General features: G+C 47.7%; 6 protein-coding genes across 6 annotated transcripts; 1 reads left to right on the forward strand and 5 right to left on the reverse strand.

The window, feature by feature from the left end:
• Positions 1-3,040: 3,040 nt before the first annotated feature.
• Positions 3,041-5,608, reverse strand: LOC136291902 (inositol 1,4,5-trisphosphate receptor-interacting protein-like 1). Its single transcript, XM_066186993.1, is given in 7 exon segments — positions 3,041-3,417; positions 3,420-3,911; positions 3,914-3,940; positions 4,591-4,700; positions 4,702-5,438; positions 5,440-5,500; positions 5,502-5,608. Coding segments are annotated over 7 exon segments (1,911 nt in total).
• A 2,790-nt stretch (positions 5,609-8,398) lies between these two features.
• Positions 8,399-11,295, reverse strand: LOC136291903 (inositol 1,4,5-trisphosphate receptor-interacting protein-like 1). Its single transcript, XM_066186994.1, is given in 4 exon segments — positions 8,399-8,775; positions 8,778-9,301; positions 10,501-10,608; positions 10,610-11,295. Coding segments are annotated over 4 exon segments (1,695 nt in total).
• A 3,005-nt stretch (positions 11,296-14,300) lies between these two features.
• On the reverse strand, positions 14,301-17,197 carry LOC136291904 (inositol 1,4,5-trisphosphate receptor-interacting protein-like 1). Its single transcript, XM_066186995.1, is given in 4 exon segments — positions 14,301-14,677; positions 14,680-15,203; positions 16,403-16,510; positions 16,512-17,197. Coding segments are annotated over 4 exon segments (1,695 nt in total).
• Positions 17,198-20,202: 3,005 nt separating this feature from the next.
• Positions 20,203-23,099, reverse strand: LOC136291905 (inositol 1,4,5-trisphosphate receptor-interacting protein-like 1). The gene is given in 4 exon segments (XM_066186996.1): positions 20,203-20,579; positions 20,582-21,105; positions 22,305-22,412; positions 22,414-23,099. Coding segments are annotated over 4 exon segments (1,695 nt in total).
• A 3,008-nt stretch (positions 23,100-26,107) lies between these two features.
• LOC136291906 (inositol 1,4,5-trisphosphate receptor-interacting protein-like 1) lies at positions 26,108-28,454 on the reverse strand. Its single transcript, XM_066186997.1, is given in 4 exon segments — positions 26,108-26,484; positions 26,487-27,010; positions 27,660-27,767; positions 27,769-28,454. Coding segments are annotated over 4 exon segments (1,695 nt in total).
• A 9,470-nt stretch (positions 28,455-37,924) lies between these two features.
• Positions 37,925-53,413, forward strand: LOC136291852 (potassium channel subfamily K member 16-like). Its single transcript, XM_066186949.1, has 6 exons — positions 37,925-38,122; positions 40,089-40,209; positions 41,970-42,136; positions 43,713-43,881; positions 46,604-46,764; positions 53,188-53,413. The coding sequence occupies exons 1-6, from the start codon at positions 37,928-37,930 to the stop codon at positions 53,200-53,202; spliced, it is 828 nt and encodes a 275-aa protein (XP_066043046.1). The 5' UTR covers positions 37,925-37,927; the 3' UTR covers positions 53,203-53,413.
• Positions 53,414-70,150: the final 16,737 nt, after the last annotated feature.

The following is a 70,150-nucleotide window of genomic DNA, read 5'->3' on the forward strand; positions in this document are numbered from 1 at the left end:
TGTCCCACTAGGGAGTGAGAGAATGATTTAGTGAGCACCTGGCATTCAGCCAAGGTGAACACATTACACCCATCTTAAAAAAGGGTAGAAAGGAACAGTGTGGAAATGACTGACACTTAGCCCCACGTCTGTGCCTGGGAACATCATGGAACACATCCTCCTTGAAGCTATGCTAAGGCACATGGAGAGCAGGGAGGTGATTTGAGACAGCCAAGGGTGAATCCTGCCTTGACCTACCCAGTGGCCTTCTGTGACAGTGCGAGTACATGAAGGGAAAAAGGAAAGGCTACAGGTGTCGTTTATCTGGACTTCTGTAAAGACTTTGACATGATCCCCTCAACATCCTGTCTAAATTGGAGACAGATAGATTTGATGCCTGGACTGTTGGATGGATGAGAAATTGCATACAGGTCGCTTCCAGAGGTCAACAGCTCAGAGTTAGGATGGACGTGGGTGACCAGTGGTGTCCCGCAAGGGTTTCTTCTGGAAGCAATGTTTCTTAATATCTTCATTTATGCCACGGACAAAGGGACCGAGGGCATCTTCAGCAGATTTGCTGATGTCACCGAGCAGAGGGGGCAATTGCCACAGTTCAAGGGTAGGATACCAACCAGAGAGCTGAGGAGGTGCTTGTGGAGATGCCCTGATGGATGCAGAGCTGCGGAAGCCCAGGGCTCTGTGCCGGCCGCACTCCAGAGCTCCCTGCTCCAGCTGGCGGGGCCTCAGCGCCCGCCCTGTGCCCTCCCGCATGCACGGACACGCCAGGCCCCGCTGGCTGCCCTCATGGCGGCACTGCTGGCCCCAGGGCTCTCCAAGGGCTTCTCCAGGGCCCTTCCTGCAGCCTTGCACTCCCTGCACGGGGCCCAGCACAGACCTGCAGAGGGGCTGTGGACAAGGGCCTGCAGGGACAGCACCGGGGCCAGTGGCTTCCCACGGACAGAGGGCGGGCTCAGGCTGCAGATGTAGAAGGAATTGTGGCCCCTGAGGCTGCTGAGGTGCTGGCCCATGCTGCCCACAGTGGCTGGGGCTGCCCCAGCCCTGGCAGTGTTCTAGGCCAGGCTGGATGGGGCTGGGATCAACCTGGGATAGTGGAAGGAGTCCCTGGCCTTGGCAGCACAGCTGGAACAAGACAATTTCGAAGGACCCTTCCAAGCCCAGCCATTCTGTGACTCTGTGACTAGAGGGGCTGAGGGTGGCTGGGCTTAATTTGTGTTTAGAGCCGATTGAGCACTGTGGGTTTGGCTGAATTCAAGGAGATAGCTCAAGACCCAGATTTCCAACTCGTGAGATTTACCAGTGCTATAGGTCTGGCTAGAGATCAAGAAAGTTTTGCAGGCTCCAGATTCTGCAATATTTCATTTTCTTGAAACAAGCGTTATAAATGACCAGGGCAGGAGATGATATTAGCTCCTAAAAATGCCTGTATTAGGAAAAGAGAAGGGGAAGCTCGAGGGATTGCCTACGCTGCTGCTGCTGCTGCTGCTGCTGCTGCTCCACCAAGGAGGAGGTCTGTATCGGTCCTCCTGCACAGCTGCTGTAGAGCCAGGAGTTTGCCCTAACGGGGGTTCCCAGGAACTCAGTCAGGCTCCTCTGGTTTAGGGGTGTCCCTCCTTCCAGGTACTCTCCAGGTTACAGCAAATTGCAGGAGACTGTCCGCATATACCTTAGAACCTCAGCTGTCTATCGCTGTTGTTTGTAGGTCTAGATTCCGTCTCGGCTCGTCTCAGTTAGGGGCTTTTGGTGTCAATCTGGTCCCATCATGCAGCTGGGCTCTGTAATTTCCACAAGGGTGGCAGCAGCAGCCTGACTGACAGGCCAGTTGTCAGCAGGAAGAGGATCCAACAGGAAGTAGGAAGTGGAGTAGGCAAGGAGCAGGCTAGGAGCAGGCAGGTGAAGCAGCAGCAGAGGTGGAGAGTAGTGATGCCAGGGAGCAGCAGTGGCTTGACCCGACGGGAAAGCGACAGAACAGGTAAACGAGGTTTTGGGGTAGGGGATACACAGTAGACAAAAACAGCCTTTTGGTAACTAACAAACAGCATTATAACTCTCCAACTGATTTCAACTAAACATTTCAACTCTATAACCAGCAACTTTAACTTTATAACCTTAACAACTCGGAGTTGCTTGCACCTCGTTCTTCACACAAGGGCAGAGCCGTTTCTGGCTTGCCACTCATAAATGCGCTAAGTATAGGGTACTAATGTGGGTCAGAATAGATAGTGACACTAAATATGTCCTGTATTATTATTATAATTAAACATAATTACATAATCAACTCTTTAGAATTACTATTAATCAGTATACATTAAATACTTAGACTGCTGATATTTTTTATATCATTATTTTTTCTTGTATTTTACTCTTCAATATAAGAGTTGACAAACTTTATATTATATAATCTATATACACTATATACACTATATACACTATCTATCTATCTATCTATCCATTACATAAAAAAATCAACACTCTTCTATAGACAAAATTTCAGGTCAGGTCCAACACCGTTGGTCCAACGCTGACCCAAACGTCTCCCTTCTGGAGGCAAGGAGAGAATCCATCCATTGAACGGTCCCCAGGCAAGCAGCGCTGAGTTTTCTTCTTGGTCTTTTTGCCCTCTTCCTTTTTCTGTCCCACATTCCTTCTTCTTTCATACTCCAATTTTCGGCTCTTCTCAAAGGCCAGGAACAGCTGCATGTCGCAGGTGGCGTTTGGTGAGTTTGTCCTTGCATGTATGGCGTGCGCTGTCTTCATGTGCACTCTTAGGAGTGGGAGAGTTCATACGTAAGCGGGGCTTTATGCGGATCTGGGTGCCTTCTTTTGGAAAATGAACTGATACAGGGAGGTACAATAATCCTTCCATGGCCCTCCACCCGCTGAGGCGGCAGGAGGGGCTGTGGGATTTTTGCCAGAGCCTTTGCAAGCATCCTCTTCTCCTTAAAGCACCAAATTTGTACCATGAGGTGCTTCTGCGCTGCAAGGTGCAAGCAGCCCAAGCACAGCTCTGTGCTCAGAGCCATGACTGCTCCCCTCCCTTCATTCATTGTTCCCCGCGAAGGTTTCTTTTGAACCACTTCCTCAGAACCTGGTACTCACTGATTGCCTGCCTGTGGGCGGCCGGTTGCTGCGCCAGGTGATGGAGGAGATTGTTTGTCTTACCCATTTGAACATCGCGGGGTAAAATGATGTCCCTGGGAAGCCTCTGGTTACCTCTGCGTTTTGCTTGCAGGCATAAGTGCAGGCTGTCGCTGATATCCGCCAGTCGCAGCAGCAAATCTCTCCTGCGCCACCATGACACGGGCACGATGTTGAGCAGGTGCATGACAATGGTCTTGATGGTGTAGGTGGAAAAGCTGAAGCCCAGCTGCAGACGTGTGAAGAACTGCAGGCATTTGAGGTTCAAACAGTCGGGGGGGCCTGCCTGGTGATGTACTTGAAGAACTCAGTCTCGGCCACAGCATAAGTCTCAGGCCAGGTTGTGCTTGCGGTGTAGGCCACGCTAGTCTGGCTGCTCACAAAGACGTGTGAGTCGTCTCTCCGCAGCCCAAACAGCATCTCAATCCTGAAGCTTTCTTTGCCATTGGTCACCTTGATCTGGCAGGAGTGTCTGGAGGGCAGCAGCTTTAAATGCCAAGTGTGTGACTGAGGCAAAGCTGGCCAGACTGCTCTCACCAGTTGGTAGAACCAGCGGGCAGTTTTGTGCACGTCGAGGTAGGAGTCGGTGCACAGGGTGTCCAGGAGGCTGGGATCCTGATTGCTCCTCAGCTCCTCCTCGGGGTGGTGCAGGAAGCACAGCATCTTCTCAGCCCACTGCTCCCTGGAGCAGGTGCACTCCAGCTGCACGCGGACACGGAAGTTCCTCACGTGCCTCTGCCCTGCAGAGTCCAGCCCCAGGTGGAAGCTGTGGCCCCGGGAGGAGTCATGGGGATGAGCACACGATCCGCTCACACAAGCGGGGTTCGTGATGGTTCGTTTTAGGGATCTCAGAGCGCAAAAGACACAGCGGGGGACAAACTCAGTTTATTCAATCACAAATGCACCTTTATTTCGTGCCAACAAATGCGATAGTGGGGAGAGAAAAGAGAATAGGAAGAAAGACAGAAAAAGAGGGAAGGGGATTATAGCTACCAAAGTGGAGGGACGAGTCCTCGAGGCGTGAAGATGCCTATAGAGGCGATCTTCTCCAGTGGGGTGATCACAAAGTCTGTGGTTAACTCAGAGGTTCTTATAGTCCTCTCCGAAGCGACAGGCAGTTGGCCAAACAGGTGGGGGAAATCATTGCAGTGTGTTCATTTAGAGAACTCAGAACAAGTCGGTCGTCAACAGGTACAGCGTCAACCTGTACAAGTCAGCAGGCACAGTCACTTCACTGTGACTTGCCCATTGTTTCTGCTCAGGTTCTGATGTTCCCATATGGGTGCTGGGTTTTTCCATCAAACACACCTGCAGGCAGCACTTGGCCAACATCCCACCTCAGCCAGGCCAGAACTCCTGCACTGAGATTTTAAAGTCCCTTTTAGGGGTTTCAGTCTCTGTCCTTGACGATGGTCGTGAGGCAGATGAGGGATCTTTGGACCGTCTCTTACAGGTACACAACATCCTGCTCTCGGGGACTCCAACCTTCAAAGGCACTGCCCACCCCGATAGCTCGTTTCAGGACTGGGTAGAAGCTGTTTGACAAGACAAGTCTAAAGTAAACTATAAGTGCCCATGAGGTCAGTTGTCCACTCACAGCCTTTCTGCAGGTCCTGTACAGGCCACTGTATGCGTTCCATTAGAATTCTTTCAATGTTATCACCAAAATCATTGTCTTCTCCTTGGACGACATTTGCCACGTCATTGCCGTTTTCTGCATTTGCAATCTCATTGATGATTTCATTTGCAACATCGTCATCTGCATTTAAAGCAGCATTGCCATCTTCTTCTTCATTTCCAGCATCGCTTTCTTCATTTGCAGGAACTTTGCCTTCTTCATTTGCAGGAACATTGCTGACTTGCTGCACATTGTTGTCTTCCCGCCGATTCGCATCGGCTTCTTCATTTCCAACATCTTCTCCATCATTGGCCTCCACGTTTCGGACTTCCTCTTCCTTTGCACCATTGTTTTCTTCCTCAGACTCCTGTCTCCTCAGGCTGCTTTTCCACCGGATAAACCATAGGACCAAGAAAAGCACCAGGAGCACAGCAACAGCCATGACCTCCCGGAGCTGCTCCTGCTTCAGGGCCAGCAGCGCCAGCTCCCGCTTCAGCCGAATCCTCTCCCACTCCAGGTGCTTTACACGCACTTCCACGTGCAGACGTGCTTCCTCATCCCAAACATCACCCACAGGCTGCGGGTACTGGATGAGGCTCTCCAAGAGCACGAAAAGGAATACCATGGAATTCATGGTCTGCAGGAAAAAAAAGGGAAGACCTTGAGTGAGGCTAAAAGGGAGGGAAGGTACTACTGCTTGCTGGAGGGAGGACAGGATGCCCAGGGATCTGGGAGCAGGAAGGACAGGCCCAGACAGCTGGCAGGCAGCAAGGCCTGTTCCAGTGCCCCAGCAGCAGCAGCAGCAGCAGCAGCACGGCCTGCCCAAGAATGTCCCATGAGGGGCAGTCCCTGCATGCAGGGGGAGAGCCCAGTCCCGGCTGCTGCGTTTCTGCCCCTGCCCTTGTCCCCAGCCCAGCCTCCCCAGCACGTGCGCACTCACCGCTTGCCCGAGCAATGCAGTGCCAGCGTTACCTGCTGGGGCCGTTTACTGCTGCCCCCATTGTGACACGGCCCCGTGATGTCGCAGGTGGCACAGCACATCACAACCCAGGCAACCGCACTCTTTGTCCCCACCCTGGCTCAGCCGCTCAGAGTGGCCCTGGTGTAGTGCTTAAAGCTGCCTTTGACTGAATCTTCTACAAAGAATTCCCACTGTGGTTTTTTTTGATTTCTGTTCATCTGCCTTCTACTTGCAATCCCCTAGATATCCACGTTGGAAGGCACCCTTGTGTCGCTCCAACTTTGCCTGCTTTTCAGAGTTTGCGTTTTGTTCTCACCCAGCTTCAAGAAAACAATGTATATTTTTAGAATTTATCTTTTTGTTTACATATTTCTCCTCTGGGAAAAGAAAGGTGACTGATGGTGGTCTTCATCAACGAGCTCAAAGAGGTGGCAACCTATGCAGCCAATCTTGTCCCTTCTGAAAGATTTGTATATACGATGGAGTCAGAAAATTAAAGATAGAACTTTCCTGCTGACCTTCTTGCTGCCTGCCTCATTCTTTCGTGTCTCTACCGGAGACACCCTTGAGCATCATTGAATCTAGGTTTGGACTCCTCACTGGTTGAGCTACATTTAAATCCCAGGGTCAGCAACATTGGAAAAGACCCTGAAGATCACACAGTTCAACTGCAAACTTAGCACTGCCTACTGCACCAATCAGCCAGGTCCCCAAATGCCTGGGGACATCCACATGACTTTTCAACCTTTCTGATGGTGGTGACTAACCCATTTCCCCAGGCAGTCTGTTCCCAACCTTGACGTCCTTTTATATGGAGGAATATTTCCTAAAGATCCCACTGAAAGCTCCCATGGCGCAACCTGAGGTCATTTTCCTCTGGTCATATTGTTTGTCCCCTGGGCTGATAGCATGACCCCCAGGTAGCTACAGCCTCGCTTCTGGGACCATCTGCATGGTGTCAGGACGTTAGGCTGTGAAGCCAGCTCCTGGCAGAGGAGAGAAAGGTGCTGCTTCTGCACTGGACTCCCCGTGATCCAGTGGGACAAAAGGGGTTGTCAGTGGGCACAAGAGTTTCAGGTTGCCTGGAAGTGTTTCCATGTGAGAAGAAACTTGGTGCCAAATCCGTCAGCCAAGGGAACCCATCCCTTTCCAAGGAGAAGGAAAAGCCAGAATTTTCCTTGTAGAAGATGGAAAGTTGTGGAGTGAAAGTCAGTGCTGCAATGTCCCTGGATGTCCATGTGGATGTTCCTAATCTGCAACGGCAGACTGTGAAGAGGGGATCTCAGGTGAAATCCAGCTTAGGCTACAGCTTTCTGCCCTTGTATCTCTGGAGCCTTGGAGGGGAAGGCTGCGTGGCTTGCGGTGGCCTTCGCCAGCTCTGCTGCTAACAGCACTGGGCACGCCAAGGCTCTTTGGTCTCAGCACAGGCAAGAGCAGGAAGAAACCCTCACCCGCCTTTGTGGAGCCCTGTGATGAGCAACGATGAGGAGTGTGCGGAGAAGAGACCAGCGGCACGGCACAGCAGCTTCTCTCAATCATCAGTCACAGAAAATTCAAAACCTTCTGTGTGGGTTTGGGGTTTGCGTTGTGTTTTCTTTGGAGCTTTTTGGCATCGGGAAAAGCTGCGGCATTTTCAATGCTGGAGACCTGGATTTGAGTGGTCCCCTCCCTGTGCTGCGTAGATCGATCTCAAAATTGTGTCTTGCTCCTCTCTTCCCTCTGTAGGGACGTGTCACTTCTAGGGGGTTGATGGGTAACAGCGTTGCTCTTTTCTCACCTTGTGCTCAGCAGCTGGGAGAGCTGCCGAGCCCCCTCTCCGGCCCCAGCTCGACCCTGAAAGGGTTCTGCAGTAGGGTCAGGTGGCATGTTGCCAGTGGCTCAGCTGCCAGCACCGCTGCTACCAACGTGGAAGGCTCATGTGTATGGCTTGAGTCAGCTCACAGCTGCCAGCATCTGGGCTGTGTCCCACCTCACATTCGTCCTGCCATCAAGTCGCAGGGCACAAACATGACACTGACAAGTCTGCCTCAAAAGCATGTCCCCAGGTGCCACATCCACACATTTCTTAAGTGCCTCTATTTATCTATCTATCCATTACATAAAAAAATCAACATTCTTCTATAAACAAAATTTCAGGTCAGGTCCAACACCGTTGGTCCAACGCTGACCCAAACGTCTCCCTTCTGGAGACAAGGAGAGAATCCATCCATTGAACAATCCCCAGGTAGCAGCGCTGAGTTTTCTTCTTGGTCGTTTTGCCCTCTTCCTTTTTCTGTCCCACATTCCTTCTTCTTTCATACTCCAATTTTCGGCTCTTCTCAAAGGCCAGGAACAGCTGCATGTCACAGGTGGCGTTTGGTGAGTTTGTCCTTGCATGTATGGCGTGCGCTGTCTTCATGTGCACTCTTAGGAGTGGGAGAGTTCATACGTAAGCGGGGCTTTATGCGGATCTGGGTGCCTTCTTTTGGAAAATGAACTGATACAGGGAGGTACAATAATCCTTCCACGGCCCTCCACCCGCTGAGGCAGCAGGAGAGGCTGTGGCATCTTCGCCAGAGCCTTTGCAAGCATCCTCTTCTCCTTAAAGCACCAAATTTGTACCATGAGGTGCTTCTGCGCTGCAAGGTGCAAGCAGCCCAAGCACAGCTCTGTGCTCAGAGCCATGACTGCTCCCCTCCCTTCATTCATTGTTCCCCGCAAAGGATTCTTTTGAACCACTTCCTCAGAACCTGGTACTCACTTATCACCTGCCTGTGGGCGGCCGGTTGCTGTGCCAGGTGTTGGAGGAGATTGTTTGTCTTACCCATTTGAACATCGCGGGGTAAAATGATGTCCCTGGGAAGCCTCTGGTTACCTCTGCGTTTTGCTTGCAGGCATAAGTGCAGGCTGTCGCTGATATCCGCCAGTCGCAGCAGCAAATCTCTCCTGCGCCACCATGACACGGGCACGATGTTGAGCAGGTGCATGACAATGGTCTTGATGGTGTAGGTGGAAAAGCTGAAGCCCAGCTGCAGACGTGTGAAGAACTGCAGGCATTTGAGGTGCAAACAGTCGGGGGGGCCTGCCTGGCGATGTACTTGAAGAACTCAGTCTCGGCCACAGCATAAGTCTCAGGCCAGGTTGTGCTTGCGGTGTAGGCCACGCTAGTCTGGCTGCTCACAAAGACGTGTGAGTCGTCTCTCCGCAGCCCAAACAGCATCTCAATCCTGAAGCTTTCTCTGCCGTTGGTCACCTTGATCTGGCAGGAGTGTCTGGAGGGCAGCAGCTTTAAATGCCAAGTGTGTGACTGAGGCAAAGCTGGCCAGACTGCTCTCACCAGTTGGTAGAACCAGCGGGCAGTTTTGTGCACGTCGAGGTAGGAGTCGGTGCACAGGGTGTCCAGGAGGCTGGGATCCTGATTGCTCCTCAGCTCCTCCTCGGGGTGGTGCAGGAAGCACAGCATCTTCTCAGCCCACTGCTCCCTGGAGCAGGTGCACTCCAGCTGCACGCAGACACGGAAGTTCCTCACGTGCCTCTGCCCTGCAGAGTCCAGCCCCAGGTGGAAGCTGTGGCCCCGGGAGGAGTCATGGGGATGGGCACACGATCCGCTCACACAAGCGGGGTTCGTGGTGGTTCGTTTTAGGGATCTCAGAGTGCAAAAGACACAGCGGGGGACAAACTCAGTTTATTCAATCACAAATGCACCTTTATTTCGTGCCAACAAATGCGATAGTGGGGAGAGAAAAGAGAATAGGAACAAAGACAGAAAAAGAGGGAAGGGGATTATAGCTACCAAAGTGGAGGGACGAGTCCTCGAGGCGTGAAGATGCCTATAGAGGCGATCTTCTCCAGTGGGGTGATCACAAAGTCTGTGGTTAACTCAGGGGTTCTTATAGTCCTCTCCAAAGCGACAGGCAGTTGGCCAAACAGGTGGGGGAAATCATTGCAGTGTGTTCATTTAGAGAACTCAGAACAAGTCGGTCGTCAGCAGGTACAGCGTCAACCAGTACAAGTCAGCAGGCGCAGTCCCTTCACTGTGACTTGCCCATTGTTTCTGCTCAGGTTCTGATGTTCCCATATGGGTGCTGGGTTTTTCCATCAAACACACCTGCAGGCAGCACTTGGCCAACATGCCACCTCAGCCAGGCCAGAACTCCTGCATTGAGATTTTAAAGTCCCTCTTAGGGGTTTCAGTCTTTGTCCTTGTACTGGATTGAAGTATATTCTATCACCATCTTCATGAACTGTTGAAACCAGGTGAGGCAGTGCTCCCTGCCTCCTCCACTCTGGCTTATCTTCTGTTAATGGGCCATCAGCACCTTTGCTCCACAGCTCACAGATAACCCCCTCCTGGACTACCTACTGTTAATGGGCCCATCAGGCCTTATCACATGACTCACCATCCCATTGTGGGATGCTCCGCCCAGAGGGAGAAACCAAGCATTCCAGCCTGGATATAAGCTGAGACTCTGAACACCAGAGGGGCGCTTACCCACTGGATTCCCAGAGGACCCGAGCTACCAGACCTTTCTACAGGATCACTGCTTCAGGAAGACCCTGCTTCAGGAGGACCACCTCATCTGGACTGCTTCCATCACTACGCTCAGGTTGTATTCTGACTCTGTCAGTGGTCTTTTGTATTATTGCATCGATTTTATTTTACTTTCTTTCCTTTTTTTTTTTTTTTTTCCTATTAAATTGTATCTCTGACTTGGAGCCTCTCATTTGTTTTGCCTTCAAACTACTACAGTCCTTGACGATGGTCATGAGGCAGATGAGGGATCTTTGGACCGTCTCTTACAGGTACACAACATCCTGCTCTCGGGGACTCCAACCTTCAAAGGCACTGCCCACCCCGATAGCTCGTTTCAGGACTGGGTAGAAGCTGTTTGACAAGACATGTCTAAAGTAAACTATAAGTGCCCGTGAGGTCAGTTGTCCACTCACAGTCTTTCTGCAGGTCCTGTACAGGCCACTGTATGCGTTCCATTAGAATTCTTTCAATGTTATCACCAAAACCATTGTCTTCTCCTTGGACGACATTTGCCACGTCATTGCCGTTTTCTGCATTTGCAATCTCATTGATGATTTCATTTGCAACATCGTCATCTGCATTTAAAGCAGCATTGCCATCTTCTTCTTCATTTCCAGCATCGCTTTCTTCATTTGCAGGAACTTTGCCTTCTTCATTTGCAGGAACATAGCCGACTTGCTGCACATTGTTGTCTTCCCGCCGATTCGCATCGGCTTCTTCATTTCCAACATCTTCTCCATCATTGGCCTCCACGTTTCGGACTTCCTCTTCCTTTGCACCATTGTTTTCTTCCTCAAACTCCTCTCTCCTCAGGCTGCTTTTCCACCGGATAAACCATAGGACCAAGAAAAGCACCAGGAGCACAGCAACAGCCATGACCTCCCGGAGCTGCTCCTGCTTCAGGGCCAGCTGCTCCAGCTCCCGCTCCAGCCGAATCCTCTCCCACTCCAGGTGCTTTTCACGCACTTCCACGTGCAGACATGTTTCCTCATCCCAAACATCACCCACAGGCTGCGGGTACTGGATGAGGCTCTCCAAGAGCACGAAAAGGAATACCATGGAATTCATGGTCTGCAGGAAAAAAAAGGGAAGACCTTGAGTGAGGCTAAAAGGGAGGGAAGGTACTACTGCTTGCTGGAGGGAGGACAGGATGCCCAAGGATCTGGGAGCAGGAAGGACAGGCCCAGACAGCTGGCAGGCAGCAAGGCCTGTTCCAGTGCCCCAGCACCAGCAGCAGCAGCAGCAGCACGGCCTGCCCAAGAATGTCCCATGAGGGGCAGTCCCTGCATGCAGGGGGAGAGCCCAGTCCCGGCTGCTGCGTTTCTGCCCCTGCCCTTGTCCCCAGCCCAGCCTCCCCAGCACGTGCGCACTCACCGCTTGCCCGAGCAATGCAGTGCCAGCGTTACCTGCTGGGGCCGTTTACTGCTGCCCCCATTGTGACACGGCCCCGTGATGTCACAGGTGGCACAGCACATCACAACCCAGGCAACCGCACTCTTTGTCCCCACCCTGGCTCAGCCGCTCAGAGTGGCCCTGGTGTAGTGCTTAAAGCTGCCTTTGACTGAATCTTCTACAAAGAATTCCCACTGTGGGTTTTTTTGATTTCTGTTCATCTGCCTTCTACTTGCAATCCCCTAGATATCCACGTTGGAAGGCACCCTTGTGTCGCTCCAAATTTGCCTGCTTTTCAGAGTTTGCGTTTTGTTCTCACCCAGCTTCAAGAAAACAATGTATATTTTTAGAATTTATCTTTTTGTTTACATATTTCTCCTCTGGGAGGAGAAAGGTGACTGATGGTGGTCTTCATCAACGAGCTCAAAGAGGTGGCAACCTATGCAGCCAATCTTGTCCCTTCTGAAAGATTTGTATATACGATGGAGTCAGAAAATTAAAGATAGAACTTTCCTGCTGACCTTCTTGCTGCCTGCCTCATTCTTTCGTGTCTCTACCGGAGACACCCTTGAGCATCATTGAATCTAGGTTTGGACTCCTCACTGGTTGAGCTACATTTAAATCTCAGGGTCAGCAACATTGGAAAAGACCCTGAAGATCACACAGTTCAACTGCAAACTTAGCACTGCCTACTGCACCAATCAGCCAGGTCCCCAAATGCCACATCCACATGACTTTTCAACCTTTCTGATGGTGGTGACTCACCCATTTCCCCAGGCAGTCTGTTCCCAACCTTGACGTCCTTTTATATGGAGGAATATTTCCTAAAGATCCCACTGAAAGCTCCCATGGCGCAACCTGAGGTCATTTTCCTCTGGTCATATTGTTTGTCCCCTGGGCTGATAGCATGACCCCCAGGTAGCTACAGCCTCGCTTCTGGGACCATCTGCATGGTGTCAGGACGTTAGGCTGTGAAGCCAGCTCCTGGCAGAGGAGAGAAAGGTGCTGCTTCTGCACTGGACTCCCCGTGATCCAGTGGGACAAAAGGGGTTGTCAGTGGGCACAAGAGTTTCAGGTTGCCTGGAAGTGTTTCCATGTGAGAAGAAACTTGGTGCCAAATCCGTCAGCCAAGGGAACCCCTCCCTTTCCAAGGAGAAGGAAAAGCCAGAATTTTCCTTGTAGAAGATGGAAAGTTGTGGAGTGAAAGTCAGTGCTGCAATGTCCCTGGATGTCCATGTGGATGTTCCTAATCTGCAACGGCAGACTGTGAAGAGGGCATCTCAGGTGAAATCCAGCTTAGGCTACAGCTTTCTGCCTTGTATCTCTGGAGCCTTGGAGGGGAAGGCTGCGTGGCTTGCGGTGGCCTTCGCCAGCTCTGCTGCTAACAGCACTGGGCACGCCAAGGCTCTTTGGTCTCAGCACAGGCAAGAGCAGGAAGAAACCCTCACCCGCCTTTGTGGAGCCCTGTGATGAGCAACGATGAGGAGTGTGCGGAGAAGAGACCAGCGGCACGGCACAGCAGCTTCTCTCAATCATCAGTCACAGAAAATTCAAAACCTTCTGTGTGGGTTTGGGGTTTGCGTTGTGTTTTCTTTGGAGCTTTTTGGCATCGGGAAAAGCTGCGGCATTTTCAATGCTGGAGACCTGGATTTGAGTGGTCCCCTCCCTGTGCTGCGTAGATCGATCTCAAAATTGTGTCTTGCTCCTCTCTTCCCTCTGTAGGGACGTGTCACTTCTAGGGGGTTGATGGGTAACAGCGTTGCTCTTTTCTCACCTTGTGCTCAGCAGCTGGGAGAGCTGCCGAGCCCCCTCTCCGGCCCCAGCTTGACCCTGAAAGGGTTCTGCAGTAGGGTCAGGTGGCATGTTGCCAGTGGCTCAGCTGCCAGCACCGCTGCTACCAACGTGGAAGGCTCATGTGTATGGCTTGAGTCAGCTCACAGCTGCCAGCATCTGGGCTGTGTCCCACCTCACATTCGTCCTGCCATCAAGTCGCAGGGCACAAACATGACACTGACAAGTCCGCCGCAAAAGCATATCCCCAGGTGCCACATCCACACATTTCTTAAGTGCCTCTATCTATCTATCTATCCATTACATAAAAAAATCAACATTCTTCTATAAACAAAATTTCAGGTCAGGTCCAACACCGTTGGTCCAACGCTGACCCAAACGTCTCCCTTCTGGAGACAAGGAGAGAATCCATCCATTGAACAATCCCCAGGTAGCAGCGCTGAGTTTTCTTCTTGGTCGTTTTGCCCTCTTCCTTTTTCTGTCCCACATTCCTTCTTCTTTCATACTCCAATTTTCGGCTCTTCTCAAAGGCCAGGAACAGCTGCATGTCACAGGTGGCGTTTGGTGAGTTTGTCCTTGCATGTATGGCGTGCGCTGTCTTCATGTGCACTCTTAGGAGTGGGAGAGTTCATACGTAAGCGGGGCTTTATGCGGATCTGGGTGCCTTCTTTTGGAAAATGAACTGATACAGGGAGGTACAATAATCCTTCCACGGCCCTCCACCCGCTGAGGCAGCAGGAGAGGCTGTGGCATCTTCGCCAGAGCCTTTGCAAGCATCCTCTTCTCCTTAAAGCACCAAATTTGTACCATGAGGTGCTTCTGCGCTGCAAGGTGCAAGCAGCCCAAGCACAGCTCTGTGCTCAGAGCCATGACTGCTCCCCTCCCTTCATTCATTGTTCCCCGCAAAGGATTCTTTTGAACCACTTCCTCAGAACCTGGTACTCACTTATCACCTGCCTGTGGGCGGCCGGTTGCTGCGCCAGGTGTTGGAGGAGATTGTTTGTCTTACCCATTTGAACATCGCGGGGTAAAATGATGTCCCTGGGAAGCCTCTGGTTACCTCTGCGTTTTGCTTGCAGGCATAAGTGCAGGCTGTCGCTGATATCCGCCAGTCGCAGCAGCAAATCTCTCCTGCGCCACCATGACACGGGCACGATGTTGAGCAGGTGCATGACAATGGTCTTGATGGTGTAGGTGGAAAAGCTGAAGCCCAGCTGCAGACGTGTGAAGAACTGCAGGCATTTGAGGTGCAAACAGTCGGGGGGGCCTGCCTGGCGATGTACTTGAAGAACTCAGTCTCGGCCACAGCATAAGTCTCAGGCCAGGTTGTGCTTGCGGTGTAGGCCACGCTAGTCTGGCTGCTCACAAAGACGTGTGAGTCGTCTCTCCGCAGCCCAAACAGCATCTCAATCCTGAAGCTTTCTTTGCCATTGGTCACCTTGATCTGGCAGGAGTGTCTGGAGGGCAGCAGCTTTAAATGCCAAGTGTGTGACTGAGGCAAAGCTGGCCAGACTGCTCTCACCAGTTGGTAGAACCAGCGGGCAGTTTTGTGCACGTCGAGGTAGGAGTCGGTGCACAGGGTGTCCAGGAGGCTGGGATCCTGATTGCTCCTCAGCTCCTCCTCGGGGTGGTGCAGGAAGCACAGCATCTTCTCAGCCCACTGCTCCCTGGAGCAGGTGCACTCCAGCTGCACGCAGACACGGAAGTTCCTCACGTGCCTCTGCCCTGCAGAGTCCAGCCCCAGGTGGAAGCTGTGGCCCCGGGAGGAGTCATGGGGATGGGCACACGATCCGCTCACACAAGCGGGGTTCGTGGTGGTTCGTTTTAGGGATCTCAGAGTGCAAAAGACACAGCGGGGGACAAACTCAGTTTATTCAATCACAAATGCACCTTTATTTCGTGCCAACAAATGCGATAGTGGGGAGAGAAAAGAGAATAGGAACAAAGACAGAAAAAGAGGGAAGGGGATTATAGCTACCAAAGTGGAGGGACGAGTCCTCGAGGCGTGAAGATGCCTATAGAGGCGATCTTCTCCAGTGGGGTGATCACAAAGTCTGTGGTTAACTCAGGGGTTCTTATAGTCCTCTCCAAAGCGACAGGCAGTTGGCCAAACAGGTGGGGGAAATCATTGCAGTGTGTTCATTTAGAGAACTCAGAACAAGTCGGTCGTCAGCAGGTACAGCGTCAACCAGTACAAGTCAGCAGGCGCAGTCCCTTCACTGTGACTTGCCCATTGTTTCTGCTCAGGTTCTGATGTTCCCATATGGGTGCTGGGTTTTTCCATCAAACACACCTGCAGGCAGCACTTGGCCAACATGCCACCTCAGCCAGGCCAGAACTCCTGCATTGAGATTTTAAAGTCCCTCTTAGGGGTTTCAGTCTTTGTCCTTGTACTGGATTGAAGTATATTCTATCACCATCTTCATGAACTGTTGAAACCAGGTGAGGCAGTGCTCCCTGCCTCCTCCACTCTGGCTTATCTTCTGTTAATGGGCCATCAGCACCTTTGCTCCACAGCTCACAGATAACCCCCTCCTGGACTACCTACTGTTAATGGGCCCATCAGGCCTTATCACATGACTCACCATCCCATTGTGGGATGCTCCGCCCAGAGGGAGAAACCAAGCATTCCAGCCTGGATATAAGCTGAGACTCTGAACACCAGAGGGGCGCTTACCCACTGGATTCCCAGAGGACCCGAGCTACCAGACCTTTCTACAGGATCACTGCTTCAGGAAGACCCTGCTTCAGGAGGACCACCTCATCTGGACTGCTTCCATCACTACGCTCAGGTTGTATTCTGACTCTGTCAGTGGTCTTTTGTATTATTGCATCGATTTTATTTTACTTTCTTTCCTTTTTTTTTTTTTTTTTCCTATTAAATTGTATCTCTGACTTGGAGCCTCTCATTTGTTTTGCCTTCAAACTACTACAGTCCTTGACGATGGTCATGAGGCAGATGAGGGATCTTTGGACCGTCTCTTACAGGTACACAACATCCTGCTCTCGGGGACTCCAACCTTCAAAGGCACTGCCCACCCCGATAGCTCGTTTCAGGACTGGGTAGAAGCTGTTTGACAAGACATGTCTAAAGTAAACTATAAGTGCCCGTGAGGTCAGTTGTCCACTCACAGTCTTTCTGCAGGTCCTGTACAGGCCACTGTATGCGTTCCATTAGAATTCTTTCAATGTTATCACCAAAACCATTGTCTTCTCCTTGGACGACATTTGCCACGTCATTGCCGTTTTCTGCATTTGCAATCTCATTGATGATTTCATTTGCAACATCGTCATCTGCATTTAAAGCAGCATTGCCATCTTCTTCTTCATTTCCAGCATCGCTTTCTTCATTTGCAGGAACTTTGCCTTCTTCATTTGCAGGAACATAGCCGACTTGCTGCACATTGTTGTCTTCCCGCCGATTCGCATCGGCTTCTTCATTTCCAACATCTTCTCCATCATTGGCCTCCACGTTTCGGACTTCCTCTTCCTTTGCACCATTGTTTTCTTCCTCAAACTCCTCTCTCCTCCGGCTGCTTTTCCACCGGATAAACCATAGGACCAAGAAAAGCACCAGGAGCACAGCAACAGCCATGACCTCCCGGAGCTGCTCCTGCTTCAGGGCCAGCTGCTCCAGCTCCCGCTCCAGCCGAATCCTCTCCCACTCCAGGTGCTTTTCACGCACTTCCACGTGCAGACATGTTTCCTCATCCCAAACATCACCCACAGGCTGCGGGTACTGGATGAGGCTCTCCAAGAGCACGAAAAGGAATACCATGGAATTCATGGTCTGCAGGAAAAAAAAGGGAAGACCTTGAGTGAGGCTAAAAGGGAGGGAAGGTACTACTGCTTGCTGGAGGGAGGACAGGATGCCCAAGGATCTGGGAGCAGGAAGGACAGGCCCAGACAGCTGGCAGGCAGCAAGGCCTGTTCCAGTGCCCCAGCACCAGCAGCAGCAGCAGCAGCACGGCCTGCCCAAGAATGTCCCATGAGGGGCAGTCCCTGCATGCAGGGGGAGAGCCCAGTCCCGGCTGCTGCGTTTCTGCCCCTGCCCTTGTCCCCAGCCCAGCCTCCCCAGCACGTGCGCACTCACCGCTTGCCCGAGCAATGCAGTGCCAGCGTTACCTGCTGGGGCCGTTTACTGCTGCCCCCATTGTGACACGGCCCCGTGATGTCACAGGTGGCACAGCACATCACAACCCAGGCAACCGCACTCTTTGTCCCCACCCTGGCTCAGCCGCTCAGAGTGGCCCTGGTGTAGTGCTTAAAGCTGCCTTTGACTGAATCTTCTACAAAGAATTCCCACTGTGGGTTTTTTTGATTTCTGTTCATCTGCCTTCTACTTGCAATCCCCTAGATATCCACGTTGGAAGGCACCCTTGTGTCGCTCCAACTTTGCCTGCTTTTCAGAGTTTGCGTTTTGTTCTCACCCAGCTTCAAGAAAACAATGTATATTTTTAGAATTTATCTTTTTGTTTACATATTTCTCCTCTGGGAGGAGAAAGGTGACTGATGGTGGTCTTCATCAACGAGCTCAAAGAGGTGGCAACCTATGCAGCCAATCTTGTCCCTTCTGAAAGATTTGTATATACGATGGAGTCAGAAAATTAAAGATAGAACTTTCCTGCTGACCTTCTTGCTGCCTGCCTCATTCTTTCGTGTCTCTACCGGAGACACCCTTGAGCATCATTGAATCTAGGTTTGGACTCCTCACTGGTTGAGCTACATTTAAATCTCAGGGTCAGCAACATTGGAAAAGACCCTGAAGATCACACAGTTCAACTGCAAACTTAGCACTGCCTACTGCACCAATCAGCCAGGTCCCCAAATGCCACATCCACATGACTTTTCAACCTTTCTGATGGTGGTGACTCACCCATTTCCCCAGGCAGTCTGTTCCCAACCTTGACGTCCTTTTATATGGAGGAATATTTCCTAAAGATCCCACTGAAAGCTCCCATGGCGCAACCTGAGGTCATTTTCCTCTGGTCATATTGTTTGTCCCCTGGGCTGATAGCATGACCCCCAGGTAGCTACAGCCTCGCTTCTGGGACCATCTGCATGGTGTCAGGACGTTAGGCTGTGAAGCCAGCTCCTGGCAGAGGAGAGAAAGGTGCTGCTTCTGCACTGGACTCCCCGTGATCCAGTGGGACAAAAGGGGTTGTCAGTGGGCACAAGAGTTTCAGGTTGCCTGGAAGTGTTTCCATGTGAGAAGAAACTTGGTGCCAAATCCGTCAGCCAAGGGAACCCATCCCTTTCCAAGGAGAAGGAAAAGCCAGAATTTTCCTTGTAGAAGATGGAAAGTTGTGGAGTGAAAGTCAGTGCTGCAATGTCCCTGGATGTCCATGTGGATGTTCCTAATCTGCAACGGCAGACTGTGAAGAGGGGATCTCAGGTGAAATCCAGCTTAGGCTACAGCTTTCTGCCTTGTATCTCTGGAGCCTTGGAGGGGAAGGCTGCGTGGCTTGCGGTGGCCTTCGCCAGCTCTGCTGCTAACAGCACTGGGCACGCCAAGGCTCTTTGGTCTCAGCACAGGCAAGAGCAGGAAGAAACCCTCACCCGCCTTTGTGGAGCCCTGTGATGAGCAACGATGAGGAGTGTGCGGAGAAGAGACCAGCGGCACGGCACAGCAGCTTCTCTCAATCATCAGTCACAGAAAATTCAAAACCTTCTGTGTGGGTTTGGGGTTTGCGTTGTGTTTTCTTTGGAGCTTTTTGGCATCGGGAAAAGCTGCGGCATTTTCAATGCTGGAGACCTGGATTTGAGTGGTCCCCTCCCTGTGCTGCGTAGATCGATCTCAAAATTGTGTCTTGCTCCTCTCTTCCCTCTGTAGGGACGTGTCACTTCTAGGGGGTTGATGGGTAACAGCGTTGCTCTTTTCTCACCTTGTGCTCAGCAGCTGGGAGAGCTGCCGAGCCCCCTCTCCGGCCCCAGCTTGACCCTGAAAGGGTTCTGCAGTAGGGTCAGGTGGCATGTTGCCAGTGGCTCAGCTGCCAGCACCGCTGCTACCAACGTGGAAGGCTCATGTGTATGGCTTGAGTCAGCTCACAGCTGCCAGCATCTGGGCTGTGTCCCACCTCACATTCGTCCTGCCATCAAGTCGCAGGGCACAAACATGACACTGACAAGTCCGCCGCAAAAGCATATCCCCAGGTGCCACATCCACACATTTCTTAAGTGCCTCTATCTATCTATCTATCCATTACATAAAAAAATCAACATTCTTCTATAAACAAAATTTCAGGTCAGGTCCAACACCGTTGGTCCAACGCTGACCCAAACGTCTCCCTTCTGGAGACAAGGAGAGAATCCATCCATTGAACAATCCCCAGGTAGCAGCGCTGAGTTTTCTTCTTGGTCGTTTTGCCCTCTTCCTTTTTCTGTCCCACATTCCTTCTTCTTTCATACTCCAATTTTCGGCTCTTCTCAAAGGCCAGGAACAGCTGCATGTCACAGGTGGCGTTTGGTGAGTTTGTCCTTGCATGTATGGCGTGCGCTGTCTTCATGTGCACTCTTAGGAGTGGGAGAGTTCATACGTAAGCGGGGCTTTATGCGGATCTGGGTGCCTTCTTTTGGAAAATGAACTGATACAGGGAGGTACAATAATCCTTCCACGGCCCTCCACCCGCTGAGGCAGCAGGAGAGGCTGTGGCATCTTCGCCAGAGCCTTTGCAAGCATCCTCTTCTCCTTAAAGCACCAAATTTGTACCATGAGGTGCTTCTGCGCTGCAAGGTGCAAGCAGCCCAAGCACAGCTCTGTGCTCAGAGCCATGACTGCTCCCCTCCCTTCATTCATTGTTCCCCGCAAAGGATTCTTTTGAACCACTTCCTCAGAACCTGGTACTCACTTATCACCTGCCTGTGGGCGGCCGGTTGCTGCGCCAGGTGTTGGAGGAGATTGTTTGTCTTACCCATTTGAACATCGCGGGGTAAAATGATGTCCCTGGGAAGCCTCTGGTTACCTCTGCGTTTTGCTTGCAGGCATAAGTGCAGGCTGTCGCTGATATCCGCCAGTCGCAGCAGCAAATCTCTCCTGCGCCACCATGACACGGGCACGATGTTGAGCAGGTGCATGACAATGGTCTTGATGGTGTAGGTGGAAAAGCTGAAGCCCAGCTGCAGACGTGTGAAGAACTGCAGGCATTTGAGGTGCAAACAGTCGGGGGGGCCTGCCTGGCGATGTACTTGAAGAACTCAGTCTCGGCCACAGCATAAGTCTCAGGCCAGGTTGTGCTTGCGGTGTAGGCCACGCTAGTCTGGCTGCTCACAAAGACGTGTGAGTCGTCTCTCCGCAGCCCAAACAGCATCTCAATCCTGAAGCTTTCTCTGCCGTTGGTCACCTTGATCTGGCAGGAGTGTCTGGAGGGCAGCAGCTTTAAATGCCAAGTGTGTGACTGAGGCAAAGCTGGCCAGACTGCTCTCACCAGTTGGTAGAACCAGCGGGCAGTTTTGTGCACGTCGAGGTAGGAGTCGGTGCACAGGGTGTCCAGGAGGCTGGGATCCTGATTGCTCCTCAGCTCCTCCTCGGGGTGGTGCAGGAAGCACAGCATCTTCTCAGCCCACTGCTCCCTGGAGCAGGTGCACTCCAGCTGCACGCAGACACGGAAGTTCCTCACGTGCCTCTGCCCTGCAGAGTCCAGCCCCAGGTGGAAGCTGTGGCCCCGGGAGGAGTCATGGGGATGGGCACACGATCCGCTCACACAAGCGGGGTTCGTGGTGGTTCGTTTTAGGGATCTCAGAGTGCAAAAGACACAGCGGGGGACAAACTCAGTTTATTCAATCACAAATGCACCTTTATTTCGTGCCAACAAATGCGATAGTGGGGAGAGAAAAGAGAATAGGAAGAAAGACAGAAAAAGAGGGAAGGGGATTATAGCTACCAAAGTGGAGGGACGAGTCCTCGAGGCGTGAAGATGCCTATAGAGGCGATCTTCTCCAGTGGGGTGATCACAAAGTCTGTGGTTAACTCAGGGGTTCTTATAGTCCTCTCCAAAGCGACAGGCAGTTGGCCAAACAGGTGGGGGAAATCATTGCAGTGTGTTCATTTAGAGAACTCAGAACAAGTCGGTCGTCAGCAGGTACAGCGTCAACCAGTACAAGTCAGCAGGCGCAGTCCCTTCACTGTGACTTGCCCATTGTTTCTGCTCAGGTTCTGATGTTCCCATATGGGTGCTGGGTTTTTCCATCAAACACACCTGCAGGCAGCACTTGGCCAACATGCCACCTCAGCCAGGCCAGAACTCCTGCATTGAGATTTTAAAGTCCCTCTTAGGGGTTTCAGTCTTTGTCCTTGTACTGGATTGAAGTATATTCTATCACCATCTTCATGAACTGTTGAAACCAGGTGAGGCAGTGCTCCCTGCCTCCTCCACTCTGGCTTATCTTCTGTTAATGGGCCATCAGCACCTTTGCTCCACAGCTCACAGATAACCCCCTCCTGGACTACCTACTGTTAATGGGCCCATCAGGCCTTATCACATGACTCACCATCCCATTGTGGGATGCTCCGCCCAGAGGGAGAAACCAAGCATTCCAGCCTGGATATAAGCTGAGACTCTGAACACCAGAGGGGCGCTTACCCACTGGATTCCCAGAGGACCCGAGCTACCAGACCTTTCTACAGGATCACTGCTTCAGGAAGACCCTGCTTCAGGAGGACCACCTCATCTGGACTGCTTCCATCACTACGCTCAGGTTGTATTCTGACTCTGTCAGTGGTCTTTTGTATTATTGCATCGATTTTATTTTACTTTCTTTCCTTTTTTTTTTTTTTTTTCCTATTAAATTGTATCTCTGACTTGGAGCCTCTCATTTGTTTTGCCTTCAAACTACTACAGTCCTTGACGATGGTCATGAGGCAGATGAGGGATCTTTGGACCGTCTCTTACAGGTACACAACATCCTGCTCTCGGGGACTCCAACCTTCAAAGGCACTGCCCACCCCGATAGCTCGTTTCAGGACTGGGTAGAAGCTGTTTGACAAGACATGTCTAAAGTAAACTATAAGTGCCCGTGAGGTCAGTTGTCCACTCACAGTCTTTCTGCAGGTCCTGTACAGGCCACTGTATGCGTTCCATTAGAATTCTTTCAATGTTATCACCAAAATCATTGTCTTCTCCTTGGACGACATTTGCCACGTCATTGCCGTTTTCTGCATTTGCAATCTCATTGATGATTTCATTTGCAACATCGTCATCTGCATTTAAAGCAGCATTGCCATCTTCTTCTTCATTTCCAGCATCGCTTTCTTCATTTGCAGGAACTTTGCCTTCTTCATTTGCAGGAACATAGCCGACTTGCTGCACATTGTTGTCTTCCCGCCGATTCGCATCGGCTTCTTCATTTCCAACATCTTCTCCATCATTGGCCTCCACGTTTCGGACTTCCTCTTCCTTTGCACCATTGTTTTCTTCCTCAAACTCCTCTCTCCTCAGGCTGTTTTTCCACCGGATAAACCATAGGACCAAGAAAAGCACCAGGAGCACAGCAACAGCCATGACCTCCCGGAGCTGCTCCTGCTTCAGGGCCAGCTGCTCCAGCTCCCGCTCCAGCCGAATCCTCTCCCACTCCAGGTGCTTTTCACGCACTTCCACGTGCAGACATGTTTCCTCATCCCAAACATCACCCACAGGCTGCGGGTACTGGATAAGGCTCTCCAAGAGCACGAAAAGGAATACCATGGAATTCATGGTCTGCAGGAAAGTAAAGGGAAGACCTTGAGTGAGGCTAAAAGGGAGGGAAGGAACTACTGCTTGCTGGAGGGAGGACAGAATGCCCAAGGATCTGGGAGCAGGAAGGACAGGCCCAGACAGCTGGCAGGCAGCAAGGCCTGTTCCAGTGCCCCAGCAGCAGCAGCAGCAGCAGCAGCAGCACGGCCTGCCCAAGAATGTCCCATGAGGGGCAGTCCCTGCATGCAGGGGGAGAGCCCAGTCCCGGCTGCTGCGTTTCTGCCCCTGCCCTTGTCCCCAGCCCAGCCTCCCCAGCACGTGCGCACTCACCGCTTGCCCGAGCAATGCAGTGCCAGCGTTACCTGCTGGGGCCGTTTACTGCTGCCCCCATTGTGACACGGCCCCGTGATGTCACAGGTGGCACAGCACATCACAACCCAGGCAACCGCACTCTTTGTCCCCACCCTGGCTCAGCCGCTCAGAGTGGCCCTGGTGTAGTGCTTAAAGCTGCCTTTGACTGAATCTTCTACAAAGAATTCCCACTGTGGTTTTTTTTGATTTCTTTTCATCTGCCTTCTACTTGCAATCCCCTAGATATCCACGTTGGAAGGCACCCTTGTGTCGCTCCAAATTTGCCTGCTTTTCAGAGTTTGCGTTTTGTTCTCACCCAGCTTCAAGAAAACAATGTATATTTTTAGAATTTATCTTTTTGTTTACATATTTCTCCTCTGGGAGGAGAAAGGTGACTGATGGTGGTCTTCATCAACGAGCTCAAAGAGGTGGCAACCTATGCAGCCAATCTTGTCCCTTCTGAAAGATTTGTATATACGATGGAGTCAGAAAATTAAAGATAGAACTTTCCTGCTGACCTTCTTGCTGCCTGCCTCATTCTTTCGTGTCTCTACCGGAGACACCCTTGAGCATCATTGAATCTAGGTTTGGACTCCTCACTGGTTGAGCTACATTTAAATCTCAGGGTCAGCAACATTGGAAAAGACCCTGAAGATCACACAGTTCAACTGCAAACTTAGCACTGCCTACTGCACCAATCAGCCAGGTCCCCAAATGCCACATCCACATGACTTTTCAACCTTTCTGATGGTGGTGACTCACCCATTTCCCCAGGCAGTCTGTTCCCAACCTTGACGTCCTTTTATATGGAGGAATATTTCCTAAAGATCCCACTGAAAGCTCCCATGGCGCAACCTGAGGTCATTTTCCTCTGGTCATATTGTTTGTCCCCTGGGCTGATAGCATGACCCCCAGGTAGCTACAGCCTCGCTTCTGGGACCATCTGCATGGTGTCAGGACGTTAGGCTGTGAAGCCAGCTCCTGGCAGAGGAGAGAAAGGTGCTGCTTCTGCACTGGACTCCCCGTGATCCAGTGGGACAAAAGGGGTTGTCAGTGGGCACAAGAGTTTCAGGTTGCCTGGAAGTGTTTCCATGTGAGAAGAAACTTGGTGCCAAATCCGTCAGCCAAGGGAACCCATCCCTTTCCAAGGAGAAGGAAAAGCCAGAATTTTCCTTGTAGAAGATGGAAAGTTGTGGAGTGAAAGTCAGTGCTGCAATGTCCCTGGATGTCCATGTGGATGTTCCTAATCTGCAACGGCAGACTGTGAAGAGGGGATCTCAGGTGAAATCCAGCTTAGGCTACAGCTTTCTGCCTTGTATCTCTGGAGCCTTGGAGGGGAAGGCTGCGTGGCTTGCGGTGGCCTTCGCCAGCTCTGCTGCTAACAGCACTGGGCACGCCAAGGCTCTTTGGTCTCAGCACAGGCAAGAGCAGGAAGAAACCCTCACCCGCCTTTGTGGAGCCCTGTGATGAGCAACGATGAGGAGTGTGCGGAGAAGAGACCAGCGGCACGGCACAGCAGCTTCTCTCAATCATCAGTCACAGAAAATTCAAAACCTTCTGTGTGGGTTTGGGGTTTGCGTTGTGTTTTCTTTGGAGCTTTTTGGCATCGGGAAAAGCTGCGGCATTTTCAATGCTGGAGACCTGGATTTGAGTGGTCCCCTCCCTGTGCTGCGTAGATCGATCTCAAAATTGTGTCTTGCTCCTCTCTTCCCTCTGTAGGGACGTGTCACTTCTAGGGGGTTGATGGGTAACAGCGTTGCTCTTTTCTCACCTTGTGCTCAGCAGCTGGGAGAGCTGCCGAGCCCCCTCTCCGGCCCCAGCTTGACCCTGAAAGGGTTCTGCAGTAGGGTCAGGTGGCATGTTGCCAGTGGCTCAGCTGCCAGCACCGCTGCTACCAACGTGGAAGGCTCATGTGTTTGGCTTGAGTCAGCTCACAGCTGCCAGCATCTGGGCTGTGTCCCACCTCACATTCGTCCTGCCATCAAGTCGCAGGGCACAAACATGACACTGACAAGTCCGCCTCAAAAGCATATCCCCAGGTGCCACATCCACACATTTCTTAAGTGCCTCTATCTATCTATCTATCCATTACATAAAAAAATCAACATTCTTCTATAAACAAAATTTCAGGTCAGGTCCAACACCGTTGGTCCAACGCTGACCCAAACGTCTCCCTTCTGGAGACAAGGAGAGAATCCATCCATTGAACAATCCCCAGGTAGCAGCGCTGAGTTTTCTTCTTGGTCGTTTTGCCCTCTTCCTTTTTCTGTCCCACATTCCTTCTTCTTTCATACTCCAATTTTCGGCTCTTCTCAAAGGCCAGGAACAGCTGCATGTCGCAGGTGGCGTTTGGTGAGTTTGTCCTTGCATGTATGGCGTGCGCTGTCTTCATGTGCACTCTTAGGAGTGGGAGAGTTCATACGTAAGCGGGGCTTTATGCAGATCTGGGTGCCTTCTTTTGGAAAATGAACTGATACAGGGAGGTACAATAATCCTTCCATGGCCCTCCACCCGCTGAGGCAGCAGGAGAGGCTGTGGCATCTTCGCCAGAGCCTTTGCAAGCATCCTCTTCTCCTTAAAGCACCAAATTTGTACCATGAGGTGCTTCTGCGCTGCAAGGTGCAAGCAGCCCAAGCACAGCTCTGTGCTCAGAGCCATGACTGCTCCCCTCCCTTCATTCATTGTTCCCCGCAAAGGATTCTTTTGAACCACTTCCTCAGAACCTGGTACTCACTGATCACCTGCCTGTGGGCGGCCGGTTGCTGCGCCAGGTGTTGGAGGAGATTGTTTGTCTTACCCATTTGAACATCGCGGGGTAAAATGATGTCCCTGGGAAGCCTCTGGTTACCTCTGCGTTTTGCTTGCAGGCATAAGTGCAGGCTGTCGCTGATATCCGCCAGTCGCAGCAGCAAATCTCTCCTGCGCCACCATGACACGGGCACCATGTTGAGCAGGTGCATGACAATGGTCTTGATGGTGTAGGTGGAAAAGCTGAAGCCCAGCTGCAGACGTGTGAAGAACTGCAGGCATTTGAGGTGCAAACAGTCGGGGGGGCCTGCCTGGCGATGTACTTGAAGAACTCAGTCTCGGCCACAGCATAAGTCTCAGGCCAGGTTGTGCTTGCGGTGTAGGCCACGCTAGTCTGGCTGCTCACAAAGACGTGTGAGTCGTCTCTCCGCAGCCCAAACAGCATCTCAATCCTGAAGCTTTCTTTGCCATTGGTCACCTTGATCTGGCAGGAGTGTCTGGAGGGCAGCAGCTTTAAATGCCAAGTGTGTGACTGAGGCAAAGCTGGCCAGACTGCTCTCACCAGTTGGTAGAACCAGCGGGCAGTTTTGTGCACGTCGAGGTAGGAGTCGGTGCACAGGGTGTCCAGGAGGCTGGGATCCTGATTGCTCCTCAGCTCCTCCTCGGGGTGGTGCAGGAAGCACAGCATCTTCTCAGCCCACTGCTCCCTGGAGCAGGTGCACTCCAGCTGCACGCAGACACGGAAGTTCCTCACGTGCCTCTGCCCTGCAGAGTCCAGCCCCAGGTGGAAGCTGTGGCCCCGGGAGGAGTCATGGGGATGGGCACACGATCCGCTCACACAAGCGGGGTTCGTGGTGGTTCGTTTTAGGGATCTCAGAGTGCAAAAGACACAGCGGGGGACAAACTCAGTTTATTCAATCACAAATGCACCTTTATTTCGTGCCAAAAAATGCGATAGTGGGGAGAGAAAAGAGAATAGGAAGAAAGACAGAAAAAGAGGGAAGGGGATTATAGCTACCAAAGTGGAGGGACGAGTCCTCGAGGCGTGAAGATGCCTATAGAGGCGATCTTCTCCAGTGGAGTGATCACAAAGTCTGTGGTTAACTCAGAGGTTCTTATAGTCCTCTCCAAAGCGACAGGCAGTTGGCCAAACAGGTGGGGGAAATCATTGCAGTGCGTTCATTTAGAGAACTCAGAACAAGTCGGTCGTCAGCAGGTACAGCGTCAACCAGTACAAGTCAGCAGGCACAGTCACTTCACTGTGACTTGCCCATTGTTTCTGCTCAGGTTCTGATGTTCCCATATGGGTGCTGGGTTTTTCCACCAAACACACCTGCAGGCAGCACTTGGCCAACATGCCACCTCAGCCAGGCCAGAACTCCTGCATTGAGATTTTAAAGTCCCTTTTAGGGGTTTCAGTCTTTGTCCTTGACGATGGTCATGAGGCAGATGAGGGATCTTTGGACCGTCTCTTACAGGTACACAACATCCTGCTCTCGGGGACTCCAACCTTCAAAGGCACTGCCCACCCCGATAGCTCGTTTCAGGACTGGGTAGAAGCTGTTTGACAAGACATGTCTAAAGTAAACTATAAGTGCCCGTGAGGTCAGTTGTCCACTCACAGTCTTTCTGCAGGTCCTGTACAGGCCACTGTATGCGTTCCATTAGAATTCTTTCAATGTTATCACCAAAACCATTGTCTTCTCCTTGGACGACATTTGCCACGTCATTGCCGTTTTCTGCATTTGCAATCTCATTGATGATTTCATTTGCAACATCGTCATCTGCATTTAAAGCAGCATTGCCATCTTCTTCTTCATTTCCAGCATCGCTTTCTTCATTTGCAGGAACTTTGCCTTCTTCATTTGCAGGAACATAGCCGACTTGCTGCACATTGTTGTCTTCCCGCCGATTCGCATCGGCTTCTTCATTTCCAACATCTTCTCCATCATTGGCCTCCACGTTTCGGACTTCCTCTTCCTTTGCACCATTGTTTTCTTCCTCAAACGCCTCTCTCCTCAGGCTGCTTTTCCACCGGATAAACCATAGGACCAAGAAAAGCACCAGGAGCACAGCAACAGCCATGACCTCCCGGAGCTGCTCCTGCTTCAGGGCCAGCAGCTCCAGCTCCCGCTCCAGCCGAATCCTCTCCCACTCCAGGTGCTTTTCACGCACTTCCACGTGCAGACATGTTTCCTCATCCCAAACATCACCCACAGGCTGCGGGTACTGGATGAGGCTCTCCAAGAGCACGAAAAGGAATACCATGGAATTCATGGTCTGCAGGAAAAAAAAGGGAAGACCTTGAGTGAGGCTAAAAGGGAGGGAAGGAACTACTGCTTGCTGGAGGGAGGACAGAATGCCCAAGGATCTGGGAGCAGGAAGGACAGGCCCAGACAGCTGGCAGGCAGCAAGGCCTGTTCCAGTGCCCCAGCACCAGCAGCAGCAGCAGCAGCAGCACGGCCTGCCCAAGAATGTCCCATGAGGGGCAGTCCCTGCATGCAGGGGGAGAGCCCAGTCCCGGCTGCTGCGTTTCTGCCCCTGCCCTTGTCCCCAGCCCAGCCTCCCCAGCACGTGCGCACTCACCGCTTGCCCGAGCAATGCAGGGCCAGCGTTACCTGCTGGGGCCGTTTACTGCTGCCCCCATTGTGACACGGCCCCGTGATGTCACAGGTGGCACAGCACATCACAACCCAGGCAACCGCACTCTTTGTCCCCACCCTGGCTCAGCCGCTCAGAGTGGCCTGGTGTAGTGCTTAAAGCTGCCTTTGACTGAATCTTCTGCAAAGAATTCCCACTGTGGTGTTTTTTGATTTCTTTTCATCTGCCTTCTACTTGCAATCCCCTAGATATCCATGTTGGAAGGCATCCTTGAGCATCATTGAATCTAGGTTTGGACTCCTCACTGGTTGAGCTACATTTAAATCTCAGGGTCAGCGACATTGGAAAAGACCCTGAAGATCACACAGTTCAACTGCAAACTTAACACTGCCTACTGCACCAATCAGCCAGGTCTCCAAATATTCCATACTTTTCCCATCCCTCCAAGGGTGGTGTCTCAGTCATTTCCCTAGGTAGCCTGTTCCCACGCTTGATATAATTTTTGATGAAAGCATTATTCCTAATATCTTGTTAAAATATCTAAATTTGATTTACCTTGAGGCCATTTCCCTTGGTCAGATTGCTTTTTTCATTATGTCATAGAAAAAGTAGGAAGTTCAGACAGCTCATTAGCCTAAGATTTTGGCAACAGTAAATATTTAAGTAATCACTGTTACCCACAAGTTCTAAGGATCAAAGCTATTTATAAACTAATTATTTATTAAACAGAGAGGAGATAATAGACAACAGATCTCAATCAGAGTTACTTACTTCTCTGTATAAAAATAAAAACTCGAAGTAAATTACAGCATAACATAAACAGTGCATGACATAATTTATCTATATTGAAGCTTGTCAGACAACAGCATTGGTTAGGAGTCAAATGTAACATACCACAGAGATGACAACAATGAGGATTTCTTTCACTTAACCTCCACAGCAGTAACCACAAACCAAGTGTTCTTGTCCATGGGAGAAACTCCACACATTTCCAGAGAAACGTATAGAAAATTTCTACTTTGTGGAAGTTTGGTATGGCTTTTATAGTCATAAAATGCGGTGCCCATCAGTCAGAAATCCAGTTTCTCTTTCCAGATCTCACTTCAACACTATGATGTTTATTGGCAGTTGGGAGATGCCAGCTCACTGTTTACCCACGGTGCCAAAAGAATGCACTGCAAGACAGTGTTGGAATTATCTGACCAGTTAACAAACAACAGATCAGCTCTTGAGCAGGGCGACATGCCCTGCCACACCTGAGAGGATACATTGGCTCCCACCTGGCTACAACCTCCCTTCAGGGAGCTGCAGAGAACCATAAGGTCCCCCCCGAGGTGATTTTCTCTCTGCTAAACACCCCCACCTCTTCTCAGCTCTTCTTCATCAGACTTGTGCTCTTATAGAAATGTTTTTAATAAAAAGGACTAGTATTTGTGGACATCAGCACCTTTGAAATTACATGCTCAGTGGCCCTTATTAATTACTTCTTTTAGTCTGCACTCCCACAACCCTGGGGAGTAGCTCTGCGGACAGTTTTTCCCATAACATCTAAGATTTTTTACTCAAGCATTTCTTGATTACTGCTAAGACAGCACCAATCACCACCTCACCCACAAGAGCATCTCTGTGTAAAACAACAGGTCCAGGAGGGCACTTTTCCTAGCTGGCTTCCACTGTGCCCATATCAAAAAGTTATTTTCAATGTCAACTTAAGGAATTTTCTGGGCTTGTTCAGCTCTTCTCTATGATGTCCTCATTTGCAGTTAAGAAGCTGAAGTGTCCCATGAGTATGACTTTGTGTGACTGATCTAGATATTTCCTTTAATTCCTTATAGTACCACCCACCAGTGCCATCATTTTGGCTCAGTGATCCATTAGAGACAGGGTAAAGCTCACAGAGGGAATAGACTCTCTCAAAAAAGGGATGGCAGTCAGGGTCCAAGTGGTGATGGCACGCTCTCTCACAAGCCCCCTGGCCAGGGCCTCTTCAGCTACTTCAGGTTTGACTCCATGAGTGTGCTTTTACTCTAGAGGAAAGACGTGGCAGCAATTCCTCCTGCTGACTAAGCAGTGCCTTCTCCATGACCTGCATGCTCTAGTCCATGCCAGCTTTTCCCCAGGGAGTGTCTAAGGCTGGGCAGATTCTCCACGCAGACCCCAGTGAACACAAGGAGGAATATTGGCAATGCCTCTTGCTCGGTCCCCAACCAGCTGGAGCTTGCCAGCCAGAATTTCTGGATCCATCTGAAATGGTCACCCTGGCTGTGACAGTATGAGAGGAAAGGGGGATGAAAGTCATCTTTGTAGCCACTGTAGTGTGATGACCCATCCTTAAGGGGAAGGAAGCACCTAAGATATGTAAAACCTTGTGATTGAGAGGAATAACAAAAGCCAGGGGGTCCACATACAATCAGAAAATTTTATTAGTTAACTACTGGCTTGGAAATTGATACGTTAGTCCCTAACCTACTATATAAGCACATGGCAGTGGGTTTTGGATAAAGAAGTAGGGTTAAAGGGAAGAGAAGAATTAAAGAGGGACAGATGAATTAAAGAAAGAGAGAAAGAAAAATACAAAGAAAAGAAGAGAGAAAAAGAACACTAGTCCTGGTTCCAGTGTTGATCCAGTTAATGGGATGTCAATCCTGGCTGCATTGCCAATCCAGGTGATAATCCTGGGTTCAGCATCAATCCATCTGTGCTGGTCTGGTCCATGAGATCTCCAGGGTCCTGAGGGCACTCCCCAGGCTCGCAGGTTACCTTTTTATCAACAGGTTTCTCCACCCTAAAGACAGGTTTCCCACTTTCTACGTCAATTAATTACCATGTACAGTCCTTTCTTTCAGGCCTTCCTGGAAACGGGTCAGAAGGCTTTGGTGGTTTTTGGTGGTCTTAATCCCACTCTAGAGTCCATGCCCTCTTCTTGGCCTCATTCCTGTGCTTATGTTGTACTGTGCTATGGTTCTTCCTGACAGAAAAGTGCTGCCCTATTTCCTCCTGGTGCCCCTTCTCCAGCCAAATCTTGGTCTTTCTCACATCATGTTAATACCAGTAGTCCTTGGCTATTACCAACAGTCCCTGGTTGGCTCCACTGCCATCCAATTATCAGTGTTAGAGACACACACATTGGTCCCTTATATTCTGGGAATCAAGAGCTCAAAAGGCCTCACTTTGGACTGCTTTTTGGACTGCGACTCTGTCACAACAGAGTGGGCTTTAGTCATCGTAATTTTCCATCATTCAGGTCTTTTCTCTGTAACTTTATTTGAAGGTTTGTCAACAAAACTATTATTCCACTTGGGTTCTTAGGAAAGAAAAATTAGTTTCCAAGGCTGTTCCTTAAAAAAAATGGTGCTAGTTAGACACCTGTTAGTTTCCTGGAACAAATAATGTTTCTGACACACTCAAAAGGGGCTTTGTACAAGTGGAGTTTGTCAAGGCCTAACGAGCATTTCTCAGATTGTAATGCAGCCAGGGGCAAGGGGAGTACATCAGCACAATCCACCCTGCAATGGAAGTCAGCTTCTCTGGGCCTCCACACCAGGGTCATCACTGGATGCAGTGCTGGGGAGACTGTTGAGATGACACTTCTGCTGCTGACGATGAAAGAGTGCTGCCATCAGCAGCATCAGTTACCTTCTCTCTCTGTATCCCACACTCTCCTCTCTTTTTCCCAGAACTCTGAGGAGGTTTTCTGCCACTGCCTGGGAGGCCCACAAGCACAGCTCCGTGCATGAGCACCTCTTTCAGTGGCCATTGAACAGCACATGCCCTTCTTCCTGGGCTCAACTGATCACCATTGCCAGTGCTGTGGGCCAGGACTCACACAGCACTTGCACAGTCCTCCATGCTGTGTTGCCTGACACAGCAGCCCTTACCTCCTGAACATCAGAGGTCTTAGCTAGCTACCAAAGGCAAGTGACCAGCTTTGAGATTTTCTTCACTTCTGAATATCAGCCCATTTCCTTGACAGCTGATAACTATCCGCAGGGATTTGGCTTTGCAGACCTGAAATCACAAGCTAGGAAGTATGTGGGTCTCTGTGGAATCCAGCTTTACCCTAAGTGTTTAATAATCTGGCATAAGATCACAGCATAAAAACTAAAATGACCCACGTGTGAAGACTGAATGTTCTGACCGGTTATGAGGAATAGATATTTATAGGAGACCTGTAAGAAAGTGTAAAAAATACAGATCATTTAATGGCTTTAGCCCTAAGCACAACAGGAAGTACAATCACAATCATATGATAAGTAATTCCCATGGAAACGGATATTTTCCATTAAACTGGAATTCATTTCAGGCTGTAATCTGATTAAGGACACAGAATGCATAATGCTGCAGCAAGATGACATATGCAGAAAAAGAAAATGGCTGAACTATGGATGTGACTGGAGTGTGGAGGAGGGAAAGCAGGACTCAGCATAAGAAAACCCTGTCCCAGCACATCATGTTACAGGCAGGAAATGCTCCCTGCCCTCTGTTACCATTGGACTTCACTGCCTGGATTTCCCTGCACTGGACTGGGTAAGTAATGCAGGTGGAAAAACTCAGCATGGCTTCTCCTTCCCTGGTCCCTTAACTGTGTCATGGATGTCTCACAGCTCAGGAACAAAAAGTATTAATTAACTGCCTTACCAGACACACTGCCTCCATGTCTGCCAAGGCTATGACCAGCCCACCCTAGCTTCCCTTCCATCCTCAGTGGCCCAGGATCCAGCTCCAGCCCAAACCAGTGCTGTCAGTCCTTGTTTCAGTGGCACTGCAGGTTGCCCATTCCAGCTTGCCTATGGACCCATGCCCATTCCAGCCATGGGTCCCAAAAAGCCAAGCCCACCAGGAGACCCTGCCTGGCCTGGTCCCCACAGCCTTGCCTGGCTGAGCTGCAGGATGACTTCCTGACTTGAACTCATCCTGTCTCATCACCATGAACATGCTCCATGAGCACTCAGCAGGGCTGGCTGAACGTGCTGAGAATGTCCAGGTCTGCCCTGCTCTCTGGATGAGGACAGTGGTACAGACAGACCACAGTGTTAGCACATTCAGCTCCCAGTTCCTGGGCCCTGAGGGAGCTGCCAGCCCTCACTGCACTTGGGCAGGAGGTTTGCCACATTCTGCGCCCACACCTTGCCAGTAACTACACTGCAACCCACCACAGCCTCAGGCAGCCCAGTGGATCTTGTTGCTGTAACTACAAGCCACAGGTTGGGTGGCAGGGGGGGCAGTCCCGAGGGAACAAGGGACAGTGGGACAATGCCCAGGTGGAAAGGGACCTGGGGGTACTGACTGACAGCTGACTAACACGAGCCAGCAGTGTGCCCTGGTGGCCAAGAGGGCCAAGGGCACCAGGCCTGTATCAGGAATAGTGTGGCCAGCTGGAGCAGGGAGGTCATTCTCCCCCTGTACTGGGCACTGGTGAGGCCACACCTCGAGTGCTGTGCCCAGCTCTGGCCCCTCAGTTTAGGAAAGATGTTGAGACCCTTGAGCGCATCCAGAAGAGGCTGGTGAGGGGCTTGGAGCACAAACCCTGTGAGGAATGACTGAGGGAGCTGGGGGTGTTCAGCCTGGAGAAAAGGAGACTCAGAGGTGACCTTGTCACTCTCTACAACTCCCTGAAAGGTGGCTGTGGTCAGGTGAGGTTGGTCTCTTTCTCCAGGCAGCAACTGACAGAACAAGAGGACACAGTCTCAAGCTGCACCAAGGGAAATATAGCCTGGATATTACAAAAAGTTTTTTACAGAGAGGGTGATAAAGTACTGGAATGGTCTCCCTGTGGTGATGGTGGAGTCACCATCCCTGATGTGTTTAAACAAAGACTGGATGTGGCACTCGGTGCCATGGTTTAGTTGAGGTGTTAGAGCTGGGTTGGACTCGATGATCTTGAAGGTCTCGTCCAACCTTGTGATTCTGTGTGATACTGTGTGTGTAAACTGGACCAGCAGAAGTCCTGTCAATTTATGGGTTGTGGAGAAGTTCTTGGTATCTGGATCTATTGGCTTCCCACAACTGAAAGCTACAGTGATGAGGCTTCATTTCCATTTTTTCAGCTCCTTCTTGGGAAACAAATGCCGTTGAATAGGTCTGTCAGATCATATGGTCCAAGGTGTTGGGGAACATGAGAGAAGAGGTGCTGCCAGCAGTAATTTGTTTTGATTAACTAGAAGGGTTCTATTAACTTGCCCGGCAGTGTTCAAGGCCAGGTTGGATGCGGCCCTGAGCACGGACCTTCCTGACACAGTGGGTGGCTGCCTTGCCCACAGCACAGGGATTGGAAGTAGATGATTTTTAAGGTCCTTTCCAACCCAAACCATTCTATGACTTCTCTGATTTCTGTGATAACTTGCACCTGGGTGGGATGTATTCATGATCTCCCAATGTACAAAGGTAATGGCGGCTGGTTCACCGGGTACAGTGTCCCCATTTACCTTCCCAGCTATCTAGACAGGTTATCAGTGTGGTTATGAAGCAGTTGTCTGGTGCCAGCATCAGCCTTTGGATGAGGGTGTTGTAACCACAGCAGGTCCCAGCACTTGGGAAGTGCTCAATTTTCATAACTGGGGTGAATGGTGTCAGGATGGTGTCTAACCCAGTACCCAGACCCCTGTGGGGAAACTGAGTCAATAATGGTGCTTTGTCTCAAGCCCCTGACACTCAGTAGCTATAACAAGCAGCAATCTCTAGCAGCATCTGTCAAGAGCATGTTTTGTAGTTTTTAATCTAGGCAAAATAAGGAGAGGAGAACACTCACCGCTAATGGAAAATACTCTTACCTTTAAGAGGAATGACTTCAAGTAAAACATTCCACTGAGTGAATTCCCCCTTCCTTTCTTCCTCAAAGCAACTTATCTGCAAACATCCCAGCAAGTGAGCTGTGCTTTCCCTCCCTTGTTCTCTGTGGAAGTGTCAACCCAAGTATGAACAAGATGCTGTGTGATGGGACACTCCTCTCACATCCGAACAATGTGTAGTGGTTATTAAAGATACACAGGCAGGTTATTAAAGGTTCTTTCTATGAAGAAACAGACTGAGAAAAGTTGATGTATATTGCCTGTTCCAGAGCTAGAGAAAACTCAAGGTCACCAAACTTACTTGCAATCAAAGGTTTCTGGAGGTGCAGGCACGAATAGGGGCTTAGAGGAAAACCCAATTTAGTATATATATACAGACTGGAGGAGACAGCATAAGAAAGATGAGGTTTCTTGGCATCTTACCCGCCCTATCAATCCACTGCAGCTGCCATCAATTTAAAAAAATCTCATGATCTTCCACGAGTTTCATGTTTTTTCCATTCATTTTCCCCTCAGAGGAACAGAGGAAATAATCCACTTAATGAATTACCTTCGTGTCTGTTGAGAATTGATGAAGACACGTTGCATTTGTACATGTAAAGGGCTTTGTCTTATCTCATGGGGCTGGGAGACCGAGAGACACAAAAGGATGGAGTCATGGTTGTCCTTATTTTAGAGCAATAATTTAAATCTGAGGAAGAAGCACACCTTTGACGTGTAGCTTCAAAAGAAGTTAAAGGAAACATGACACATCCTGTTTCTACAAACCCTTTTCCAGTAACCCTAAGGAAAAATCTTCAAACACGTAAGGGTTTCGGAAACTGCTTACCTTCATTCATAGTCTTCCTGTTTTCCTCTAAGGTCAAACAGATTTATATGTGAAAGGACAACCTGCAGTTGACAGAGTGAAGCCACGTGCCACTTCTTGTTTACACCAGTTCTGCAAAGCTAATCCCAGAGTCTCTGCCTTTTTCTTGGTATTTTCAAACTCAATAAAACCACAAAGACTTGAAGAGCAGAATAGGTGGTGCATTTTAAATGCTTTTTCAAATGGTGATTTGCTTCAGTGTGTTCTCATTACTAAAGTAAGGAAATAAAAACAGTAATGAAATAGTGCTGGAATAAAAAAGAAGTAGTGTGCAAAGCAAATGAAAATGCTTGGAAATATAAAGTCAAGAAAATTAATGAGTGCTAACAATGTCCATGGTGCAGCCAAGCTCAGACCTCTCTGCTGTCTGTTCCAAAATCAACATCTTCATTCAAGGACTTCCCTCTTCTCTCACCCTACAAATTCTTCCCAGTGGCACCCAAATTATTATTGAAGCTGATGGGAACAAGCTCTGACTGTTCGATAAGTGACTTCTCAATGCATGAGAACTATCCTTCTGAAATCAGCAGAGGCTACATTGCTGTAGGTAACAGAGAATCACAGTCACTCAGGTTGGAAAAGACCCTTAAGATCATCGAGTCCAATCATTAATCCAGCACTGCCAAGCCCACCACTAACCTGTGTCCCTAAGCACCATGTCTGATGATCTTAAGGGTCTTTTCCAACCTAAACAATTCTGTGATTCTATGACTCCATGGATTTGATAGCATAGCCACTTTTTTATCCATCTAACTGTGCACCCGGTACCAGTGTAATGTATTTCCTTGGATACACTCCAGAGGAATTGTTGGCAGAAGAACCTGTTCAGGTTTGGCACATATGCAACCCACAGCCTGTGTATCTAAGGTTTTGCTCTGAGCAGTTGAGGCTCTGCAGGGCTGCATGACCCTGCCCTGTGCTGCCAGCAGTCAAGTGAAGCCCAAAAGAACAGTCCAGCTGCATTTCCGAGGCTGCCCCTGAACATAGGGCAAGAAGGAGCTTCTGGGATCAGGGGCTTGCCCTGGAGTTCAGTTCTTGGATTCAGCAGGAGACACAGGAGGACAAACAATGGTTTTCCAAGCAAACTCCCCTGTGGACCCCTTACGGACTATCCTCACCTATCCCCAGAGCCTTCTGAGCAGGAGATGGCCCCCTGCCAGCTCCTCAAATCCTGACCCACTTTTCCTGAGAACTCAGCAAGTGAGAGTTTCACACACAAGAGGAAATCCCTAAACAGTATGCAGAGAATGGAAAGTTTTTTTTCTAGCGGGGGGGTGGGGGTTTAGTTTGTTGTGGTTTATTTTTTCCCCCCCCCCGCCCCGAACTTCCCAATGGATGCATCTGGCAGCTCGCCGTCCCTGCCAGTGCAGGATCCCAGCGGAAACCAGAGCTGGGAGGGCTCTTCCTGCCCGGGAGAGGCTTCCCAGGAGCCTGAGGGATTTACAATCGCCACCTCTCTGCTCCCGGTCCCCTGCAGTGTGGCACTGAGGGCCATGTGCAGCGGCAGGCTGCAGACGGCTTTGCTGGGGGCTGGCTACTTCGTCTACCTGCTGGTGGGTGCTGCCGTGTTCCAGGCCCTGGAGAGGACTGCCGAGAGGCAGGAGAAAAGGGCAGCTGCCCAGATGAAGGAGGCTTTTCTGCAGAACTTCACGCAGCTCACGGTGGCGGAGATGGAGCAGTTCATGGAGGTGAGTGGACCTTGCTGAAGTCTTTTCTCCCCGCTGTTTCCCCAGCAGATGTTGTTTCCTACTCATCCTTGTTAGACTGGTAGCTCTCGCTGCTTTCCTGCTGATTGTGGTCACTCGGATGCTTCCAGCAAATCCGTCTCTGGTGTGAGCGGGCAGCTCACTCCAGCTTGTGTAGCTGGGAAAACCTTGTGTGTGTTAGCTATTAGGAAGTCCTCATCCCACAGTATCCTGGTTTTTGGGGGGGTCTTGCCTCCTGTTGATTCTGCTTTTAGTGGAGCTGTGCTCACACACAGTGAGTGGCATGGCAAGAAAAATGAGGCTGTCCGAAATGGATAGGTGTGGCTGTCACTTAAAATAGCGTCACAGATGGCACAAAGGAACAATAAGGAAACCTCTGTATGGAAAAATCAAACAAAAAACCCCCTCCAAATAACTACACGGAGGGTGGCACAATCAGAGTTTAGGTTTTGAGGATGCTGCAGAAATGAAACAGGTAGTCTGGCCAGGGGGAAGCATTTCTGGTCATGGCACAGGAAGATGAAAATGAATAAGGCTGTCTCTTCAACTTCAGTGTTTCATAGCTCTGTCTGCTATAATGCAGGAGAAAATGAGAAGTTAAAGCCTTGCTAGAAGCATTTCCACAGGGAAAACTAGTGGAGTTCCTAATGGACCAGTTCACAGAATAAAGAAATGTGGGGAAGAGCTGGTGTTTCTAATAGCACAACCAGCAACTCAGCCCCTGTTCCACCCATCTTCTTCACCTTGTTTTTTTATGGGTAGGGGAGAAGATTAAAAAAAAGATGAGCTTTTTAAGGAGAAGATTTAAAAAAAAGATGAGCTTTTAAAGGAGAAGAAAAAAAAAAAAAGATGAGCTTTTAAGACAAAGAAATCTTTGTCCAAGGACTATGGAGATTATTTTTGTTAGCCCCGATTTTCTGAGACATCAGTAAAAACATAATGAGGGAAGAAGCAGGGAGGAAGATTTTGCTGATGCAATTTATTCCGGCATGTGTCCTGCTTCTGGCAGGGCTCTATCCTGGATTTCATCTCAGGTGTTTCTGTAAAAACCAGCCTGTGTCCAGATATCCAGCCCAATGTTCTCTGTTTGCTAAAGACAGGTACAACTGGATTATATATATATATATATAAAATAACAGCACTTAGAATTTAAACCAAAGAAGAGTCTGAAAATGCATAAAGTGATAAATGATAGCACTGGAGAGGTGCGGAAGAAATATTTAATCAAGCCTTGTGTGGCAAGGCAGTCTCAACTCAACCCAAACTATCTCTGACAGATGTGCCTCTAACCTCCTCTCAAAGGCAACTTTGCAAACGTGTGTAAACGTGTAAATTTATCTTTGTATATTCGTGCATACAGTTTGGAGAAGAGTGTGTATGTCAGGCTTATACAAATCAATGGATTTTCTCTGCATTTAATTCTGTGACACTAATCAAAATACAGACTTTAAATGAAATTCTCAGTGTATCTCGCGTGTACCCTGCCACAACTCACTGATGCACCCCTGGGAGGGATCAGAGCCACTGCTCATACAGGTCTTGGATCCACCACTGCCATCTCGAGTGCAAGTCGAAATCCAACAACCAGCCACCCCTCATCTCTTAAACCAGTGCTCTGCCACATCCTAGTCACCCATATAGGATCATGATTTTCCAGACTACGTGACCTGAAAGAAACAAGGTCCTTGGTCACGCTAAAAGAAACAATTTCTCTCCAAACACCCAGTAGAGCAGTCAGCACAAACAGGGCAGAAGTTGAACACCCAAAACCACTGGATAATGGTTTCCCAACCTTGGAGGGGAAGGTGTGAATAGTGTCAGACAATCTCTGAAGTGAGGTGAGTGGTAGTTGCAGGAAAGGAGCAGTAGTTGGCTCAACCTGTAATATTTTTGCAGAAAGCACTTGAGAAAAGCAGCAATCATCACCAAACTTTGCTTTCTCTCCCAGAACCTGATTGAAGCCATTCAAAATGGAGTATACCCTGTTGGAAATGAGTCACAGTATGAAGAGAGCAACTGGGATTTCAGCAACTCCTTCTTCTTTGCAGGCACAGTTGTCTCCACAATAGGTAGGTCCAATGCTTTCCATTTATGTGTGCTTGTGTGTGAGTGTTGCTTATTATGTCTGGTTATTAGGACATGAATGGATAATAGTTTCCAGGATAAAATCTCCAGCCCTTTGTTGTCATGGGTGGCAAGCAGGCATGGACTTGACCATCCTAAGACCTTCCCACTGCACAGCTCCTCAGGCTTTATTTTGGTTTGTCAAGTATCAGTGGCCTTTCCTATTATTTCCCACTTGTTTCTTCTTTTCAAGTCATCTGTTATAATGTTCACTCTACTGATATTTGTGGGTGGGAGATAAACTTCACTTTCCTGGTGTTTATTCCAGGCTTTAAATCTGAGAGTGCTGTAAAGCATAAACATGTACAGAAGGAAGTGAATCCTGCTGGGCCCTGGGCACTGTCTCCGTAACCTGTTTTGAGGTGTTAATTCACATATTCAATTAGTAACATGCCAGGAGGAAAAAAATGGAAAGAGGTAAAGGCAAATGTTGAGAATTTTACACTGCTGCTTCGATCTGTTCTGACCTTTACTGAGCCTGCCTGCCCCTGCCTGCTTTGTCCTTTCTTTCAAATGTACATCCCAAAAAGTGCAGGCCTGCCAAACTTAAGGACAGAATCCATACTGTTGGCACCCGCTTCACAGTCATGCAGTGGAAGTCAAATCTATGTTTTTACAGAGTGGTGCTGAGGCCTCACTCCCACCAGACCCTGAGCACCTCTGCCTCACTGATCTGTGAGTGTGACATGTCCCAAGGGCCCCAGTAGTGTCCCAGCATCATGGGAGCTGTGTAAGTGCTGCCTGAGCCCACAGGGAGATTTCCTGCTGTAGAAGAGGAGGGTTCTGACCCATCATTGAAATGGGAATATTTCTGCAACAGGGAGCACAAGACAGCTCGTGCATTTGGGAATCTAGTAGCCCAAAAATCTCTCAGTTGTTTTGGCTTTTCCCCCAAAGAAAACACTGCATTTTCCAAGTAATGGATGCCTTGAGATGAACTTGAGAAATGCATTTTCCCAGGGACATTGATAGCATAAGAACATATACAAGGTTCAGTACTCTTGCACTCGGAGATGTACCTCATGGGGTCCAAGAGTCTTGAGACTAAAGGACATGTTTGGGGTTGTTCCCCTACTTAGATAAATCCTCTCTTAGTAGGACTTTAGGACAAACATCTCTCTGGCATGAATAAATCAGCCACCAGCAAGGCCTGGACTAATTAGCACCATCTATTCTAATGCACACTTCACTGCCTTGGGACTGGAATCGGTATCTGGACATAGCAACTCCTGGCATGTAGCCAAGGAGGTCAGTAACACACAGGCAGATCTAGAAGAAGCTGGAGATGGCTGCATGTGATTCCAACAGCCTGGGACTCCAACCCTGATGACTTCCAGATCCTCAGACTTCTATTTTCTGACTTTCCATGTATTTGTTACAGGACAGAACGTGTTTCCCATAATTACTTCTTGATGGTGTTTTTCTTCCCACTAAGGCTGTGTTGGGAACACACAGTGCTCTCTGCATTCCCCCAAACATGCAGGGTGAGCCACTTCATCTGCTTACTGCCTTTTTCAGAGGAAAAGAGGGTGCATTTGGGCTGAGAAGCACTAGCCACATCTTTTAGGGTCAAAGGCAGCCTGGATTGGAGTAGGGTTGAACGTGACTGTGAGTCACACGTTGCTGCAGTTCTTTGGAATATCTCCTCTGACCCATCTTTTTTTTTTTTTTTTTTTTTTTTTTTTTTTTTTTTTTTTTTAAATAGGCTATGGCACATTACATCCTAAAACTGCTGGGGGACAGATCTTCTGTGTGTTTTTTGCTCTTTTTGGAATCCCTCTGAACATTGTTTTTCTGCACCGTGTCGGTAAGATGCTCTCACTGCTCTGTAAAAAGCTGGGGAAATTCCTGTACGAGAAAGGAATGAGAAAGGTAATTGGTTTTACTTACTCAGGCATTCAGTTATATGTTCTTTTCTAGTGTTTTTCTCAAGTTTTATGCTGCCTTATCCTCAATTATATTTGCTCTTGTGCTGGGTTAGATGTTGTTTTAGGTCAGAAAAAGAGACATTCTTCCCTTGCAGAGCTAAGCAGACATGTAAGCCATAGAGGAGATATTCAGAGAAAGGGATCCATTTTGTCCTCCCATCTAGATGGCAGAAATCCAGCCCCCTTCAGCAATCAGTGGAGACAGTGGGCATCCCACCCCACTTCTTGAGACACTTAGCTCAGGAGCCAGCATCCTAGGGAAGTGCATGCATCCCTCTGAAACCAGAAAGGGTGATTAATCATCTCATCTTGAGGCAGCAAAAAGCAGCTGAGCTGTGCAAAGCTGTAAAAATTCGATGAGGTGAAGAGGTTTCCATAGATTTTGACTCAATGCATAGTGTGTTACCCCTCCTAACTGCTTACCCACTCCTTCAGTCCCCCTCCACCCTTAACTTTGACAGAAAGGAAGCATCAGCCTGAAGTTGCCCATTTGAGCCCAGTTGCTGAAGGATGAGGAGACACCTGTAACAAGCTACAGACAGGATGTCTTTTGTCTGGTTTATGCCCCAGTTTATTTTCAGCTCCTCCTCTTCTCTCAGCACTGCTGAGGAAGTGAGAATAGCTTTTCTGTGTCTCCTACTGTAATTCTCTTTCAGGACAAGGTATGATTGCTACAGATAACCCTGTTCAGATTGCTGAATTTCTTGTCATATCTGGCAAACTTAAACAGAAGATAAAGCTCAATCAGATACAGACTCAAGCATGTACACAATGCATGAAGGCATGAAAAGTTATCCAGCAGTTGCCATTAATTTCCAGGCAATCTGGTTTTGGAAAATTCTATACATAGGAACTATGTGTGTCTGGCTGATAAATCTCTACATATAACAAGTCCTGTTCTCATGTCAAAGCTCCTTCATGACTGCTGGGAAGTAGAATGGTTCAAAAGTCACTGTCCAGGCTCTTCTTTATCAAGAGCTCATTAGTTAATTTTTTTTTTTTTTGGTAGTAAGATATCCACTGGGTAGGAGCCAAGTTGTGGCATTGATCCAATGAGGAATAAAGTCAGTAATCAAGACTCTTGAAAACAGTACTGTCAGAAATGATGCAATTATTTTTTATTTAAAAAAAAAAAACCTCTTTAGCCATGCAAATCTGAATTTATGTGCCAACCCTAAACACCTAAAAGTTAAAAATGAAGTTGTATGGTGATAAGTGGAAATGGTTTGACTCTGGTAAATGTCATTAGATAGGAATTCCTCCAATAGTCACAGTCATTGATACAATCAGGTAAATGACTACATCTTCCAGGGCCACTGTGGTCATGCAACACCCATAACACCTGGCTTCCCTCTGCTTCTAAGCAAAACTAATACATTTCCAGAGGAAAAGTGCTCAGTGGAAATCCTTCAGATCCTCCTGATCCCAGACAGCCACCCACTTTGAATAGCCACCATTATATATAGCTTTTTTTAAATGTTTCAGATCATGATTATAATTGGACTGGTTTATTTTTTCAGAAAAAGATCAAATTTCTGACCCTTCTGTTCTTCCTGGCAACGGGGATCCTGGTTTTCCTGTGCTTGCCATCAGTCTTCTTCCAGATAACAGAGGGCTGGTCCTACAGTGAAGGAATTTACTTTGCATTTATCACCCTCAGCACCATTGGCTTTGGAGATTATGTAGTAGGTAAGGTTGATTCCGGGGAGGAAACACCTCAAAACACCAGAATAATGACTGTAATTCCCATGGGTTGACTCAATGTACTGTAGAGACAAATGTGTCAAGAGTCTTTGCCTTGTACAATTCTGGGGGGAAATACTCACTTCTCTGGGATTGTGTGTGCTGATAAGAGCACAAAGTCATCAAAACATAAGGAAATGAGGTGCTTTGGGGTGCAAAGAAGACAAGTATCTTGGTGAGGGAAGGGTGAGGGAAGGGAAAGTGGAATTTTTATTACCAAGAGGGAACAGTTTATGACAGTTGTACAAAACAAGGTTTGTATCACTGCTTCAGCCATCTCAGACTTATGTTTCACAGTGTAGAGTGAAGAAATAAGTGATTATGTTTCGGAATATACAGCTTCACACAACAGACTAAGAGTTGGAAATCCCAGTCATGGGAAATTGGGGAAATCTACTCGCACTATTAGAAGTGGGGCTTAAATATATACATCACTGCAAAAGTGGCCTTCTTTAGTCTCCTGAGTATCTCTGGAAGTTTTCTATCCTCACAAGACAGAGCTTAGGATTTCCCCTGAAGAAACACTGTTTATCCTGCACTCAAGCATGCTGGAATGCTTCTCAATGCCCGTGGATCTGCTGGGCAAAATACATTCTCCATGGAATAAGTTTCCAAAGGAACTGCAAAATAATTACCAGGAGCCAAATCAGTGTTGGTAGAAGAAGCAGGAAAACAACTGAACTCTAATTTCTCTAAATCTATTCCTTGAGAAAGTCTGCTGTACAGAATGGTGGTGAGTGGCTGGTGCCACTGAGCATCAGGAGAAAAAGTGAGCATCAGAATGTGGCATTGTCTTTCCTTGTGCAAATCACAGATGTGTTTTACAATAATGATAGCAAGCCTGGAAACCATGACTTCCATAACACTTTCCTTCTCTGCAGTCATATTGCTTTACAAATACAATTAATTTTATTTTAACCTTTTAATTGTTATTTAAAACAATTAGATAGGCCTCATGGCTCTATGATTTCATTTTCATTAGGGCGACTTGACTGGAGCTGAAATATTTTTCCGTGCCAGTGTTTATCTTAATTGGCCTTAACAACAGTAATAAAATGTTGATAAGTTTAATGCTTCACATCTTTACAATGAAGCGAGCAGAATCAATGACTGCTCTGAGAGTTATGCACTGGGAATTGCTTACAGGTGACAAATGGTTTTGCTCTGGCCAAATGGAACAGAACAGGTTTGAGTTGATTTGCATTTTAGTAATTCAAAACTGGTTTGTAGCTGAGCCTGCTTGGGGTAGGGAGACATGTCAGGAGGATGGCTCAGCCTGGATTTATCTGTTGGGGTTGGGAACACTTGTACCTATAGGTGATACCTCTAGGGTGAAACTCCCTGGCAGTTGCAAACTGAATATTCCCTGCTCAAGTCTGGTTTTGGGCTAACATTACAAAGATATTACTTGTGGCTTTGCTAACCCTACATCTTGAACTCCAGATAAGAGCACAATGAGGAGATGCTTTGTACCAAGGCTGAAAATCCCTTTGCCAACTCAATGCCAGCATTAGAAAAAGAAACATCTGTTGGATACCTGTCCATGAGGACAAACCTGCCCACTGCTGCCCCATTTCCAGAGCTCTTGGATAACAGAGAACAAAAATCTTGCACATTAGTCTGTGCAGTACAAAGCACGGCAGGACCTGAAAAGAGCTGCCAGCACCCAGGCTCCTTCTGGGCAGGTTCACCATGAGGTTTGTGGTGATCTCCCTGTCCATGCACATTGCTGTGTCATCAACTGTGTAAAGTGACCTTTGGCAGTGGCTTGGAGCACTCCACAAGCAGTTTCACCAAGTGTTCTGCAGATGCCAGGGCCACATCACCTGTGTCATGATGATCATATTTGTGTGGGGCCAAGCAAATGCTCTCTGTGTGTTGGGGGTGGGTTGCTGACATCTGAAGGATCAAACAAAGTGACCCATGCAGAACAGAGGCTGTGGGTCCTGGCTGATGCTGAGAGGATCAGACTGTGAAATAATCTTTGGCCCACTGGTTTCCAGCATAGGAAGTTCTGTTCTTGGCATGTGTCAGTAAATTCTCATCAGCCACGTTTTTTAAATGGAGGGAGCTCCTGAAACCATTTAAAAGTGAGGTAGGAATTGCAGCTACTCCCTTTGTATGATTGCAGGTACCTGTAATTTAAAGGAAATATTTATTAGGTTATAATTACACTCTATAGAAACACAGGGAATTACGTTCACCCAGATAATAATGGTTGTGTGGTTATACTGGCCCACTGTGTTCTGCTTTTTGTGCTTTGGGAGTTTGGGTATAATTCCAAGATAATACAATACAATTTAACACTGCTTCCCACATTATTTCATTTACCTGTACGTGCAGCAGTTGAACTGGGATTGATATGCAGTAAGGGGGAGAAAATAACCTGCTCTGATTGTAATCCACCTCAATCACAGAGTCATATATTCACTTCAATTTCAGTGTGTCATTTGACAGGCCAGCATGTATCAGTTTATTGCAAAAATAAGAGAATTGCCCAGCCTTAACCTGATGCTATGGAGCTGAGATTCTCCACTACAGCGAAAAAGTCACCTTAAAGTACTCAATATAAAACATATTGATGAATTCATTAGGCTGTTCCACTTTACACTGGCAAGGCAATTTTAACTTGTTAATTTTCTCCTTCTTTCTCTCCCCTTATCTTCAGGCAAACAGTCTGACAGGAAATACTTTTCCTACTATCGAGTGCTTGTGGCAATTTGGATTCTTTTTGGCCTTGCCTGGATTGCTCTGCTGTTTAATTTGTTGACAACAGTACTAGAAGATACTGAAAAAATAATTGTCAAGGATCTCCAGCAAATTGGAAAGGTGAGTAAGGACAATGTAGGAAGCCAGCAAAGAAGATGTTGGCCTGTTCAATTTATTCCAGAAGAAGAACTGCCACCACCACGTGCTGGAGTGGATGCACAGAAAATGGAGTCATTAACAGCAGATTCTGAACACACAAAAAATGATAAAGAAGTGTTTTCTAATAGCAAAACTATTGCCATAACATGTCAATAATTTAATTCTTCACTGGAATTAATTATTCTAAAGAAATTTCCATAGAAATTAAATTTCTCCTACCTTTTGCTGAGATATGACCTTTTAGAACTCAAGACTTGCAGTTACACAAAGCCTGAATATTAAGGGTGAGAAATTTGCTCCTCGGTTTGCAGCTAGATTGTGCTAACAGCCTGAGAAGTGCACTTGCTTTGCAAGGTGTTTTTAAGGTGCTTTCACAAAAATGCAGAGGAGGGGCATGGAAGAGCTTGCTGGTTCTGTTTGGATTTTGCAGCTTGTGAGAAATCATGTCTCTTCCAGGAGCTGACATGCACAAGCTTTTCTGGGGCATTGCACAGCACTTTTGGAAGAAGAAATAAGGGTATATAACTTAGTAGATGCCTGACTTGAGGCATCATATTGGCTAAGGTGTTACGGTCTGAAAGACATGTTTAAATGGCAAGACCTGAGCTCAGTTCAGAGACACTAGAAGCATCTAATGGACAGGGTTATGAAAAGGTTAGCATGTTAGAAATGATTGATTCTACCTCTTCATGTTTTATACTAAGATGAATAAAGGCATTTTCAGCTTTTATCCCTGTGGCTCTGAAAAACCTTTCTGATGGTGTTTATAAAGAACACATAAACCCATGTCTTTAGTTCAGTTTTTATATTTAAAGTCTTTCATAAGAACAGAGACCAATTTGAAGGGAGGAGTCCTTGCTGCTGTGTTTTGATTCCATAGGAACTGTGAAGCCATTTTGCAATGATTTTATGGTGCTGTTGCTTTCCAAGGGTGAGTGGTGTCTAAATCCTCAACCAGGTACAAAAAAAAAAAAAAAAAAAAGTCAGATCTGGGCATGGTTTTTCAGATGTGGTATCTGGCCTGCAGGTCACCTCTGGGTGAAGGCTCTGACCTTCAAAGGGTTGATCAATGTGCCACAGGCCTTATCTGTGTCAAAAAAAGTATGCAAACCCAACCCTGAAGAGCTGGCAAAGCAGCTGGGGTAGACAGAGTCATAGAGGTGAAACATCCCATGTGTGTTTATGGTCACAGTGCAGCCCAACACCATCTCTGACCATTCCTAATGTGTGCCCCAGCAGTGCAAGGATCAGGCAGCTCTGCCAAGCCCCCAGAACAACCCCTCTGCCAGCAACTGGTGGCACAAGGCTGCCCATACAGAAGTTGGGGTTCTCTGTACGTCAAAGTCCATGAACCTCCCTAAATGCTGAACTCACATCAGCACCCACAGGACGTCCCCAAGGCAGTCTGTAACTTTACCACACCAAGTCCCTCACTCTGACAATGCTGAACCTGTCACCTGACAGGTTATTGTGAGCCTCTCAAGCTCCTGTTTTGTCAGACTGAGTAATTCTTTTTTTCTCACCCAGGTGTTATTTACAGCATGACCAGCCCATGCCAGAGTTATTCCTGTATATGAAAGGGAGAATAAATTACAGCTATAAAGCAATTTCAGGTCATAAAGATGCAGTCAGCCTTGAAGTTGGATTCATAACTATCTCAGTCAAACAGAACCATGCTTCTTGCCAAAGCAATTCTGCTGGTTCAAGACCTGGCATGTAGACCTGGCCAAATGCATACTTTCTTTCCCTCCACAGATTATTTTCCAGTGTTACTCTCAAGGCTCCCTTCTCACCTCATACGTCTCACTGTCAGCAAACGTTTCTGAGGCAGCAGGAACAAGACCTGGCTGAAATCATGAAAGGGTGGCAGGGGTATCATAGGACACAGAAGTCCTTGTACAAGGCAGAATCCTATTAGTGTCACAGGAAACACCAGAGCCAGGCAGAGAAAGCAGCTGGATGCTCCCAGGCAGGAATCTCTTCACCTCACTGTTTCCCCCTCTCACTGAACATTAACCCACATTATTATTATTATTATTTTCCAGGCATCATTCTATTCTCTTTTTTTCCCCCAGCCCTTCCTAGAAGGAGCATTAACCCCACTCCCAGTCTAATGCAGGGACTGTCAGGGCTGCTTTAGGGGCTATGATGGTCCTGCCTTGGGGTGCAATAGCCATTTTGCCCAGCAAAATTCTTTTGCTCTCATAATTCCTTCCATGCCAGTTCCTGCTGTCTGATGTCACCCAGGCCTAACAGAGGGTTTCTTCAACTTCTTCCCACTTCTCCCTGTTGTGACAAATAGCTCAGCCCTGGAACAAGCTGCTGATGTCCCATTGTAACACAGGGTAACCAAAGATGCTTTTTTTAGACATTTCAGGCAGGGCAAGAGAGACATCCCATGGACTCTGACTGTAAACAGCAGGCACAGAGCCAGGTAGTGACTCTTGGAGCAAAACAGGACAAATTCTCATTCCTTTGCCCTGGTGGGTGTTTAACAATGAGCCTTGAAACCCAAGCACTTCCCACTTCCAGGAGTCCACCTGTCCTGTGTAGCTATTGCCATAGGGTGCAGGCATTTTAACTTATTCCTCCTGCCATGCTCCAGGGTGAGGATGTGGCACAGAGGAACTGAAAAAGCCACCCAGGCCAGAGGATCCAGGGAACATTAGCCAGGAATGGCCATCATGCGGCTGTCCATCCTCAGGCACCAAGAACTGAGGTGTCCCTTGAACTGTAGATACCAGCCTGGGAGCACACAAAACACATCCACAAGGATTAAAGAAAATTATAAAAATAAATCCTCTCGGGAGAAACTCAGCTGCTCTGAGGAAGAGGGCTGCCCATTCATAAATCGGTACGGAGGAGAAGGGTCTTAGCTTTGCTCCTTGTGCCCTCCAGTGGCTGTGTGCTGCAGACCCTTTCCCTTCACATCCCTGCCGGGTTTGGGTGGCTTTTCTCCGCCTCCCACCGTGCAGCTCCGTTTTGTCAGTGGGAACCAGAGGACACCACCCTGTATTTTTATCCAGTTCATACGGGCTTGCAAAAGGCTGAAAAACGTCTCCTTCTCCAGAGAGAGATGGGGATGAGCACTTCAGACTGGTCCAACCAGGGTCCCTGTCTTATGTCCACTCTGAGACAGCCCTGTGGAGGCCAGCTGAGGATGTGATGGCTTTCTGTCAGCAAACCATCACAAAAGGATTCTCACTGGCAGCACACACGGTGCTGATGGTGGGGAGCAGTCCCATCATGTGCCCCGTGCAGAATCTTCCCATGCGCAAAATCTGCTCCAGGGTCAAGGCACACATTCCCACTCCCTGCCCCACAGGGAAAGGGATTGGTCTGGAAAAAATGTGCAAAAAAAGGCAAGTTTGGGTGCAGGATTTGGGGCCTGGAGCGGCTGGCCCCCTCTGCAGCAGCCTGGAGGGCAAGCAGTGCCTCATGCAGCACCAGGGTGGAGATAGGAGCTGCAGATATGTGGAAGGAAGAACCAGCACCGAAGGGTGTGTGGTCCTCTCTGCTGGGAAAGGCAAGGGGAAAGCCTGGGAAAGCTGCAAGCCAGGGTGGGAGAAGAACTTTTTTGGATGTGATATTGTTCCTCGTTCTTCAGCTGAACGATAAATCTGTCTCCAGAAGGGCTTAGGCACAGGGACAAATCTCTCCAGGGCTGGAACAAGCAGCCTTTTCCAGTATTATCATCCTCAGATCATCACACAACAGCAGCAGGAATTGTCCTCACATCACCCCTGGAAGGGGGAATTGTTGATTCCTGTGCAGGTAACAGGGCTCCAGAGAAAATTCAGTGTATCCCAAACTCGTGCATCAGACCTCTGGCTCTCTCAGCCAGGACCAGGTGTCCTGGCATTGCTTACTGATAAACTAGACGCAGACAGTGGTTCTGTAGTTGTTGAGGTTAAAAAAAAAAAAAAAAACAAAAAAAAAAACAAAAAAAAAAACCAAAAAAAAAAAAACAAAGCCCCACCAAAAAAAACCCCCCAAAAAACCAAAACTTGAACTGAGAGCAGAATTAGAGCAGAGATTCTACTCCACATCTGGAGATTTAAAATAATCCCAAGATTTTTAATTCATGAGTATAAGCCGGGCTTTGCTTTTCTTCTGCACGTTCCCCTTGCCCAAGGGACAGAAACAAGGAATAAATCTGTTCCAAAATCCCTGTTCTGCCAAGTGACAGAGTGACAGAAATCCTCTGGAGACCAAGCAGAGGGGTTCTCCACTGGCAGATCTGTACTGCCTGCAGCCTTTTCTGAGAGCAGCTCAAAGCCCTCCCTGTGACCCATTCCCATTGCTCCACACAGGGGAATCCAATTTTCACAGAGCAGCCTCCTGTGCAACTGCCAACTCTCCCACTGCAGCTTGTTTTCAAACGGGAAACATTTCCAAGGCAAGCCAAATGCTTTCCAATACATTAAACCAGCTGCTGAAAAACTCCAGGAGTAGGATTGTGAAATATATTATCTGGGATTAAATGGCAGCAGCATGTTCCTGCATTCAGTCTGTGCTGCTCCGCATACATCACCCACATCTTTGCTGCCAGGTAGGAAACTGTGTGCACTTCTGCACTTGAAACCAAGGAAAAGCCAGGAGGAATTATTTTTCCCCTCAGAAATTCAGTTGCCTCCAGAGAGAACAGGAAAAACTACACTTTGATCTGTCTTTAATTAGTATATGGGCTGTTGGGGATCATTTGAGGTCTCCCTCAATTAATTGCCAGTTCATTTGGAGAGATTATTTTTTTTTCTGGAAGCAGAGGCACCGCTCAAAGCAGTGGAACACCTTGGCTAATGTAACATCACACAGCCCGTGGGATAATTTTTTTGCAGCAATTGCTAAGCATGGGCCACACACATGCTGTTTTCCACTCTGTCACACTTGGACTTGTGCTTTCTCGCCTGACTCGTGACCAAAAGGCTGGATCCAGCTCAGAACTGGTTTAACAAACACAACTAATCACTCTACAAAGCTTGCTTGTAATCCATCCCTCATGATCACACTCAAGGAAACAAAAACCCCAGGTTTTGGTGCCAGCCAAGTCCCTTGTACCATCCTAGCAGGATTCAAAGTGGTGTTGAACATAGATTGTACACCAGATCTCACACACACTGTGAGGAAAGGGGATCCTTTGGGATCCCTCACATGGATGTCTGAGGACCAGCCTGGGGCAACACTGACTTTACTACATTACTACTGAAGTCAATATTTAGCCATTCCGGGCCTAAAAAGTTGGAGGGAAGCAAAAATGCTGCCTCCAGAGAGCCTTGTTCATGCTCTTGCATCCCTGCAGCCAGTCTCACCTCCAACCCAGAACAAGAACTAAAACCTGCTTAGAAAAATTCAGCATTTAATATCACAAGTGGTTCTGGACACAATTAGGGTAATTCTCCACCATGGCTTTGGAAAGGTTCATTATGCTGAGTTAAAATTAGGGCAATTATTGAATCCATTTGATTTCCAGTCTGACATGACTTAGGAGACATGTCTCCTGAATAAACACTTTCCAAATTTCTCTTTCAATTACTCTTTCATTTGTGGTTGGAAACTACGTATGTACTTTGTGGTGAGATGCTGAAGCATGAAATAATACATCCCCAGAAAGAGAGATACCCTGATAAGCAGAACAATAATAACAACAAGCATGAGTCACTGAAAAATGAAGGGAGGTACAATCTACAGTTTAAGTAGATGGCTTCCTTGAGAGGGATTAGCCAGAAAGATGCTGATGTTCTCAAAGAACAAATGTGGTTTGAGGTGAATCCAGCTTCTTAAAAGTAAAAGATGACTGTTCATCTTTTGGCATGGAGAAAATCATGCATCAAGACCAGAAAAGAGCATAAGTCAGAATTTGTACTGAAAGTCCCACAGAATTCACAGTTCCATTCATCTAATGACTCATTGAATGCTCTAAAAGCAAGGTTAAGGTCTTAAATTTAACATGGCTTTGGAGATTTACTGGAAACAAAGGATGAAACCTAGGCAGGTTTCATCTGTGTATTCTCAACTTCAAAAGTCCAGGCATTAATCTCAAAATAAAATAAACACTGCCTGAGAATTAGAAAGATGCAGGAAGGCCAGTATGGGCACCTTCCAGTTGCTGGGCACCAATTCTCCCTGTCCTAGCAGTCTGCCTCTTCACAAAGCACGCAGGAGCTATTCAGCATCACTGTTGTGCAAGTCTGCCACAAATCAATGCTAGGATTGGGGCCTATATATTGCCCCAAAGTAGATATAAATCAATTAGAGGTCAATGCCAATCTCTGCAGAACTTCAGCCAGTTTCCCAATTGCCAGTGTAAAAGTCCAACACATAAATTTTTTTAATGTATTTTTTTTCCTTTCTTCCTTTCCTTCCTGATTTATTTCTTCCTTACAGCCTTCAAGTGGGTGATGGGATGAAGAATGGATGCAACAGAGCTCACTACAGTCCCAGAAATGCATGGGCAACTCCTGGAGAACATGGCCCAGCAATAAGGCATACGAAGTGCTTAAAGGCTGAGTGTAATGACAGCATTTGGGTGATGCCAAATAGCCAAAAATTGCCAGGGAGAAACAAAAAAGAGGAATTTCCAGAAGTGGTTGTAGAAGTCTATTCATTGCTTGCAGCCAGTTTCTGAGCAAAAGCCTGAACACAAGCTGCCCATGCTTTTTGCTCAAACATGGGTCATTTTTAGGACTGGTGTTTCTTAACACTTCCCAGTCATCATCTCACAGGTCTCTGTAGCAGTTCAGCCTGCCTTGGCAAACCAACCAGTGAAGGTGGAAAACATCCTCCAGGGATGTCAAGGGAGAAGCACCGTTTTTGGTGCATGAAATTTGCATACTGGCTTTTGTAGCAGTGAACATTGCTCAACCCTACCGGAGTGGGAAGGGCTTCGGTGTGGCAGCCAGAGTGCCTTCCAGCTATTCTTCTGGGAAGTTAAAACATGACAGGAAATTTCCATCCAGACCCCCTCTTTGGGACATGGTTTTCTCAGTGAATATGGTTCAAGGACAAAACTGGAGAATGGCAAACTCATGCTAAAACCCCCAAAGCCCACACTTACTTCACACATGCCAAAAAGCAGAACAGTGAGTTACAGAAATGAGAAATGTTGTCACTCCCCCACCAAGGCCATCTGTGGTGACAGCAGGGTGAGAAGAGGTGGCATAAAGGACAGGCAGAGCACACTCTTCTGTGGGATTATGGATAGTGGCTGATTTGGGGGATCAGCCTACACGATAGGTAAAACCCCCTTTATGCACAGGTGTCCATCAGCTGAGACAAAAAGTGCATTGTGACTGTAGAGGGACTTTTTACAAGGGCATGGAGGGACAGGACAATGGGAAATGGGCTTCAGACTGACAGAGGGCAGGGTTAGGTTAGATATTAGAAAGAAATTCTCCCCTGATAGGGGGTTGAGGTCCTGGCAGAGTTCCCCAGAGGAGCTGTGAGTGCCCTATCCCAGCACTTTTCCAAGCCAAGCTGGATGGATGGGGCTTGAAGCAACCTGGTCTAGTGGGTGTCCCTGTCCACGGCAGGGGTTTGGAACAAGATGATCTTTTAGGTCGTTTCCAATCCAAATCATTCCGTGTTTCTGGGATTCTGTGAACTCACTGTGCACACACACGACAGAGCCTCCAGATGTCACCATCAACCCAAGCAAGAAAGAGGCACAGCACAAACCGTGCAGAAAAACCCCACAGAGACTTCTTCAGTCCCGGCTCCCCTGCCTGGGACAGACAGACAGACAGACAGGAGGGTTTCCGGTCCACCTGGATAGAGTGCTCGAATCATGATAAAATCAGCGAATGTGGTTTATAGCTGTGAATGCAAACATCTTGTATACACATTATGCTGATGTAGACCACATGGGTGCTTCCCTGTGTTGCGTAGGTGCTCATTATTCTTACATATATATATTTATATATATTTATATAGGTATATATAAAGTTATATATCTTACTTCATAACTTCTGGTCTAAAGAATCACAAGTTCCTTGCCAACAACATTCACCTGAAGGTAAAAGCAAGGCGTCTTCTCCTGTGCCTTTTCTATCCGTATACATATTCATCTCTTCCAGTACACATTCCTGTGTCCCATCCAGCTGATGAGCTGAGAAATGGAGCCATCAGCCCTGTAGAAAGGATCTGAGAGCATAGGCACAGGTGTTCCCAGAGAAGGAAAACAGTGTGCCCTCAAGTCTGTGTAGTAAGGTCAGTGTTGACTTTTCAAGGAATTGGTTGTCTCCTCTATTTCCCTTGGCTTGTTAAGTTCATTTTATGGATCTCTTTCAGCAATCTAAATTTGCCTGTTGAGAAAAAAAAAAAAAAAAAAAAAGGCTTCAAAAATCCCAACTCTGCCCTTATTCCCTTGAACTCTGCCCTCCCCTTACTGCCCACAAGATTAAGTGCATTCAGCATTTAAGGGGAAGGAAAAGGCCCTCGGCTCTGCTCGAAGCTGGCATTTACATCGTCCCTGTCACAGAGTGGAGCTGTGTAGCAGAATAAAGTCACAAGCAGAGCCAAGCATTGAGGCAGCAGAGGTGTGGGACCCCAGGGGCACTGCTGGTCACCCTTCCAGGGCTGCGGAGGGGTGTGCAGGGTGGCAAAGCACCCTTCAACCCAACCTTGTACCCACAGATAACTGGGGGGATATTGGGGGGCTGTTTGTTTAAACACGCCCTTCCCCCTTAACATCACATTTAAAAAAAAAAAAAATTACCAAAGGAAATGCCAGATTGGGTTGGCGAAGGCTTGTAAGGTACAGAGGTGTTGTTTTTACATGAAAAGACCCTCAGGGTTCATCCTCACAAAGTTTGAGCAGGGCCTGGAGGGATCGTGACAAGGAAGATTAATGGATCTCTCGCAGCCATAGGTTGTCAGTTAAGTCAAGCACTGCTAATGCAGGATGCTGTCCCGAGACCTCTGTTAGCACAATGACGAAGCTTTTTTTAAAGTCCTGTGTGTAAAAGGCATAATCCTCGTATGCCAATGGATCATATCCTCGAGATCCCTAGGGAGCAAGGCAAATGTGGAAAGAAAGGGAAAGGAAATCCCTTATTTCATAATGGTGCAAACAGACATGTCAGGAGAATTACATCAATGTGCAGCACATGTGAAATTTAATACCACTCCTAATGCATTTAGATGAGGCAAAATGTAAAGTCTGTACTGCCTCTGGGAATAATTCTGGTAGGAAGCTTTCACCACTAGGAACCAAGGTCTTTCTACTTACTCTGGAATTTGAGCCTTTGTTTTCAAAGCCTTCCTGAGAGACTTCAAAATCAAGTTTGTTACGTGTACGTTACTCTTTGAAGATCTGTCTCCCAGAATGAAACACTGGTGCTCTTCCCAGCCATGCTGGTGTAAATGAAGAGCAGCACAGTTGAAAAATCAGTCAAATATTCACAAATATTCACAAGGGTCCATCCAGCCTGCAAAAGAGGAGAGGCTTTGCACTGCAGAAAACCAAGATAAGCAAACACTGCAGAGCCCTTATCCTTTGCCTGGTATCAGCTGGCATTGCTGCAAGAGTGCATCAGACTTGCATGGATTTCCACCAGCTTTGACTGTGGCCCATTAGGCTCTCAGAGGCTTACAAACACAATATTTGATTTGGAGTCCTTGCAGACAGGAGGAGCCTGAAGTCTTCTCACTGGTTTCCCTCCCTTTTATCAAACCATGGATATGGAATTCAGCGAAGGATACAGCTCGGATGTGGCTTGAATTCAGACAAGTGACTTGAAGTGATGATTTCCCCCCCTACCAGGCTGCAGATGATCGATGTATTATGCATGAAAATAGTGCCAGGCACAGATGGGGTGGGAGTAGAAGGTGTGAGCTGATAATGACAGCAGCCAAGTTCTGCTAGAAAAGATACTCTACAACACGCTTGCATGTTGGGCAGAAAAAGGATGCAACATGCGTGAGAGGCTAGTCATGGTTTAAAGGGTCAAACAGATTAATTTACAGTCAAAACTGAGATTTATGCAAAGATTTGAGTGGCATGGTTGCCAGAGGGAACAGAGGATTAGCCTTGATGATTCAAGGAACCATCTTCCAATCTTGTGTTCTTGAATAACCATTAGGGAGCTGAGTAAAACACGTTTTCTGGGGCTTAAAAGCTGAAGACAGGGAATCCAAAGGGGTGACATAGTACTGCATCAGATATTGCCTTCAGCAGGATCCTGGCTCATGCTCAGCACTGTGCTGAGAACTTGGCACCAGGTCCAAAGCTGAAACAAACAGGAATTTCTTCATGGACATTTCTAGGGTTTGGATCCAAGCCACTGAAGACCAGCATGCAGGGCCTAATCCCGAAAAAACAGTCAATGTTTGGATGGGAAACTTGTCACTGAGTTAGAGCCAGGTGGGTACAGACTTCCGTGGGAGGATGAGTCAAGAGAACTCTGGCATCATCTCCAAAAGGACCTGATGCTGTGGGAGAGAGCTTAGCAAGTATAAAAACCCCACGAGGAAGCCGTGATGGTCCAAAGAAAAGCCCACAGTTTCCCTGGCTGTCCTTGGAGCACTCTGGACATCACAGCAAGACCAGGCACTTGGAATAAGCTGCTTCACTTCTACCTCTGAACCTTGAGAAAGGGGTAGCCTGTTCCTCACACAGCTTCTCTGAAGAAACTCCAACCTTGAGCACAGACATGACAGCTGGCAAGATGCCATTGGCTTTGCCAAATCTGACCACAGCTGGTCCCTGATGCAATAAAATGTTGAATCACCAGAATCTGAGAATGTGCTTGTCTGGAGGGTCACCAAGAAAAAATCAGTGAAGACTTGCTGGCAACTTACAATGCATTTACCAGTTCCAGGCTCTGTGGAAACCTGACCTCTCAAATTTCCTCCAAACAGGGCTCAGAAACTTGAATTTGGGGATAAGCATTTCTGATAACGCTGCCCAACTTACACTTGCAAAGAAACCTCAAGTAGAGAGAGCATCACAAGGAATAAGGGTTTGTCTCATGAAGTTCCTGGGCCCCAAGGGGTTGCAACCCACTCACCAAAAACCAAGAGCAAATGTGGGACAGAAAGGATGCATTGGGATGGTGGAATAGCTCAGCATCCACGATGGTTCATGAGTGACCTGTCAGCTCTGCCAGCCACTGGACTGGGTTGTTTCTGCTTCCCCTCCATCTGCCAGCTCAGCAAGCCATCTCCACAGGGACCCACACATATCCTGGGACACCTTCAAACAGGTTTCCCTGTCACTGCAGCCCAGCACAGTCTCCCTAAAGTATAGGAGGACATGAAGGGCTTGAGTAAGATCAGTTTCATTGGTGGCCCAGAAAAAGCTGTGGCTGCCCCATCCCTGGAAGAGTTGGATGGGGCTTGGAGCAGCCTGGTGTTGTGGAAGGTGTCCCTGCCCATAGAACTGGCAGGGGATGGAGCTGGGTGATCTGTAAGGTCCCTTCCAACCCAAACTATTCTGTGATTTCTATTATTACTATGATTTCACTAGTTTTACACCCAATTGAGACCTGTCACAGACTAGTAAAAGCCTCTCCATTCCCACTCTAATTGTCCTTAAGGTCACATTTTGTGGTGCTGGCACCACCGAGACCTGCACATCAGTCTGGATCTGGCCTCCATCTATCCTGCATCCTTATCCTATGCATTTTCAAGGAGCTCAGCAGAAATTTATGGATCAAAGCTAATCGATAATACCAGAGCCCTTTCACCATATTGCTTTCACTAAATTACTGCATCCTTTAAAAACAGAAATCTTAGCAGACCGCAGTACAATGCCAGACAGACTGTCACTTCCAAATTATGTTTATTTATTCTCCCTCTGCCTCTTGGCTGGCCCCATTACCAGCATATCTCAGTGTCTCTCAGTCATCAGCATATTTGCCTCCCCTCCCTTCCCCCTACCCCGAGGTACATGTCTCCTCTCAAGTACAAAGTGGACTGACACGGCAAGTTTTTGAGCCTACTGAACACCAGCTTTATCTGAGGAGAACTAGATCCAGTGACAGAGCCTCAGAATTAATTACACGAAGGTGAATTCCCGTCACAGAGCGTGGCACCGTGTCACTGCAAGCATTTTAACAGCCAGTCCCTGGCCCTCCACTGCCTTTGTGCAGTGTAAAGCAATTATTTGTACCTGCCTGGTGAAACGTGTCAGCCCCTTCAGAGGTGCTGAGACACAGCAAACACGCTCCAACCCTTGTTATTCACAAGGAAAAGGGTGTGTGCTGGATCTTGGCTGTGCACGGAGTCACTGGGGCTGCTCTGCTCAAGCTCTTCAGGGATCTGAACGCAGCAGTTTGCGTATAATCTACACAGGGAATACCTCACAGATGAGATGCAGCCAGGCTCAGTGGTTTGGCCAAAAGCAGAAATGGGACTCGAGGCTGAGGAAGCAGAGTGTGAATCTCAAACAAGCACGTCCATGCTGAGCCCTACCAGCAGGAAGGAATGGAAGACTGAACCCCCTCTTTCATCTCCCTTTTGTCAAGTGTTTTCAGCCCTTTTCTCTCCCTTTTCACCTCCTGCATCCCTGGTGGAAACTCCTATCAACTCTCACCCCAGGTCCAACTGCTTCCCCTTTCTGTGCTGCAGCTGTTACAGCTGACACATTCCTATCACATTCCTTCTTTTTTCTTATTAAAAAAAAAAAAAAGAAAAAGTGTTCTGGGGTTTTCTTTACATACCTGTATTACAAATTTGCACAGAGCTGAGCTGACACCGGGGTTAACCTGTAAAGTTCATTAGAGATGATCCTAGGAGACCAGAGAGGGAAAATATGAAAGTTGCATTAGTCTGGAGCAAGGAAAGGAAACTTTGTTTATCCCTTCCACTGCAGCATGCTCCAGGGCAAGGCAGGGGGGATGGAGGGATGGAGGGATGAGATGAGGTTTGTTACAGTGCAGAGCAAAGGGAATTGACTCCATAATGGAGAGAGTGGGGCACAGGGCAGAAACAAGCACTGGAGGGGACATCTCTGCCTTTCCTGGAGGAAAGGACCTGTCTGCACATCCCAAATTCTCCCTCCGTTGGGACTAGCAGGGACTGTGAGGCTCTTTTAAGATCAGAGGCAGGTAAGATTTACCCAGGGCCTTTGGGGTTTAGTCAGAGCTCCTGGACCTCCCCAAACTGAAGATCATCTGTGGAGCAGCTTGACATCACCTGGGGAAGAAGTGCTGAAGACCATATTGCTCCTGGGCAGAAGGTTCTACTAGGGAATTTGTGGTGGCCTCCCCATGCAGAGGGGGACAGGATGAGCCATCAGCCCAGCCCCAAGAGAGGAAGTTTTCCAGCTGATGGGCAGGAAAATGGGGCTATTCTCAGTGAGCTCCGCTGCGGCACAAAAACAAAGCCCTTTCTCATTAGGGAGGAATTCCATGGGCCTCTCTGGGAATCAGCGCAGCAGCACGCAAAGGTCAGGTCTCATTCTGGAAGCCTTTTCTCCCTCTGCCAGCAGGAAAAATATTTTAAAATATCACCTAAAGAGCCCTGTTCCCCAGTACTCCCTTCCAAATACAAAAAGAGGAAATCACCTCAACGTGGGGAGTTGTGGTGGGGATGGCAAATCTCCCTGCCCAGCCCGTGGGATTCACGTTCCCTCTGCACCTGACAGCTTTGTTATTAAAAGACCATGGCTAATTAAGAGGGGAAGGAACAATGGGAACATCCTATTCCCTCCACAGGGCACGGTGCAGAGATTGCCACATCTGTGGAGGCCCTGCCAGCATCAGCTGTCACGGTGTGGCTGTTTGATGTGGGACTTTCTCAGGGGAAACTCAGTCTGTCGGGTTGTCCCAGTCACACCTCGGGTGCTGTCACTGGCCTTGGTCTGCCTGCCCCAATGAGTGTAAAGTCTCTCAGTGCTCCACCAACCTACAGAAATGTGCTTTGCAGTCTCATCTTGGGGTGATGACACATGGAGTCAACTCTGGCAATCAGAGCCATGTCAACATAAAGATCTCTCATGTTCACGATCGGCTACCATCACTCAATTCTGCTTTTGTAGCCTCTGAAAAATCAGATGCCTCAAGACCCATGGGGGTCCATCTTCATGTCCCATAGCCCAGCACATCCAACCTTTGCTGAAATCGTGTTGATGTTACATGGGAAAACTGAAAATGGTCTGTTGTCTGTTGTAATCTTTCTGTGCCAGTCCCCTTTGATTCTCAAATTGTTTGTGAATATGAAATTCCACTTCTGTAATCGAGGCGAATTATTTGCTTAAGATAATTTATAGTTGCTCTGAACTCAGCATGTTGACTAGGCAGTTTTATGGATTTTCAAATGGACTTGTAGAGAGCTTTAATCACACATTGTCCAAACCCCAGGACCTGAACTGAAGGAGTTTTGTTTCAGCTCCCATCAGCTACAGAGGTCACAGTTAAGTAAAATCGGCTTAAGCTGGGATTGGAAAGCTGTGCCTGCTACATTAGCAGAGAGATCAGATGACAGATTTGGTCTGGCCTCATTATCTGGCCATAAAAATGTAAGGGCCTGAAGTATTTAGGGAATAGGAATGCAGAGAGCAGGAGGGATTTCTGGAGGATCTCTATGCAGTATTTGCTGTCTGGGAAAATGAGACCAAAAGACCCCCCCACACACACCCAAACTGTCTGATGTGAGCTCTTATCTCCAACAACAAACTGAAAGCAGGAGAATCAGTCTCTTCCTTTTGCAAACAGTTCAGGGAACAGGGGCTCCTGTATGTCTACAACATCTTGCATTTATTTTTAGCTTCATCTGTTTGGTTAGTGAGGTCACTGGAGCCCAGGCTTAAAACATGTTCCCCTGACCTGCCAAAGCTCTGGCTTGCCTGTAGCTATACAGACCCCAAAGAAACAGGGCTAATGTGCACGAGAATTTTATGTCAGTATTTTGTGCTAGACCTCGAATCACTGTGTCCTCATTTATTGCAACACTTCTTCTTTGGGTGTGAAAATTGCAAAATACACTTCGAGCAGTTTTGATCCAGCAAAACATTTGATGGGGTTATTTCCTGGCTGAAATAACCCCCGTGCCTTTTCCAGCCATTCTGCATTTAGGATTTCATTTACACAGTTCGAGGATTAAGTCACAATTTTCAGCCTTTGGTATAAGAACAAACAAACAAAAAAGTCCAGCCTTCCTTCCCCCCAGAGTTTGGAAGCATTATCCAAATCACTGCTCGGAAATGAATGTCAGGGTACCTGGAACCACCACCTTCTGTCATTTCCATCCTCATCTAAGCTGGAAAATGAGTTTGTGGGGAAAAAGCTTTCTCATGGAACTGCAGAGGTATTAGCAAATAATGCTTTTTGGAATGATAGCTTGTTCTGTAAATGCAATAAATTCCTAATGGAGTCCCCAAGCCCAAGGCTGGGAGCATGCCAGGACAGAGGTGCTGCAGAGCAAGCAAAATTCATCACTGCTCCACAAGTCAGGTGAAGCTGAGGAGCCTGCAGTAAGCTCAGCAAGTGAGAAGGGAGGTAGCACAGCCCTGGGTCTTACAGGTTGAACTCTTGTCCTGACAGGCTTTTTTGAGTGCTCTGCTGGGAACCACCAGCACACTGGCTTAAACCTGGCCTCCACAGCTCCTGCTCAGAGAAAAGATGTCCCCCAAGGAGAAAAACACCTCCAGAAGTGTGCATCTATCCTTATTTTCACTCCTTGAGTCATTCTGGGAAAAGCCCTTTTCTAAATACTTACATAACCCTCTCTTCCCTAGGGAAATATTCGTGTAGCTGCAGGTGACTGAATTAGGGAAGCTCGGGAAAAGTTTCTGTTAACGAAGTAAGCCACAGGGACTACCCATGTGCAGTTTTTAGAGCTCCTGCAAATGCAAAACAAAATGTCCCTGCAGGGTGACTGGAGCTAATGTGCTTTGCTTTACATTTGCATTTGGCTCCGAGTCTCACAGAGGCTTCTTGCTGGGGCAAAAGTGATAAAGAATTAAGCTCCTATTACTCAACTGCTTGCAAGTACTTGCTGTATCTCTGGTGGAAAAAAAAAATGTTGCAGAAAAAGAACACCTCTTCCTCATATGGAACCTGAAAATGTTAAAGATTTGGTTCAGCTCTCCTCCTTTCTGCTCAGTGTGTCTGAAGTTCACACACCAAAAAGAAATTCTCACTTTTCTATTAGCAGAATATTGAATATTTCTGCAAGCAGTGTTATTCATTTAGGGGAGGCATGGTCACTGCCATAGGAGATTACATGAATCAAGATACTTAACTCCAGAAAATGATAATTTGTTGACTTTCAGGAAGCCTTTCTGTTGGTTTTTTTTTCATTGTTTCTGTCTCCTATCCTAAAATGTTAGGAAACATCACCTCCTTCCCAGAATGCCAAGAGAATGACTTATCATGGAGTCATAGAATCATTGAATGGTTTGGGTTTGAAGGGACCTTAAAGATCTTCTCATTCCAACCCCCTGCCATAGGCAGGGACACCGTCCACTAGTTCAGGATACTTAGAGCCCCATCCAAGCTGGCTTTGAACACTTCCAGGGATGAAGCCTGGGGTGCAGATGTGGATTTTTACCTATTCGCTAATCACTAGTCAAAACTGCAGAGAATTTGTGATTTATTTAATTGTTGAAAAATTTTGATAATCAGATTAGCCACTGGGTGACAGCATAAATGGCACATACGTGGCGAGCAGATGTTCAGGAAAATCCACTGTGAACTGCTTGGAGATCTGTGCTGTGGAAAAGAAGTCATTTAAGATTTCCAGCCACACAGACCTAAGTATCCAGGCTTATTCTGAGTTGTTTGAGAATGGGCAGGAAAAAAAATAGAAGAAAATCCCCTGATAATTCATCTGTGGAGGGTAATTTACTGGGTCTAATCAGAGCAAACATCTCTATGGCTAGAATGCTGAAATAAATGAAATATAAAGCCTTCAAGGTCATAGCTTCCCAAGCTAATAATGCTGTGCTCAGGTGGAGATGCTCTGAGCTCCACTGTGAAAAATCTCCATCAGCTGGATGGAATGGGAATATTTCAAGCAGTGATCAGGCCTGCCTGAAAGAAAATGGAGTGAACAGAGGATATAGAGGATTCAATCTTCAGACTTGAGCAGCTCAATAAACAAAGTTTAGACACTCAGATTGGAAATAAAATACATTAAAAAAGGCATTTACATTTGGGGCGGGGGAGAGGTAGTGAGGAGAGTTTGGAGAATGTTGCCAGCAAGTGTAAGCTGTAAGATGCAAATCTTGCCGTTCTGCTTCCAAATGCTGATGCAGAAGCAATTAGATATTTCAGGAGTGGCCACGTTACACATCCCAGCTCCTGCAGGGACCATCCCCCTGGATCAGAGGTTTATAACCCTCGGGCAGCCCCAGCTGACCAGAGGTTGCCACCAGATGTGCAGCACAGCCATTTCTCTGCCTTCCCAATCCCAGCCCTCAAGAAATGGGGCTGCAGGAACAACAAATATCACCTTAACACTGAGCAGGTCTTGGCTAAAGGCACCCAGGAGATGGATAAGGCAGGGGCAGATGAGGAGGGAAGCAGTGGAGACCCCAGACACAGGCACACAGCAGTGCAGGAGGGTCTCCTGGCCCAGACATCTGGGTGGACACCCTGGAAGGATCCTGGTTTCTGGTGAAATCCTGAGCCTTTGAGATCAGCCTTAGCAGCCCTGGTTATTGTTATCCTGAAATTCCCGGGAGTGTGCCCTGTGCCAAAATGCGATGCCCTGAGACTTCTTTGCTACCACAGGTTGTTTTTTTACTGTTCTGTTGATTTTCATGTCAGCAGAGGATCTTTCCATAGCAAGATTGGAAATGTCTCTGGTTTTATTTTATTTTATTTTATTTTATTTTATTTTATTTTATTTTATTTTATTAAATACACATTTCACAGCCACCCTCAACTTCACACACTCATGCCTGTGAATCTCACCATTCAAAATGACTGCTTCACCCTAGCTGTTAATTTAAAATTAGATCCTGTGCCTATATATGCACACACACACACACACACACACACACACACACACACACAGAGTGCCATCCACTTTGGTTTAGTCTCTGCATACATTATAGCAAAGTCTTTAAAGATGTTGTGACCACAGACCTATTTGTCTGCCCCCCATCAGACCCTGCTTTTCTCCATCCATAATGATCCAGATCCCCACACAGGGTGCTTGCTGGGTGTTTCTCTCCCTGTTCATCACACAGCCTCTCGTCCTCGTTCCCTTTGCACATCTTTCTAACCCTGGGCTCAGCATTCCTATGAAGTGCTCTCTCTTTGAGGCTGAAAACCTCAGCAGCACTAATGGGTGTACCTTCAGCAGAGCCCTGTGCCACAAAATGATACCATTATCCCCATTTTTGGAGACAGGGAGCAGAGCAGGAGAGATAGGAAGGTCAACAGCATTAAAAGCATCTGCTAATTTGAGAAAGCACATGGCTGGGTTTTTCTGAGTGCTTTTTTTCCACAGCACTTTACTTGGTCACAGTACAGGTGGCCTTTGACTGTGTCTGCAGTCGTGAGAGCTTCACCCTGGTGTCTGGCTGAAGGGGGTCACAAGCTGGGGGCCAAAGCCACTGGCAGCATGTAATTAGTGCCCATCTCTGAGGGGTCTGACCCCACCAGAGACACACAGCAAAATTCCCATCTGAAGCAGGCTGGCAAAGTTCTGAAAAAAACAAATGTTGCATCTTCTGAGGGAAAATACCACGTTCTCTCAGCTGTGGCTGAATAGTTTCCAACTTGTGGCTTGTTTCTCTGTGAGTTTGAGCCTACCAGGAAGGTGCTTGGATTGCTGTAATTGCATTCATGCCTCCACTGGAAAAACCTGAGTGTGAAAATCAAGGCTGTGAAAACCACCAAATTCGGCACAGATGCCACAATAATAAAAAATAAAGAGCAGGCAAGAGGCTTTTCAATGAGCTGGTAGACTCATCAGCCAAGTTCTCAGCTGGAAAACAGGCATTTTCTTTTTTCCAAAACAGAAGGTTCTTTTGCCAATACCTGTCTGGGTTGAGGTGCATCATGCTGGGGATGCTGCTTCTTCCTCTTTGCTCTTTTTCCCAGCACAGCCACAAAATCCGATAGTTTAAGCACTGTTGTGGTTATCTTCAATATCTAGACATCCTGTCAGAAAACCCAAGTTGTCCTACATGTTCAGAGAAAAAGTTAAGAACAAATGGATTGAAAATCCAAGGGATTGGGAGGGGGACCTTCTCCCTCTGCTTCCTGTGGTTACACAAATTCAAGTCTTTTAATAAAATATGTAATTCCCCATTTTCTGCCAAACTTCCCATTGTTTCTTTAACGTGAGGTAAGATCCCACAGCTTTTCTCTGTGCTTTCCTTTTTTGTTTATGCACAGCAATAACTTTACCAGCACAGGTTTCAGCTAGTGCTTACATAAAATTCCACCTGATCACGTTTATGATCTGGGTTTGTTGAAATAAAACTAGTTTCATCGGGCTCAGTAGTAGATAAGGGCATGTGCTGGCCAAAGTCTGAAATGCTGTTGAGGAATTTGGTTTTCATGCTTACCAACCTATTTCTGAATTTGCCGGGGAAGGAATAAAGATGATAGAAAGCAAATTAGTTTGAATATTCCCTAAGATTCACCCTTTTCATTTAGAAAATGGTGGGGTTTTTTTTCCCCAAGAGTCAAAACAAACAAACAAACAAAAAATTGCAATGAAAAACTCATGAAACTTCTGTTTCTGGACCTCATGTGGAAGTTCCCCTTTAGGGCAGGGGTTTGCCCTGTGTGATGCTGAGACTTCAGGGACATGTCCTGAATTTTGGCAGGGTGTCAGCCTTGCTTCTTTGGCTGCATGTCCATTCACTTTGAGCCCCTACAGCCTTTTTCAAAGCCCAGCAGAGCCAACAGAGGGATTTCTCAATAACCCAAGGGGCCTTCGATGTGGATGCCAGTTTATAAAGATGTGGTGGAGGAGAGAGGCACTGAGGGAGGTGAGGGAGAGATCTGCTCTGGCGCTCCAGGGTTAAGTTTAGGTAAATTGTGCTCACAAAGTGAAGTGTAGGAAATTAGGGCAAGTGACAGATTGGCTCCAAAAGCACCCATTTGGGTTAAAACAGACTGTTGATGCAGCTGCACCCATCAGGAGCCACCACACCTTGGAAATACAGCTCTGAGAGTTCCCCTTGGCAAAAAATCAAGTGGTTTCAAGGAGAAAACTCTCCTTCAGAGAGATGTGGTCCCCACCTGTGTTTCATCAACCCCCTCAACAAAATCTAGCAAATGCAGCAGAGTGACCAGTTTTTGCCTCATCTGCTCATTCCAGCACCAGCCTGCTCCCAGAAATGAGGATCTGGTGAGGCAGAACTGGGAAGGAAAAAAACCTGTTTTTAAGGAACTAATGAGAAAACCACCTTACTGATTTTGGCACACAAATTGCTCAAACCACCAGAAAAGAGTAAGGACTTTGTTCCACCCTCATCGTCATTCGTATCTAGTAAATTGGCAAGGATTTAGGACATTGCCAGTATTTCCACATATGCAAAAAAAACCCCACTACCCCCCCAAAAATCTCTGTAGCCCATTACTCACATCCCCAGAGAAATCATAATAAGAGACACAGAGTTTACCACCTTCAAGCAGGAAATAGCTGCCTTTCTAATGCTTGCTAATTGCTTCACTTAAAACTAGTTTGATTACTTGGCACTGAGACAGTATTTTAAACCTGAATTATTGCTTGGAACTTTCCTTTCACCTACCAAGAGCCCAGACCATTAAAAATGTGTAGCAAAGGTCTCCCTGCGAGGTACAGGATTGCCTGTTAACTCTTTCATGAATTGTAAGAGATGTTTGGCTTCTGGGACGTCTTTTTCTCTTGTTATATTTTATTAATAAGTGGTGCTATTTATTAATACTGGCTGCTGAAGGAAGTCATATTATGGAGTTATGAGGCATATTCTTAAAGGCTTTTACCTGGGGTGGGATCACGTTTTCATGTTCTGAAACCAATGGGATAAATGAATCACTCTAAGATTCATGTGAAAACAAATTATTTTTTAATTTGGCTTGACCTTTCCCAGTTGAGCTGTGCTGCTTTTAGAAGGGAATGGACATCAGGGCAGGAGTCACAGGAGGATGAGCTGCACATACTGACCTGGAGAAGCAGAATGGCTTGGTTGTACCAAACATTGTCATTAAAAATGTCTTTGTCACAGCACTCCTTTAGGATCAGAAATTAGCTTGCATTTTGTACTTGACAGGAAGTCATTAAGAAATCTCCGCTGCTACAATAACACTGATGCGAAAATTGCAATCTTTCAAGAAAAGAATTTGAATCTCAATACCGAGCATCAGCAAGGTAAGCAGCAGCCATGGAGTTGGCACATCCCTGAAGTGTGTGCTCCTGAAAGCGTCCCTTCAGGTCTGCAGGAAAACCAGGCTCCACGGCCAGGGATGATGAGCAAGGTAGCAGCCAACAGACATCCACCTCCTCAAACCCTGTCCAAACCCATCAACTGTGTTTCCTGTCGGGACACAAATCCCCCCTGGGCTCACAAATCCCCCACCCACACAGGCCCAGGGGTGTCCAGAGATGTGAGGGCTGAATTAAAACCTTTGGAGAAGCTAAGATACATAAATCCACGCAGACATGAGGTAGAAATTCAAGTTTAGTTTTAAATAAGTGGAAAATATATTAAGTGCCTTAAGAAAATAAGAGATTGAATTAGTTAGCAAGAAAAGAACCTAAAACCTAGTTTAAAGTTCAGTAGCATTGCCTTTTGTGAAGTTAGTGAAGCTCTAGACATGAGAAAAACAATGTAGCCTTGCTAAACATTCCTAGATGGAATAGATAGAGTTATATGCATAGAATTTGTGTAAGAAATTATGAATATTGTCGCACATCAGTCTTAGCTTAGGATAGGTCCAGCAAGACTGTGGAAACATTGAGTTTTCACCTGACTGGCTAAAAATAGAATAAAATGCACTGCTTTGAGGATGCTGGCATGATGAAGGAACACAGGTGCTATCACTGCTGCTGCTGCTGTTGCTGCTTCTGCTTGGGACATGGGGACTTTGTGCCGAAGGGTTTCTGCATAGTGGCACAAACTGTAACACCAATGTCTTCCTGGGACTGACTTTAACTGTGCAATAAAGGACTTTGCTTCCACAGCTACCCAGCTTTTGGTCTTCAGTGAAGAGGTGCTGAAATTTCAACATTTTCCCATCAAATTCAGTGTGGAGTTCCTCTATCCTCTTGGCAAATGAAGTTTCTCACAGCTGCACAGGAGCTGCCCTGTAGGATAGGGAACAGTTGTGGCTTTCTCCTCACCCAGGAGCAGCCAACTCTGACCTCTAATTAATCTCCAGGGATTTGGGCAGCTTTGGCAGCCTTGCTTCAGAAAGCCAGTGGAAAAAAAAAAAAAAAAAGTATAAAAAAAAAAATGGTGCTGAGGTGGGTGTAGAACACAGCCCAAATCTCACACAGGATGTTTTGAGGCAATTAGTCAAAATATGTGGAAGAGGGTGGGCTTTGCTATCATGCCATCACTTTTTTTAGGCAGCAGGCATCCAGAATAAAATTGACACGTCAAAAAAAGTGTATCTTAAAAATACATATTAAAAAAAAAATCATCCTAAGTGCTACTCAGACACAGAGGAAAGGCTTCCAGTGGGGGCCCGCATGTAGGTCTATACCCAAAAAAACCAGGGAATTATATATATAGCCCATGCATATGCACTGCACAAGGCTGGAGACGAGCCGCCTATTTCTGCTCTCACCAGGGCAATTTCTGAGCAAGTTAGAGAATCTCTGGTGGCCAGGAGAACATGCTGAAAAGGGTCACTGGCTAAAATGGGCCTATTGATCAGGAAGCAGTCAAAAGGAACAAAAATATCTGGGCTTATGTGCAGTGCGAGGAAAATAACACATTTTCTTTTCATCTTAGGAAGCCACTGGTAAAGCTTTCCATGGGAAGCAGGCAGATAAAATAGGCAGATCTAAGTGAAGAAATGCTTAGTGCACCAGACATGCCCCTGACTGGGAGATGTCTCATCTAATCTCCAGAGTCAGCAATGAGTTTTAGCGAGAAAAGGTGTTGGCATGCACCCCACACCCCCACCAAGTGTTTCCAAATTGGGAAAGGTTTAAGACTCACTCCTTGCATTTCTTATAAGGTAAAAGGACCCAGAAACGTCTGTGCCATCCTGTCAGTAATTGGCTCAGTGCCAGCACAGAGGCATTGATTGGGCTTGGAGAGTGTAACTCAAAGCCTGTTGCTGATTTCATTGGGCCAGGGGCCAAATAGCCCACCTGAACTACTGAGTACTAAAGAGAGAGAACAAAGAAGCTCGAGGCATTTTAGAGATGTTGTAGCAAGTGTGTGGGACGTATCCCTATACTGTGTTCACCTTTGCTTTTGTGTTTGTATTATTTTCTTTCCTTATAA

The sequence above is a fragment of the Chamaea fasciata genome, unplaced genomic scaffold (genome assembly GCF_029207755.1).
Source record: "Chamaea fasciata isolate MVZ Bird 193981 ecotype frontalis unplaced genomic scaffold, bChaFas1.0.hap1 SCAF_7, whole genome shotgun sequence".
NCBI classification, from domain to species: Eukaryota; Metazoa; Chordata; class Aves; order Passeriformes; family Sylviidae; genus Chamaea; species Chamaea fasciata.

What these genes read in the sequence shown, in the direction of transcription:
- LOC136291852 (XM_066186949.1), top strand. Translation starts at nt 37,928, where the DNA reads ATGTGCAGCGGCAGGCTGCAGACGGCTTTGCTGGGGGCTGGCTACTTC. An exon ending in ACGAGAAAGGAATGAGAAAG is followed by an intron (nt 42,137 to 43,712) that starts GTAATTGGTTTT and finishes TTATTTTTTCAG; the next exon opens with AAAAAGATCAAATTTCTGAC. An exon ending in CTTTGGAGATTATGTAGTAG is followed by an intron (nt 43,882 to 46,603) that starts GTAAGGTTGATT and finishes CCTTATCTTCAG; the next exon opens with GCAAACAGTCTGACAGGAAA.